General features: G+C 40.3%; 1 protein-coding gene and 2 long non-coding RNA genes across 6 annotated transcripts in view; 2 read left to right on the top strand and 1 right to left on the bottom strand.

Annotated features, from left to right (window-relative positions):
• Window positions 1-10,290: 10,290 nt before the first annotated feature.
• On the bottom strand, window positions 10,291-43,696 carry LOC133615459 (uncharacterized). 3 transcript variants are annotated; one of them, XM_072915697.1, is made up of 13 exons: window positions 43,634-43,696; window positions 43,267-43,563; window positions 25,623-25,682; window positions 24,607-24,915; window positions 17,829-18,152; window positions 17,459-17,752; window positions 16,181-16,492; window positions 15,831-16,115; window positions 13,935-14,261; window positions 11,843-12,154; window positions 11,487-11,774; window positions 11,272-11,420; window positions 10,291-11,161 (listed from the first exon to the last, which is right to left on the bottom strand). In XM_072915697.1, exons 1-13 carry the CDS (start codon window positions 43,674-43,676, stop codon window positions 11,153-11,155), a joined length of 3,009 nt encoding a protein of 1,002 aa, XP_072771798.1. In that variant the 5' UTR covers window positions 43,677-43,696; the 3' UTR covers window positions 10,291-11,152. The 3 variants fall into 3 exon arrangements, with proteins under 3 accessions (XP_072771798.1, XP_061830054.2, XP_072771797.1); XM_061974070.2 differs by lacking the exons at window positions 25,623-25,682; window positions 43,267-43,563; window positions 43,634-43,696 and adding an exon at window positions 25,759-25,853; XM_072915696.1 differs by lacking the exons at window positions 43,267-43,563; window positions 43,634-43,696 and having other exon boundaries at window positions 10,291-10,768; window positions 25,623-25,729.
• LOC133615471 (uncharacterized) lies at window positions 34,544-43,137 on the top strand. The gene is made up of 3 exons (XR_009816719.2): window positions 34,544-34,653; window positions 40,783-40,926; window positions 42,323-43,137. It is a non-coding gene; the product is annotated as an uncharacterized lncRNA (long non-coding RNA).
• A 7,298-nt stretch (window positions 43,697-50,994) lies between the features above and the next one.
• LOC140679712 (uncharacterized) overlaps window positions 50,995-57,088 on the top strand; it is an 8,803-nt gene continuing 2,709 nt past the window's right edge. For both annotated transcript variants that reach the window (XR_012051088.1, XR_012051089.1), the window contains exon 1: window positions 50,995-51,328. This is a non-coding gene — a long non-coding RNA (uncharacterized lncRNA). The remainder of the gene's footprint in view (window positions 51,329-57,088) is intronic.

Genomic DNA, 57,088 nt, shown 5'->3' on the forward strand with positions numbered 1-57,088 from the left:
AAGGTACTCCAAGAATCTACACTAGACCTGTTTTAGAGGTCGTGTTGCTCCTTCGTAAAGAGACTGTATAGTGGTATAAAACATTATACCAAGCGGGGAGTGTTATGCCGTTTGATTGTGGACTATTACTGACACCTTGTGGCGATGGGAAATGCTGCGCGTCATAAGTTTGGTCACTTCCGGTTTACGATGTTAGCCCAGTTCATAAACAATGAGAAGTAGACGAGTTGTGTTAACTCTTACAAGCCTTGGAAAAGATAAGTCTTTTTACAAATAAAATAAAAGTCCAGTGCAAGACAAAGCAAGATCAACAACAATAAAGAGCCTGAATGGATTCATCTGCTTTGGAACTTTATTGGAACGTCCTGGATTGGTTGTTAGCTGTCTGCCAAGATGTACAACCTCAACACATATAGTGAGGGCAGAACAATTAGCTTCGTGTGTTGTTAGCGGTTTAGCTATCATAACAACATGACTGCAAATTGTTAGTAGTTTCTCTTGAGTGAGTAACAAGCCTGAACAGCAGACAGTTTTCTCAGGCCGACAAGCATTTTTTATTCAATGTAATAAGTACTTGTGAAAAATATTTAAAAATACATTTGTTTTGTTTTTGTTCTCGTTTTTGGCTTAACAAAATTGAACTTTGAGCAAGCTGCAAACAGCTCCTTTAACTTTCAACAACAACAAAAATCCATTTTCAATGTAAGTTGTTCTATCCTATTCCCATTTTCCTTGGTTTTACGTCAAATGATGTCCCTGTCTGAATGTGCACCGTACACACAACATTGCAAATGTGTATATGTACATCATTAAGCCCATGTTTCTTTTCCAGGCCAAAGCTGCAGAGATAATCCACCAGAGACTGCATCCCTCCTCTCTGACATACACACATCAGCAAGTGATCACATTTGAAACCTAACATACGCACACTCAATAAAGACAGCATACATTCATATATACATACATACATAAAATACGTGCTTTTTTAATATATATTTCTTTACAAAAGCAGACATGAGCCAGAAACAAGCCTGCATCTTCCTCAAAGGGGCGTCGAGGAGACAAGTAAGTCACATTTCAAAGAATTACAAGCAAAATATTCAAAGAGACAAGCTAAAAGTGCAACTTAATACATTTTTTGCAGAAATATGGTGTGTGTTTATGGCAAAATGTGTGTATTCAAATGCGGAAATAATGATAAAAACAAATGCAAATCTATGATACATATATGTATATATGTATTATTATTATTATTATATTATAGGCATCCGTCCGTCAGTAGTGACGATGGGTTGCGCCTGGGGGAAGTCTTCCTCCCACCGTCGTAGTTGGCGCCAATCGGGTGGAGTTTAGGACTTCCAGCTTCCGTGTTGTTTCCTCCCTTTAGGGGGGAGGCTGGAGTGACCTCTCCGTGGTGCATGCCTGGGCAGAAAATTTGGAGATCCTGGGTTGCCCAGTCATCAAGATCCCCCTCTCGGCCGTGTCGATGTGGCCTAGAGGAAAGCAAGGCAATACGTCTGGCATCGGCTTGGCTGCAGGAGCTGCCGGCAGGGGGTCAGCAATGACACCCAGCCGCCTCAGGGGCTCCACTCCTGATTTTCTGTCTGGGTTTACTCCCATAGACTTTCCTTCTCCCAAAGGTACAACAAGGCAGCGGGTATATGTATATGTACTGTGTATATATATGTACATACATGTGTATATATACTTCTGTATATATACTTCTGTATACATACAGTATGTATATTTTGTTGTTGTTTTTTTTGTAGTTTTTTTTGTTTTTCTTTTTGTAATTTTGAAATTATGCAAATCTGGAAGTGTTAAATAGAAAAACAATAGTGGAGTCTTCTTACATATTGACGTTAGCTCTCAGATATAAGGTGTTGTTATGTTATTATTAATCACACAACAAAAAAATTCTAATATACTTTTTTTTTTTGGACAAAAGTTCAATACAGTACTGTTTTATATAACATTTACCAAAAAGTGTCCAGGGGGTTTATGGTATATTTTTTTTTGTCATAAAAAAATACAGCATATCAGTATATAATTAAATTATGGAATGGATTAAGCAAAGCAATCAAGAAACTCTTCAAACTTAAAGTGTTTACAAAGTACAAAGAACAAGAACCATGACAAACATTCTCAATTTATTTCATCCATCCATCCATTCATTCTCAAAATAATCTTACTTATCTCATCATATGAAATATGACTTACTTCACCAATTATTATTATTAAATTATTATTTTTATTTATTTATTTGTATTGTGATTACTTATGGAGTATATTGTGAATAAATTGTGAACAGGAAGTGAACAAAAAGTTTTAGCAACTGTTATGTAAAAGAAAAGGGGTAGGATTAAATAAGCTCTGCTTCTTCCTCCTCCTTTTCGAACATGTTGAAAAGAGAAACTGGAAATTGTGATGTATCATGTTGTATGCTTGCATGTTCGAAATAAACTCAAACTCAACTCAACTCAACAATCATGTGTGCTTACGGACTGTATCCCTGCAGACTGTATTGATCTAATGTAGGAACCAGAAATATTAATAACAGAAAGAAACAACCCTTTTGTGTGAATGAGTGTAAATGGGGGAGGGAGGTTTTTTGGGTTGGTGCACTAATTGTGAGTGTATATTGTGTTTTTTATGTTGATTTAATAAAAAAAATGTTTTTAAATGTATTTTTTTTTAAATTTCTTGTGTGGCCCGGTACCAATCGATCCACGGAGCGGTACCGGGCCGCGACCCGGTGGTTGGGGACCTCTGCTCTACAGTAGACATTTTGGTCTATTTAGTTTGTCAGAGTTACAGGAGTGCTCTGCTGTTTTTAAGGACCTACTACAAAAAGGCTAGTCAAAGATCATTTCCGACAGCACTCTCGTGCAGTGATTCTCAAACTGTGGTACATGTTCCAGTAGTGGTACACGGGCTCCATCAGTGGTGCACCAAAGAAACACTGGATTAAAGTGCAGTGTTTTATTTTTCGATATTTAAACAGTGTTACTGTTCAAACTGTGTGTGATGTTACAGTGACCAAAAATAATACAAAAACACCTGTTAAATAAAGCCTCTGCATTATTTTTAATGAATACTTTGGCACACTATGCTACTGTAGTTCAATGTCGATCGTCATGGTGGTACTTGCAGAGTCAAGTTTTTTCTGGGGTGGAAAAAAGTTTGAGAATCACTGGTCTAGTGCAGGGCCGTAACCAGGATTTGACAAATACCGAGGTCAAAACTTTGGTGGTCCAAGAGGAGCTTTTGAAAGGCTGAAATCATGGGTATCCAGCAGCATGTAAACAATATTACCTTCAGCAACACAATTAACAATCCACTTTTTTAATTACTATGCTGACATTTAATGTAATAAACAGTTTTAACATCATTAAAACATCAATTTGAAAACTTAACATCATTTATACCTTGACATGGAATTGAACCCACGCTCTCTACTTTGTAGCTTTAGTGCTAATGACACGTGCCACCAAGAGTAACGAGGAAAAATTTGTCTTCATGTTCTAATCAGTGAATGTATAAAATGTCATGTGAAGCGCCTTGTCATTAAGTAATTTACATTTGAAGTGCGCTTTTTCTCACAAAACGGGCCCCCTACGGCTAACAAAGCCATGCGGGCGGCACCTGACAAGACAACGATATAAAGTTAAAGTTCCAAAGATTGTGGTGGAATTTGCATTTGACCCATCCCCATGTTCACCCCCTGGGAGGTGAGGGGAGCAGTGAGCAGCAGCGTGCGCCGTGCTTGGCAATCATTTTGGTGATTTAAACCCCAATTCCAACCCTTGATGCTGAGTGCCAAGCAGGGAGGTAATGGGTCCCATTTTTTGTAGTCTTTGGTATGACTCGGCCGGGGTTTGAACTCACAACCTCCCAGTCTCAGGGCGGACACTCTAACCGCAAGGCCACTGAGCTGGTATAATTTATGTTGACAGCACATTTCGGTTTGGATAATGTTTCAAGTAGGTTTGTACGGTATACCAGTATTGGTATAATACCGCGATACTAATGAATCATTTTCGGTACTATCCCGCCTCTAAAAAGTAAGGTCCCCCAACCAATCCTCGCCAACATGGCGACAAAGTGAGTTTCTTACGAATATCATCCCTGCAGGACGAGGAATAGCTAAACATGCTTCACTACAAAATGTAAAAAAATGCCATAGGTGGATCTACATCTGACATCCACTGTAATGATACCAAGTACAGGAGCGTATCTCGTCGATACTACTATGATTACATCAATATTTTTTAGCATCACAAAATCTTTTTTCGTTTTTTAAAAATGTCCCTGGACACATGAGGACTTTGAATATGACCAATGTATGATCCTGTAATGACTTGGTATCGGATTGATACCTATATTTGTGGTATCATCCAAAACTAATGTAAAGCATCCAAACAACAGAAAAATAAGTGATTATTACATTTTAACAGAAGTGTAGATAGAACATGTTAAAAGAGAAAGTAAGCAGATATTAACAGTAAATGAACATGTAGATTAATAATTCATTTTCTACCACTTGTCCTTAATAATTTAAACAAAATAATAGAATGGAAAATGACACAATATGTTACTGCATATGTCAGCAGCTAAAATAGGAGCCTTTGTTTGCCTACTTACTAATAAAGGACTTTTTGCTACAGCACTATTGCAAAAGCCACAACAAATACAAACACTACAACACAACACCATGAATTGATTAACGTGGACCCCGACTTAAACAAGTTGAAAAACTTATTTGGGTGTTACCATTTAGTGGTCAATTGTACGGAATATGTACCGTACTGTGCAATCTATTGATAAAAGTTTCAATCAATCAAAAAGCCACAACACAACTTTAAGCCACAAAGGAAGCAACAGACACAACGGAAGTGACAGCGGAGCAAGTTTGGCTGACGGACCTAGTGAGGCAGAAGTGTAATGAACATAATTATTGGTGTTATTAAAAAAGGAAAAAAAAAAGTTATTTATGACTAAAAAATGGTCACACTTCACGTACTTTTCCAATCTCAATCATTACACCGTTTTTAACTTTACGTCTTAGGAAGTTATATTGTTATGTTTTGTCTTATAGTTGTTGTGTTGTGGCATTTGTATTTGAATTGTTTTTCTCGGCTACCGCAGCTGTTTAAATAACAATAAAACGTATTAAAATAAGTAGGTCAAACCATCTGATCTGAAAAGATTTGGTTGCGCCTAATTTCTCTCGTACACCTCCCTTTCATTCAACCCTGAAGAGATGTTGGTTGCATTTTATGTTGAAAAACAACAGCAAAAGTAGCAAGTAAATAAACTGTTAAAATGTTGGTTACTGTACTTTTATATATAATTTCTTGAATATTGAAAATGTAAGCAGAAATCTTTTCTTCTTGTTAATTCAACCTGAAGTGTTGGTTGCACTTTATTCAAATAACATGTTAATGCTTTGGCCATGTTGTTGTTTACTTGTTTGTTTGCATCCATAATTCATTCACCTAATTCCTGAGAAAAAATAAGAGGAATATAGATCATTTCACATGCAGTGTCCAGTATCTTCTTCAAAGTTACACTGGTTGAATTTTTTTCCTAAAAAGTTACTGAATCGATTTCAACTCACTGAATCCTTTCAGATCCTATTATTCTGAATAAACTAATATAGTCCCTGAATCATATCGGCAAAATCAAATTATGATTTGATTCAAATCGTTAAAACAAATTGTACACCTCTATTATTGTTTTATATTTTAATTGACAATAGTATAAAATTGGTTCTTGAAAAACAGTGCAGTTGTTTAAACAGTGCCTGGACTGGTACTTGAAACATTAAAACATGCACATTTTTTGTTAAAAAACAAAAAACAAACAAATAATAAAATACTAATTTCTTAGAGGGGACTGCAATTTTTGGGAATTTTGCCTATCATTCGCAGTCCTTATGTAAGACAAGGACACGTTTTTCTTTTTTTATGCTTTGTAAATCGTAAATAAACGTTAGCAAAAGTCAGCTAACAATTGAGTCACGGTGAATCGCTATATTCCGCCTATTCAGCGGTTTAAAAAATATCCAAACCCTTCCATCAACGTTTTATATCCATGCTGTAAGTATATATGTAATGTAGTAACAGGCACATTCATAATAACGTAATGTAATTACGTAATTTGCTAATTTCAAGCATACAGCGATGCATTAATTTCACAGACGTATCTCAACATTTGCTTTTCCCTTCAATGACAAATGTACTATTCACGGCATTTGCGGGAGACAACAAGGACTACTTTGAAACAATTTATGATCCACAACCTGAAAATGTTTAGCCTGAATATAAGAAGGATGAGCAACAAGTTTTAGAAGCTGTGTGCAAAACAGATGCAGCTTGAGTTAAACCTAAGGATACTACGAACATAACAAACAAACACTCGACAGTGTCTGCTCTCACTGGGATGCCAACTGGTGGAATGTTCATCATATTTGCCAACCTTGAGACCTCCGAATTCGGGAGATGAGTGGGGGAGGGAGTTTGGTGTATATTTTAGCGTCCCGGAAGAGTTACTGCTGCAAGGGATTCTGGGTATTTGTTCTGTTGTGTTTATGTTGTGTTACGGTGCAGATGTTTTCCCAAAATGTGTTTGTCATTCTTGTTTGGTGTGGGTTCACCGTGTGGCGCATATTTGTAAAAGTGTTAAAGTTGTTTATACGGCCACCCTCAGTGTGAGCTGTATGGCTGTTGATCAAGTATGCCTTGCAATCACTTAGATGTGTCATGTCTGTGTGATCATGTTTTGTTTTAGTAATGTTCGGTTTTATTTTTTGGCTTTTTGTGCACTTTTGTTTTGTTTTGTCACCATAGTTACCCATTAGTTTCACTTGTCATGTCACACACCTGTTTTGAGTCACGCACCAGTTGTTAATCATGTCTGTGTTATTTAAGCTTTTCATTTTCTGTTGTTCGTCCTGGTGTCATATCCTTTCTAGCCCTGCTATCCTCTCGTTTCAAGCCCTGTTCACGGTCCCATGCCACAGTAAGTGTTTTGTTTTTTTGTGTTCAGTTTCTGCCTTTGTGCAAGTTTTGTTTTCATTCGCCAAGTTTTTTTTACCTCCGCCATTGTGCGCGCTTTTCGTTTATTCCTTTTTTGATAGTAATAAATAAATCATGTACCCACCTTCAAGCCATGTCCGATCCAAATTCTCTTGCATCTTGGGAAAACAAAAACTCCATAGTCCAAGTCGTGACATTATGACACCAGCAAATCGCTTTCCCGCAAGGAATTTGGTCGAGGAAGGATATAGGGAGTCGTTAGGAGCCATGGCGGAGCGAGACCTGACGTGGGGGCCAAATGGGAAGCTTATTCCTATTAGCTCCATTTGGTCCGAGGACGGCGCTGCGTCACCGCAATCCCGGAAGCGCCGCTCCAGACCGAGGACGTCAGGGAAGGCGAGCAGACCGCACGCAGCACTCCCGCAGGCTCCTCCCACTCCGGGCGGAAGCAGGCTGCTGCCAGCTCCGCAGCTCCAAGATGACGTCAAAGACCAGGATTTTTTTTTTCTGAATTCTTTTTCTTTTGATTCCCCGCTCCCCAGGACTCAAGCCACACCCAAGTCACAAATATTTTTTTTTTCACCCACTCAATCACAGGTACAAAAAAGACATTTTGGACAATTTAAAGGGGAAGTTTCTGCTCCCCTCCTGTCCTCCGTCCGCCCACCTCTAGAGAGAGTTCCAGACCGCAGGGAGCGCGTCTGGTATCCGCCCCTTGAGGGGGGGGCTAGGGCTGGGAATTGTTCAGGTGGGGTGGCTCAGCATCACCATGTCAAGCCACAGCCTCCAGCACGGCCGCCACCACCAGTCTTCCGACCTGCCAAGCCACAACCTCCAGCACGGCCACCATCACCGGTCTTTCACCATGCCAAGCCACAACCCCCAGCTAGGCCACCTCCACCTGCACCAGTAGCTGCACCACGGCTAGCACCAGTAGCAGCACCACGGCTAGCTGTACCACGGCTAGCACCTGTCGCTGCACCACGGCTAGCACCTGTCGCTGCACCACGGCTAGCACCTGTCGCAGCTCCACGGCTAGCACCTGTCACAGCTCCACGGCTAGCACCTGTCGCAGCTCCACGGCTAGCACCTTTCGCCGCACCAAGGCTAGCACCAGCTCCATGCCAAGACCAAGACCCTCCACGCCAAGACCAATACCAAGACCCGCCATGCCAAGACCAAGACCCGCCATGCCAAGACCAAGACCCGCCATGCCAAGACCAAGACCCGCCATACCAAGACCAAGACCAAGACCCGCCATACCAAGACCAAGACCAAGACCCGCCATACCAAGACCAAGACCAAGACCCGCCATGCCCAGACCAAGACCCGCCATGCCAAGACCAAGACCCGCCATGCCAAGACCAAGACCCGCCATGCCAAGACAAAGACCCGCCATGCCAAGACCCACGCCTAGACCAAGACCAAGACCAACGCCAAGACCAAGACCAAGACCCACGCCGAGCTTCGCCGCCTGATGCGCCACGCCGAGCTTCGCCACGCCGAGCTTCGCCGCCTGACTCACCACGCCGAGCCACGCCTGCCACGATGACGACGCGCCTGCCTCCTCGTCGGCTACGGATATGGCCGCTACCTGGTCGCCCACCACGCCAAGTGCGCCCACCTCCCAGTCGGCCACGAATGTGGCCAATCCCTGGGCGCCCGCCTCGCCTGCTGCAGCGGCGTTCCACTCGCCGCCGCCACTTGACTTTGCCTCGGTGGATTCGGGGACACTTGGCCTGGCGACCCACCGCCATGTCCCCCTCCCGCCCTCCCATGACTCTTGTTCATATTTTCTGTTTTTGGACATCTGGGATCTGTCCCTAAGGGGGCGATTCTGTCTGTTCTAACAGTTGATCAACAGTACTTTGCCAGTCCGAGACTTCAAACAGGATGTTCCCAAAGATAAATGGCCACCGTGCGTCGGGACGAGTGACAAAAATAAATACTGTTCAGTATGTTTTTCTGTAAAAATAATTTAATAAAATGCACCTGTTGTACATTTTACAGTTAAGCTGCTTGTTAGAGAATAGAAAGTTGTGTAAAAAGTACTGAGACAGTTGGACATGTGCAAGGGTTTTGAATTAAGTTCACCTGTAAAATGTATACTGCATAATATCTTGAAATTTCACCCAAAAGCTGCATATCGCTTATGTTTTCTGAGTAGTTTATAATTATTTATTTTTAGAATTGCGGGCTCTCTTTGTGCCCTAAGTGGCTGCTTATACCACTGGGGGCCCCAAAACATTGAGAACATCAGTGATAACATTCAAACATCAAGTAGTTTTACTGAAGTATGGAAAAGGGGTAAGATAAGATGCAAGTAAGCGTATGCTACTTCCTACTCCTTTTCGTATATGTTTGGATGGTATATATACATAAACTTGTGCATTACTATATTCTAACACCAAGGGCTGTCTCCGACTAAGGATTCTTATAGTTGATTGTGATTTGCAAAATTTTGCCCACAGTTGATGATCAGTTGAATCAATGTTTTTTAAAGAGAGCGATACACAGATTGTGGAATATGGTAGTAATTATACTGATGGATCACTAGGTGTCAGTAACGCCACATTAATGTGAATCTAGCCACTATCCTGGTGATTCCTTCAAAGTGGTAGTGGTATCAGTTTATTTTGAACAATGCAATACAGCCCATATTTTCAGTTTTTTATTATAGCTTGTCTGAAAAGGTGTATTAGGAGTGAACTAAAGAAAATTGTTTAAAAAATCCAGAGTTTCTTTTGAGTGAACAAAACAGAGATCACATTTGCGACTTTTTCCACCTGAAAAAAAAGTTGCAACCACTCGGATAAAAAAAAAAAAACGCTAGCGATTGCATAGTTTAGTGAGGTCCTCGGCTCTGGCCCATCGCAGAGAAGAAATCAAACTTAAATGGAGGAAGTAAAAGTTTAGCAAAGTTTCTGTATGTTAACATGTGGCAGGATCATTACCATTGACAGAGGAAAACTACACTTCTGGTGCAAGGTACTATGTCTAAATTTAGATGCACGCTATTTATATTTTCAATAACTAGTGACATTTGAAACCTTGGCGGGTTCACTTTGATTAGCTACTTACAAATCAAATCCTTGTAATAATGAAGACCGAAATGGAGCCACAAACTACATTTTATTTTGTGCCACAAAAACTAGCTAACCTTGGTTATGGATGTGAGTGTAAAGTGCAAGGGGACAAAAGTTGTTTGGTGACACCTGTGGTTAGCGTGTATACATTTCCAAGACACCCATCTTTTCAGAGTTTTTTATATAGCAAAAAATACCATCTTATAGACGCGTCAAGACTGTTTATTTTACAAATCACATATGCATTACTACATTGTACTAAACATTAGCATAATTCCCTATCAAATATACTGTAACTTGTTTTTTTAGTATGGGATGTGACGGTGGTCAAAGACAGTGACACCCTCTCAGGCCGTCCCGTGGGCCTGATGCCATGCATCCCTGTTACCGGCCCCTTGGCAGTTAGGATGGCATCCGCATGCTGCATCCACATCCCAGCAACAGCAACACAGATTTGGGCCTACTAACTCAAGTCCCCGGCCAATCACACATCGACAAAGCCAATTCATAGCAGAGGTAGCAAATAGTTGTCCTTGATGTTGCTGAGTTGTCATCCCTCCAAGATGGAAATTCCTTTAAACCCACTATATACACAACACATGCAGACAGTATAGTGGGAGTGTGTACATACTTTCAAAAATGCTGTAAATGGAAAGAAAATAACATAAAAAAAAAACACATCTGTTGTTGTAAAGAAATTGTTCTTTAGTTAAGTATTGTCAATACTTAACATTTTCAAGCATGTATAACAAAACTGTCAAGCAAGCAAGCTTTACTACAGTTTAAACTTTGGTGCACTCTTGTGGCCAATGTGTGTAACTGAGGGTGTTATTTATTTATTTTATTTTTTAACTGTTTTAATGCAGAAACAATATTCTATTTTTTATGTTGTTGTGATACTGCTTTGTTAAAAGCAAAAAATAATCCAGTGATACAGTATTAGAACCAAATCTTTATGTATATGTCAAAAGTAGTTCAATAAAACATCCACTGTCTTGGAAGCATTCATCTGTTCCACTGACAGAATTATTTAGTCTAAAGGAGAAAAAAGCGGGATAAAGTCAGGTCAAATTTCACATGAAATGTGATCATTTGTATAAAATAAAAAGATTATGTTAAAAATAGAATTATTATCTATATCTCACCTTAAGCAGGGTGGCCACCACACCATAGATGGTGGAGATGAGAAAGAGGACAAGGAATGTGGCAGACATATACCAGCTTTCCGCATTGATATCTTGGTTAACAACTGCATGAGCGATGTCATCCAAGACGTTGCAATCCGGCAAAATCACTGTGGAATTATTTTTTAAATGAGTTTATTTTTCTGCAAGATAATCAGAAATCAGCTCATTAGTACCTGGATTGGTTATATTCAAGGTCAGTGTAACGGCCACATGTGTCACCCTGCAGGTGTGAACCGCCCCAGGTAACAAGTTGACTTGAGACAGACGAAGGCGGCTTTGGATGCTGAACTTCCCATCTGGGCCTCTGCTGGGTTGACTGGTGTTGAAGTCCGACAGCTCATTGGTGTCATCCAGAAACCAGGAGACGTTAACGGACGCGGGACTGAAGCCGAACACCAGACACACCAGTTCACCACGACCCTGGAGCAAGATGGCTGACGGTTGGGTAGGAGTCACTGTGGCTGTGGAGATGAAAGTTGTAAGGAAGTATGTAGTGCAAACACAAAGTCATGTTAAGACTTTCACTCACCAAACACGTCCTCTATAGTGCTCGTAAAAGGACTTTGAGATGACTCATGTCTGACAGCGCAAGAATAGCTGGATTCGTGGTCCTCAGATTTAGACACATTAATTCTACTGCTCATTGAATAAGTATTGCTGCTGCTGTATTTCCACGAAGGGCTGTTGGTGTAGTCAAGCAATCTTTGACCATCTTTCTCCCAGTACACTATAACGTTATCTGGGAAATATCCAGAAACTAGGCAAGTCAGTGTGAGGTCATCAGACAGTGACAGCTCTGAGATGGTCGGTGGTATTATGTGCACTCTTGGTGGATACAAGTCTGATAAGAGAAACACAAAAACACATTTATAAGTGACAAGTGATAATAGTGATAATTACAAATAATTATCAAAAGAAACAGGACCAAAAACCTCTTAATTGTGCATCTGCCAGAAGTTGGAGACATTATCCATGTTTAGTTTACACTTGAAAAGAGTTTATCTCTCTTAAACATTCATTTATATTCCAACACATTCATCCCCGCACGTTAAAAGCATTTGTGAACTGTTGAGAGTTTCTATTGCGGTAATTTTTGTTGGTAATTAAACGATGATGAGAGATTATCATCATACTTCAACATCTCTAACATGTAAATGCTGCCTCTTTGCTAGGTCAATATTCCAAATAAGCATCTGTTCTTGATTGTCTTACCCTGGATTAAAAAAAGGTTAGCTAAATATATAAATACAAGTAAACTAGAAAGTGGGGACGCTGGTCTGTTGCTAAATGTTCTTATACTACATTACGCAGAAGGCTTAGCGCCGTAGACAGAACCCAGAAGAAGGTGTGAGCTATACACGGGAGGACGACAGTTGTGCGGTTTGAGCAATAAAGTGTTAATAAGTTTTGGTTAGACAGTTACTGTGTGCGTTTGAGCGATGATCAGAAACAAATTCGATTGGCAAAAATTATAATAATAATCATAATATTATTATTATGATTACATTTGATTGGCAAAAATTACACTGGTGGACAAAATGTGCGGTGACGGTGCAAATTTGCGTGAATTGGCAAATTCCTGGAAGGCACTGAAATATAATATATGATATTATCTTCAACTGTTTTCAGACTTCTGCGATGAGGTGGCGACTTGTCCAGGGTGTACCCCGCCTTCCGCCCGATTGTAGCTGAGATAGGCTCCAGCGCTCCCCGTGACCCCAAAGGGAATAAGCGGTAGAAAATGGATGGATGGATGGATGTTTTCAGACTTCATTTTAAAATAAATCTAAACTTGTCCAAATTGTAAAAACGTATATTATTTAGTTTTTATAATGTTTAAACTCTTCATATTGCAAAAAATATGAACTGAGTTGTTGTTGTTTTTAATTACATTTTGTGTGTGTGTGTGTGTGTGTGTGCGTGTGTGTGTGTGTGTGTGTGTGTGTGTGTGTGTGTGTGTGCGTGTGTGTGTGTGTGTGTGTGTGTGTGTGTGTTCTTTTGTTACTATTACAACCTGGAAAATTCACTGTTTAAACTGCAAAAAGGAGAAATCTAAGGAGGATCAATGTGAAAAGTTTTTTAAACCTATGTGAAAGACCAACTTTCTTAAGAAACAGTGTTTCTTTTTGCTGGTAGCAGATTTTTTTTGTTTTAAGTATGCCTTGTCAAATTCTTACATTCATACTGTTAATATCAAAATGCACTTTTTTCCTAATGTTTACAATTTTACATTAATACTATTTCCATCTGCTTTAAACCTTCACTAGTTAAAGTCGTAAACCTCAACTATCCTTCATAAAAATAAAAACTATAAACATTTTTAACTCACATTGTTTTAGAGAAAAAAAAATGCTATTTTTAGTAAACATGCAATGTTGTTTTTAGTGTGTAATTATAACAGTGTCAAAATGCCACATGGCACACACACACACACACACACACACACACACACACACACACACACACACACACACACACACACACACACACACACAGACACAGACACACACACATTTGTTCAAACACACTCATACAAATACACACACATACTTGTCCTGGATGAAAAACGATGGTGTGGTAGTGCTATCTGGTGGAAATGTGAATATATGTTGAGACAATACCTCTGCTTTTGCGGATGTAGTCCTCATGGCCCTGGTTGGAACACTTGTGTTTTCCCTCACAGGACACTTGTTTATATGCATCCCAGTCATCTGCTGGCACACTGAGGAAGCTCCGTAAGGTCTCTGTACCATTGCCGTGACGAGTCGGCTCCTCCGTGTGGGAATTCTGAGAGTATTTCTTCCCATCTACTTTCCAGGAGATGACAAAATCATGAAGTCGAGGGCCAACCAAAAGACAAGTAATGGTCACCTTGTCCCTCTGCTGAGACTCTGTGAGTGGGGGTCCGTGAACAAACACTCCAACTTGTTGGGATGATATTGGGGTTACTGTAAAAATAACATGAAATGTGAGATTAGAAACAAATATTAAGATCCTTTTCAAATCTTTGAACATTTTGTGCCATTCGCAGTTTTTTTGGCAAGCCATTTTGGTTGTGATGAATGAGCATACAGTAGGTAAAATTTGCAAGTTATTTATTTTTTTATTATTACACTAGTGTTGTAATCTAAAGACAAAAAATGCTTGTATGAAAACAAATAAAAATGCAACCTTTGATTTGACATTTATCTTAACAGAAGTTACTAATGTTTATGTTTAGATCTTAATGTGGACTACTGGTCTTTCAGTATACATTTGTATAAATGTCCACCCATCCATCCACCCATCCATTTTCTACCGCTTATTCCCTTCGGGGTCGCGGGGGCGTGGAGCCTATCTCAGCTACAATCGGGCGGAAGGCGGGGTACACCCTGGACAAGTTGCCACCTCATCGCAGGGCCTACACAGATAGACAGACAACATTCACACTCACATTCACACACTAGGGCCAATTTAGTGTTGCCAATCAACCTATCCCCAGGTGCATGTCTTTGGAGGTGGGAGAAAGCCGGAGGGAACCCACGCAGTCACGGGGAGAACATGCAAACTCCACACAGAAAGATCCCGAGCCCGGGATTGAACCCAGACTACTCAGGACCTTCGTATTGTGAGGCAGATGCACTAACCAATCTTCCACCGTGCTGCCCGAAATGTCCACCATATGTCGCTATTTTTTCCTATTCAAAGCGAGCAGAAAAACAATTCTGCACTTGTGCCTTACTGTAATGGCAAGTGTGTGTTTTATTATTCTTATTTCATTTCTCAATAATAAATATTAGTGTGGTTTAAGCATAATGGCTTTTGAAGGGTTAAAGCCCCAAAATATACTAAATATTTAATATTTATTTTGAAGAAATAGCAAAACAATGCAATGAACTTATGCATGAAAAATTAATAAAGTTGTCAATCATTAACCTATCTTAGGGCCTAATGATAATATAAAATAAACATCATAATAATGATGATATTGAAAGAAAGCACAATGATAATGATAATAATATTAAGGAAATATTCCTTAAAATATATTTCATGGACATATTTTTTGTTTTGAATTTAGGAACAATATATCTCAGCTACAATTGGGCGGAAGGCGGGGTACACCCTGGACAAGTCGCCACCTCATCGCAGGGCCAACACAGATAGACAGACAACATTCACACTCACATTCACACTCTAGGGCCAATTTAGTGTTGCCAATCAACCTATCCCCAGGTGCATGTCCCCGAAGGGAATAAGCGGTAGTGAAATGGATGGCTGGATGGATAGTTCAGCAAACACTTGCTTTCAAAGGGTTAAATGATATATACTGTATGTATACATTTCTTTTAATGCTTTTAAGTGATTTTGAAAGACTGTCACAGTTAAAGTGGAAAAAATATTGAATAATATTTTCACAGCAGTTTTTGGGAAGCCGATATTTTTCTTGAGGGACAAAAGAATGCAGATATTTGAAGGACAATGTTATGAGTTGTCTTTTTTTCATGCATCATGCCAATAGGGTACTTATGATTATTTACCGGAGCAAATGCTGATGGTCTTGGTGACATTTTTATTCAGCCACTTGTCAGACACTCGACAGGTGAAGACCTTCCCAGTTTGCCACTCTATCAGTGGGACGTGGAGTTGACTGGTCACAGCCACACGTCCATCCGCACTCATGCTGATGCTAGTAATTGATGGCGCTCTCTGCTTAGCCTCGCTGAACCATTTAATTTGAGGGTTAAAGCCCCGACCAGAGCACAGAACCCTCTGAGGTTTTGATTCCTCACTGGGGGCCAGAAAGAGTTCCACTGATGGGTCCACTGTTGGAAAATGGGTTAAAATTATTGTGTCAAATGAATCCAATTCTGATGAGTCAGACTCTCACCAAAAAGGCCGTATATGGGGTTTGACCGGAAGCTGTCGGAGAAGCCTTGGTTCACTTTGCAGGTTAAATTTGCGTCACTCTTCCTGTAGGACTCGTGCAAACTGAAACGTGGACGGATGGAATGTGGGCCCAGGCCTTCAGGGAGATCGACGTACTGTTTGTTAGAAATATCCACACCGTCGGCCTGAAATGTGACGTAGAGGTCGATGGCGTCCAGTTGTGTGACGTCACACTCGAACACGCCGCTGTTGTTATTCTGTAAATCTGCAAGAGATCGCCTCATCTCCACCAGTGGAGCGGTGACTGCAACACCTAAGTGATCATAACAGGATAAAAGGTGGAATTCAGTCTCTCAAAGATACAGTAGCTCATCAGAGTACAGTAAATACACCCCTCACATTTCAGCTAACGTTTTATTTAATAGTCTCAAAGTACAATACGATGGAAATGAAACTTAGAGTAGTCAGTGTACATCTTGTACTGCAGGGTTATTCAACTAGCGGCCGCCGGTAATAGATAGATAGTACTTTATTGATTCCTTCAGGAGAGTTCCCTCAGGAAAATTAAAATGACATCATATCGGCCCCCGAGTTCAGTTCAAATCTTCAATTAAAAATGTTTGCAGTCAATTTCTAAAAACACAAATGCTCTTGTTGTACAGTATAGAGGAACTTGGACCAATGTAAACACATTGGCAGATCTTTGCACGGACATTTCAACCTTGCTAGCAAACATAGAAAACTGGGGTCAAACCTTGTGATTTACATAACTGAGGCGTTCCTCAAGGCACCCTTTCAAGTCCTTTTTGGCAGTTACACATTTTTTTTTGTATACAATTTATGTATCTAAGGTGTTGCTGTTGCTTTTTTACTTCAGATGCAGTCAATCGTCATTTGTTCAACTTCTTTAGTTATACTAGTGGTGTTCCTCAAGGTTCCATTTTAGGTCCTCTCTTTTTCATCATAATGTAAATATATTTATATCAAGTAATCCAATTATCAGCCAGTAGTTTTACTTTACAGTGGAGGAAGTGGGCTACTTCACAATGTCACAGTTGGATGTCCCTTAAAGAACCGCAGCTCACCAGTGCTGGCAGTACTCATGCATCTTCAGGCCATGATGTTATCTTGGTATAGTCACTTTTGTTCCCAGCTGTTTGGACAATAATGGCCGAGTGTTGAGTCATTTTTCAGTACGTAGTAAATGGACAAGCTGTACACTGACTACTTGTTGAGTTGTGAGGAGTGGACTTACTCCGATTTTGTTCAGTCGTCCTACCTGACACACGTACGGTCTCCTCGACGTCCGGGAAGCAAAGATGCGCCGCTTTACATTTGAGAATCCTGATTTGTCTCCACACATCAGGCAACACTGTCAGAGTACTGATGACGTGAGACGCATTAGCGTACGCGCTCGCTTGGTCGCCGGCTGCTTTGCCGTCCAGCAGCCATGTGACGACGGCATCCAATGCGGTGCGCACCGAACATGTTGCTTTCACTTGGGATGTTTCCGTCATGACTTCCTTGAAGCTGGGGAGCTCCACATGAACGGAAGGTGGGACGCTTGCCTGTGCTGCCAGGCGACACGTCCGTTGTTACAAGACGATGACAATAGCTGTGTTAATGCGAGACGGCAGACACATACGTACTTTCACAGATACTGATTGACTTTTTCTCTTCCACCTTGTTGTGAGTGGACTTGCAGGTAAACCTTAAGCCGTTTGTCCACTCTTTTACATCAGGCTCAATCTCACTGATTAGACTGAAGGTCTGTGGGGCCGTCACACTCTGAAACTTGCTCACGGTTTGCACGCCGTCGATGATTCGGTTGCCCTGCAGCCACTTGACACTCAGCGTGTCCGGGAAGAAGCCACTTAAGGCGCACCTAAGTTTGACAGAGGAGTCTCCTGCAAGGTTGCCCTCCCACAGCGGATACAATGTCATGTTTGGAGACACAATCCTCTCCATCCTCTCTGTTGAAATAGAAAATACGTATATGACGCATGTGGCTATTTCTCTAGATGTAGCAAATTACTTGCACATACCTTCAGATTGTTGCCACAATTCTAAAGGTGCAGGTGACTTTAGTTTTAAGTAGTTTTATAGTACTAACAGTCAGGTGGAAAGGGTTCCGCTTGAGCGAGCATAAGCAACATTTAAAAAAAAAAGAAGAAGATAAAAGTACCGAAAAAACACAGAAGTGAAACTCAGCGATACGCAACAGTGCATGACTAAAGCCAGGTGTGAGAAGAGATGATGACATATTTAAATACATTTCACACACGGACACATCTTTAAAGTTTTTTTGTTTTTTTTTATAACACACTAAAAAGTTATTTTCTTTTTTTGTAGATTCCAGCTGCAGCTTTTTCAGGTCATTCTGAATTTCTGAGGAAAAATCTGCAAGAAAAGCATCACTCACATTTTATTTTTTATTTTTCTTTAAATTGTAAATCAATATGATTACTTACATATTACAGTTCATTAAAAAAAATGTTCATTTGACCTGAAAGAGAAAAAAAAAAAAATGTATTAAAGAAATACACAAATAATACACACAACAGACTGACTCATTAATCCTATTGGAAATCCAAAAAGAGATCCTTGGTATGTTTTGTGCAATTCAATTGTTTTCCAAACCATTTGTACCATCTGTCTTCCTTAATTAGCCAAACTGGTAAAGCTAAACAAAAAACAACACATATGTTTGCAGTGACACAAATTTCCTTTTAAAACCGATAAAAACACAATTTTTGATTTCACACTATCCTGTCATAAACTCATGTAATAATTTAGGTTTAGATGACAATTTGGACTAGTGGCGTTCTACTTCTTTCTATTTAATTTTTATATTTTTCACCAGACTTTTGTTCCCCCTACTTTTTCCCATTCAAAGCATGCAGCAATATTTCTGCATGGCTGCCCTGCTACTGTAATGATAAGTGTGTGTCACTATTGATGGTGGATAATGGTGTGTCTATCAAACAAAGTGTACAGTCAAACCCAAAAGTATGCATAGGTCTACTGTAAACCTTGCAAATTTAACTTAAAGTTACTTAAGTTTTTCTTGCTTGAAAATTACACAGGAGATAATAGGATGATGAACAAGAGGAAAAGTTGTGGGGGGAAAAATACTTTTTAAGCTTTTATTGTATTCACATTTGAACAAAAAATGTACTTTGATTGACTTTGGACAAAAAATGGCCAATGGTATGATTAGTTTCGGTCTTGACTCTTGTATGTGTGTGTTTGGACAAAAATGTGGTAACTTTGTCAACATAAAACCCACTGTACTCTAAAGGGTTAATATTATAATATGTACAATATATTTTAGAGCAGTTTTTTGAAAAGCAGACATTTGTGTACATAATCAATAGCCTATTTGGTAGGTAATTTATATTTAAGACTGAAGTTTTTAAATATTTACTTGCTTGAATATTAATGTGTAATTTTTTACAGTATTATTGTCTTTTTGGACAAATAAGTATTTATATTTAAATTCCAGCTTAAGGGCTAACCAACAAATAAAGTATAGTTATACTTTGTAATGTGTCTATAGAATTTAAAGGGAATTGTTTTTTTTAATTTTGCCCATTATCCACAATCCTTATGTCAGACAATCTTGTATGTGCGTTTTAAATGGTGAAAAACTGCTAATAAGAGGCGGCTAACGATGCGGACTTATCGGATTCATCTACTCTGCGCTCTTAAAAAAAACACCAACAATGCACTAGTTACATGCCGTGACCTATAGCGACATTGTTATTATAGGAACTAACACAGAGGAACTACTTTTATGGCATAGAACAACAGAACTACCACCATTGTGAGTAGTCAGCTACTAGCTACTAGCTGGCTTGAGCTGCTAACAACGTAGGCTGCGACTCGCCACAAAATAAACAAGAAAGAGCTTTAACTTTTTCTGCTGCATTGACTTTAAGGTAGGGTTCAGATGGTAGCGCGGCCGTACAGAAATTGGAGGGTTCCTTGTACGAATCTAGCTTCTGCCATCTTAGTTACTGCCATTGTGTCCTTGGGCAAGACATGTCACCAGTTTACCCCAGGGCAGCTGGGGCTACAAATGTAGCTTACCACCATCAACTAGCGAATAAATGATGGGTTCTAAGTTCTCGCTGTAAGCGTTTTGAGTGTCTAGAAAAGCACTATATAAATATAATCCATTATTATCATAGTAGAAGGTTGTGGCACTAAGTTACATGTTATCATGAATGTGCCTGTTACTACATGATGTACATACTTACAGTATGTGTATAAAACAGTGTGGGAGGTTTTTGGATGTTTTTTGAAGGGCTTGTTTGGTGAAATAGATCGTATCACAATTACCTGTATTGTTCGCCGCCTTTTACTAGCAGTCTTTTACTATTTAGTATGAAGAGAAATAGGAATGGCGTGTGTTTTGGTCTCACAGAAAGATTGTGATTGATGGACAAAATTCCCCAAAAAGTGCATTAGTGTAAAAAATGTTTACCGTCAACCAATGTTATTCAGAAATATTGCAGACTTATTTTCACCTACAGTATGTAAAGGTGCAGTTAAGTGCTCAACTCAAAAACAAAAGTTGTATTATTACCTTGAAGACAGTTGTTCCAATGCTGAACAGCAGCGTGATGAGAAAGAGAATGATGAAGGTGAGCGCCGTGTTCCCCATGTTATCTTGCTCGGCTTCCACAGCATTGTTCCACTGGTGGCTCATCTCCACCAGGAAGTCTGGTGGATGTACAGTAGTACTTCAATACATACTGTATTGATTATTACTGTATTATGTGTTTATACAAACAAATGTGTCCTATAATGTTGATTTTATGAGTACAAGTAGTGCTATATAACTGGAGACCCTGAATTGCCTTTTGAAAGACTCCATTATTTCAGTGTGTGTCTTTAAAACATGATCTTTCTTGTGTTTGTGTTTGTTAGGGCAAGACCCAGGAGAGGAAGAAGACGCGTACGAAGACAAGTCACACAGACCACCTATCTCTACGAGTAAGGACTTTAATACTCTCTTTCAAAACCCCAACATACTATTAATCCTTGTTGCATGATTAGTGACACTGCAAGTCACACGTAGCTAAAAATAACAACAACATGAACAGCTTGCGACATACAACAGTTGCAAAGTGATTTTTTTTATTTATTTTGATTTTAAATGGACACACACTATCATTAAACATGCAGCAAACAACCAAGAGCAAAGAAGAGAAGACAAGAGTGACACAGAACACATCTACAGGGCCTTGCACAATTTGGGGTCGTCCATGTTGACGTTATCGGTGGTTCTGTATGAAATGGACCTGACAGGGACATTGGGTGTGTTGGCCACAGATTGGTGGTAAATGGCACAGCAATACACCACACCGTTCCTTTTCCACTGATCAAAGCTGAGCGTTAACTGGCCGTAGACTGAATACACGCCTTGGTTTTCTACAGGTTGGGTGGTCCTGGTGACGTATGTGGAGTTTACGGGGTTGTCATCGACAAGCCAAGACACCAGAACCTCTTGGGGGAAGAAGTCTTTCACTAAGCAAGTCAGGGTAACCATGTTTTTATCAGTTTGTTCCACTGGAGACATCATACGCACCACAGGATTTTGAGGTGATTTATCTGCAAGTGCGACAGAACAACATTTGACCACAGGAAGTAGTATCAAACATTTACCGTTTTCTTACCAGCAGTTCTTTTATAGGATTTCTTTACTGGGTGCGCAATCTTTGAATGCTTCACCACGCAGTTGCGCACTACCCCTTTGCTCCATTCGTCATACGTGATGTCAAGACGAGTCTCAAATGGGCCCGAATGGCCCGGCGGGGTGGCTTTCAAGGTCCCGGCCATCTCGTTGCCATCCTGGTCCTCCCACAAAATACTCAGCACAGATAGCCTGCTAACTTTGACCTGACATATCACGGTGCCTTTTTTGTTCAGAAAGATGTCCTCCATTGTGGGGCCGCTGATCTGTATATCGACATCCGCCTCCGGGCATCCTTCGCCTGTTGAATGGACAGGAAGACTTTTTCAAGGCCGTTGTGTGATTTACATTGAGTGTGTTGCATTTTAGCCCGCGTTCACACTGGTGGTTCGGACCAAAAATATATGCATTGAAGGACTTGATTGGACACCTTTATTGACCTAACTCAATTATTTCAAACCAAAATGAGTTGTTTTTTAGACTTTGCTATTTTTACCGACTTATTTGTACTAGGGCAGTTAAACATGTGATTAATCACAACATAGTGCATTAATCATGGGTACACGCATATTAATTACAAATTTTGTTTTGAGCATACATGTTCCTTTACTTTAACTGCAGATGGTTACCTGAAAGGTGGCATACTTTTTTTGTTGTACAACAAACATAATGCACCCAATTCTTGAGGTGAGGATCAATGCTTGATTCAAATCAATTTTTGCAAAATATTTTTTGGTGTAAAAATATAATTAAACTAATGCTGTTAAATGTAACGAGTTAACTCATGTGATTCATCAACCAAAAAATTGCATTAATTAATCACGCAATTTGTTTTGACCGCTCATGCTCCTTTATCTTAACCGTGGATTTTTTCCTGAAAGGTGTGTGGGTTGGTATATTTATAGAGTGAGATGAGTGAGAGGACTCCGACTGGTGTGCTCTCTGGCATATTTAATTCCAAAATACAACGGAGGGGACTTAGGATACAACTTTCTCTGATTTTTTTAGCGTTGCATTCAAGTAAAACATTTTAAAATGTTGCTGTATGTCATTGTCACGGTAAAAATGACATTTAAATAACAAAAATGTTGTTTTATATAACGCAAACCGGTAAAAATGTATATTTCATGCCAATTCAAAAGTGTGATTAATCAGATTTGAATAATTAATCATTTGACCGTACTAATTTTTACAAACCCCCTGTTGTCACACACAAAGAGTCTTACATATTTGTAATTTTTGCATGCTTTGTTTGCAATCAGAGTTTGATTTACCCAAAGTGTGAACACAGCCTAAAATAAACAAATAGAAAAGTACTCACTATATGAAACCGTGTTGCTCACAGATGAGTTGATATAAACATCTCCATGTGCGTCCCTCCCCTTAAACTCGCACCTTACAGTGGTGCCAGATGACCACTCATCGGACTTGAGCGTGATGAGGCTCGCCGCGCTGTAAAGCGTTGTTCCATTTGCAGTCTTTCTGGCCTTAGACAAAGTTATGACCTGCTCTATTCCGTGGGAGATGTCCTCTTCGTTATACAGCCATTTGAAGTCATAAACATTTGGGGAAAAATCTTTGGCAAAGCAGACGATTGAAGCCTCATCTTGACCATGAGAGGAGGCCAACACTTTCAGAGTTGGCAACTTGTAAAAGGACTCTGAAACACGAACATATTAAGTATATGTCTGCACAACAAATATATATACACAACACAAAACGTCATTTGAATGCTATTTCTCATGGCTTCTGCAAGGTCGACACTACTAAAACAGCAAGATTAGATCGTACACAACCTGCATGTGAGACAAGCAAGCGTAGATGAAACAAAAAGCAAGCAAAAAACTGCTGCAACAATTATTTCCCTGACAGACAAGGCAGAGTAAGCAGCTGCACAAGGAAGAGTCAGACCTTTCTTTCCACCTTACTGTTGGCTTTAGCACCAACAATAACATCATTTGTATGGATAGTATGAAATAATGTGCAGTTTTCAGATAAATGTGTTGTGTGTAAACATTTTTAACATAAAAAAATCATCTAATTCTAATTACCCCGTTCCAGATATCCAAATATATTTACACAAAACACTTTTTGCAGAGCTGAATTATATTTTTAAAACAGGTTCCTCCCACCTCCAAAGACATGCACCTGGGGATAGGTTGATTGGCAACACTAAATTGGCCCTAGTGTGTGAATGTGAGTGTGAATGTTATCTGTCTATCTGTGTTGGCCCTGTGATGAGGTGGCGACTTGTCCAGGGTGTAACCCGCCTTCCGCCCGATTGTAGCTGAGATAGGCTCCAGCGCCCCCCGCGACCCCGAAGGGATTAAGCGGTAGAAAATGGATGGATGGAGGTATAGTTTTTAACATCACGTTTACCTTTTTGGAGGACAACTGACAAGGATGAGCTAATAGCAGTGTGGTGCATTCAGTGACAGTCTGAAAATACGTCTTCTAGGTCTCTTGTTTGACTATTACTGTACACTACAACTTAATTTGGCTTCATAGTCGGTTATTTTGCGTAGAATACAAAATAACCCACTTTGAATCATACTAAAACCGGGGCATCTAAAAACCAATATATATTTTTTTAACGACTTCAAATACACCGAATCCAAATATACTACAAAAGTGACAGCACATTACTGTGATTACCTTTAGCTGTGTCACATTCAGTGTACCTATTTTAAGACTACAGTACAAGATATGCTGTAAACACGTCTTACCTTCTGTTTTGGTGATCACGGCATCAACAGTTTTAGTTGAATGTTTGGCGACACATCGAAATTTGGCCCTGCTGTCCCAGTCGGCTTGCCTCACTCGGATCTGACTGACTCCCGTGTAGAGGTTGTCCTTCTCCACTGAAGGATACTGAATGAAGTCAGACAAATCGGCCCCGTCTTTGCTCCACGCAAACGTCAGTGGAAGTGGTTTGAAGCCGGTGGCCAGACAGCCGAGAGTGACCATGTCTCCTGCTCCGGAGCCACATTGCATCAGAGGAAAGACAGTGGGTGGGACTGGTGGGACTGGTGTGCCTGTGAAAGGAAAAGCAAGTTGTCAGTTGAGATCAAATTAAATGAAAATAGTAAAGGGAAGACACATTTTAAACCATATTCAAATTGTAGGAAAAGAAAATAAGTAGTCGGTTATGATACAATTCCATGAAAATGGTGAAGAGATAACACTCACCATATTAAACCATATTTAAAGTGTAGATCAAATTGCACAAAAGACCTTATTTTATTTTAAATATCACAAATTATTTCATTCTCATTTATTTGACATTTTGAGTGAACCTTTTCTTAACATTGGAAAACATCTTTATAAATGGAATAGTTCACTCAAAAGCTTAGAAAAACTAAACCTGTTTGATTATTACGATACCACCGTGCAGAAACTCAAATTTAAGCAAAATAATCATTGTCATATTTCATAAGACTCTGTTGCTGTCGATGATGGATCAATTTGCTAATATATGCTATAATAACCTGTCAAACAACTAAGAAGATTGGACTCGCCAAAGCTCCATTATACTCATTTCAGGTGTTTTTTTCAATTGTTATGTAATATCTCACATATTTTAGCATATATTTGTCTACTTAAGATAGGCAAATTGGTCTAATTCTACTGTTCAAATACTGGAACTACTTGATATCAATAAATGATTGCACTAATTCGGAAATATTAAAATAATGTACTTGTCCTTTCCAGTAGAATATAATTACCACAAATATTGACTTACCAGATGTAACTGTGACTTGGGTTCCTTTTCCCCAGTAGTCCAAATACCACAGTGACAAAAAGTAAGAGCATTCTAATACAAAAACTTTCCAAATATAAAATTAAAAATGTCTCAAAAGGACGTAAGAATAACTTACCAGATGTAACTGTGACTTGCGTTCCTTTTCCCCAGTAGTCCAAGTACCTGTAGTAACACAGTGATAGAACATGTGTTTACAATGAAAATACTACTACATAAAAAAAGAAAAAAAATGAACACAGGAAAAGCTGTTCCTCAAAAATTATTTCTCAAGCAACTCCCTTGAGATTTGATATTTTTTCCGGTGTGCTCTCTAACGTTTTGATTGTGTTTGGATATGTGTGCATAACCAGAGATGGGTAGTTATGTGCTACATTTATTTTGTTATACAATTACTCAAGTAACTTTTTGGATAATTGTACTTGTCTGAGTAGTTTTAATACAACATACTCTTTACTTTTACCACTTTCACTCCGCTACCTTAAGTTTAATTCTGATCGCTACATGTTGGTCTAGTGAGGGAGGTGACCAAGAACCTGATGGTCACTCTGTCAGAGCTACAGTATTCCTCTGTGGAGAGAAGGAAACCTTCTCCAAGCACAACCATCTCTGCAGCAATCCACCAATCAGGCCTATATGGTTTTGTGGTCAGACGGAAGCCATTTCTTCGTAAAAAGTTTGCTTAAACGCACCTGAAAGACTCTGATCATGAGAAACACAATTCTCTGGTCTGATGAGACAAAGATTAATTTTTCGCCATGAATGCCAGGCGTCATGTTTGGAGGAAACCAGGCACCGCTCATCACCAGGCCAATACCAGCCCCACATTGAAGCATGGTGGTGGCAGCATCATGCTGTGGGGATGATTTTCAGCGGCAGGAACACAGAGACTGGTCAGGGTAGAAGGAAAGATGAATGCAGCCGGAATAGAAAACACTTTAATGCCTGCAAACATTTTTTAGGGCACTGGTGGTCTCTAATAAGCCTGCGTACTTGAAACACAAATATTTTAAAGCTGGACATGGGGAGACCCTAGAATAATACAATGATTAATACGAGACGTAACAAACGCATGTATAATGATCTATAAGTCACAAATGGACAAAATGGGACACATTTCTTACATTGAACAAAGAGCACAGTCTTCAAGTCAAACTAATTGTGTGTTAAACACACTAGGCCAATAAATCTGATTCTGACTCTGATTTTAGTGATATTACTGCTGCTTTAGAAACATTCTTAATATGCAGCAGAAACAAGAAAGTTGGGTCATAAATAATGCCAAGATTTTTTTGCAAAGTCGCTTTGGACAATTGTTTTATTATCGAAAGTGGTAACTGCAAACAAGTGCTTGTTTCTAGCAGGACATTAACCAACATGTCCGTTTTCTTGGAGTTAAGATGCAAAAATAATAACCATTTTGGTACAAAGAGTTAATACTATGTCTGCTGCTATTTTAGCAGACGAGTATGTTCTGACCCACAAAGGAAGCTTCAATAAAGCCTTTTCTCCATCGCAGCATGGTCCAATCACGCACCATCACATAAGTAGGCAACATGTGGCACCATCTAACTATGGCACATGTTGAAGAGGTTCATTTAGCCTACTGATGGCACAGTTAAAGTAAGGCTCATGTGCACATTCTGCCAGAAACCTAGTCATTTGATAAACAGCTGTCCCTTGTTGAAGTGAACCAAATCAAAACCAATAGTTCTTGTAAAGGCCCCTTCAGTGCCACATTCCTTTAAAAGTGAGTGTGCGGGTCCAGCTGTTTATTCCCCTTTTATTATGAAGGGTGCTGCCTCACTGTCTGATAGCAACGTAAAAGTCCCAGTTACTATTTTACGTGATACTGCAGTCTCAAGGTCTATTTTTCTTTGTGGTGTGTTGCCTCTCACACATAAAACCTCCTTAAAACGTAACGAGCTGGTGCAACGCTTTGGAATTAAATTTGCTAAATTACCCATGCACTTTGGTGTTGCAAGCAGTGAGCGGAGATGGGCCGGGGTGGAAATTCTTGTTGCCCCTCGGCTCAAAGCCCGTACGTTGGATTTGAATCCGGGTCGGGGAACGGGTCCTGACTGTTGTTTGTGCTGATGCACCAAACAGCAGTTCAGAGTACCCACCCTTTTTGGATTCCCTCGAGGGAGTACTGGAAAGTGCTCATGGCTCATGGGACCCCAGAGGCAGCGGACAGGTACTGACAAGCCAAAACTCTGACATGGGAAGAGTTTGGCGAAGCCATGGGAAAAGACTTCTGGACAGCTTCTAAGTGATTCTGGACCATCATCTGCCGCCTCAGGAGAGGGACGCAGTGCACTGTCAACACCGTATATGGTGGGGATGGTGTGCTGTTGACCTTGACTCAGGACGTTGTGGATCGGTAGAGGGAATACTTTGACGACCTCCTCAATCTCACCTACACGTCTTCCTATGAAGAAGCAGTGCCTGGGGAATCTATGGTGGGCTCTCCTATTTCTGAGGCTGAGGTTGCAGAGGTAGTTAAATTCCTCGGTGGCAGGGCCCCAGGGGTGGATGAGATCTGCCCGGCGTTTGTTAAGGGTCTGGATCAGGGGTCGGCAACCTTTACCAGTCAAAGAGCCATTTTGACCAGCTTCACAAATTATAGAAAACTATGGGAGCCGCAAAAAATGTATGAAATTTTAAATGAAATAACACTGTATACAGAGATTTTTTTTTACTTTGTGCTATGTTTAAACCAGGGGTCTCAGACACGTTGCCCACACCTTTATATAGGATCTAAAAGCTGGTGCGGCACTTAACTGAATGACGCTTGTCAGCGTCATGCGTGCTGTGTTGGTACAGCATATAGCACCCACCATGAACAGCGTGCCTGATCAGCCTCACGTTGTATGTGGCTTTTGCTTGCTCACGTAGGTGACAGCAACGCATACTTGGTCAATAACCACACAGGTTACACTGACGGTGGCGGTATAAAAAATTTTTCAACACTTTTGCTAATAATGCGCTACACTGTGAACCCACACCAAACAAGAATGACAAACACATTTCGGGAGAACCACTGCACCTTAACACAACATAAACACAACAGGACAAATACCCAGAATCCCATGCAGCCCTAACTCTTCCGGGATACATTATACACCCCCGCTACCAAACCCCGCCCACCTCAACCGACGCACAGAGAGAGGGGGGGGGGGTTGATGTGTGAGGGAGCAGGGTTGGGGTGGGGGCGGGGTTTGGTGTTAGCAGGGGTGTCTCATATAGCCCGGAAGAGTCAGGGCTGCATGTGATACTGGGTGTTTGTTCTGTTGTGTTTATGTTGTGTTAAGGTGCAGATGTTCTCCCGAAATGTGTTTGTCATTCTTGTTTGGTTTTGGTTCAAAGTGTGGCGCATTATTAGTAAGAGTGTTAAAGTTGTTTTATATGGTCACCGTCAGTGTAACCTGTGTGGCTTTTGACCAAGTATGCCTTGCTGTCACGTACGTGTGGAAGCAGAAGATGTATATTGTATAACAAGTGTTGGGATAGCACGCTGTTGATATAGATTGTAGAAGGCGCCAAATGTTGTACCATCATGGTACGCCCTTATTATAGCTGTAAGGGTGAAAATCGGTGAATATTAATCCCGGGGGAGATTTCTGCGAGAGAAACTGAAGTCCGGAAGTCTCACGGGAAAATCGGGGGGTTCAGCAAGTCAGCTGCTGAGCCGCATCAGAGTGATCAAAGAGCCGCATGCGGCTCCGGAGCCGCGGGTTGCCGACCCCTGGTCTGAATACTGTGGGGCTGTCTTGGTTGACAAGACTCTGCAATATTGTGTGGACATCGGGCCGGTGCCTCTGGATTGCCAGGTGGTTCCTCTCGTTAAGAAAGGGAAACGGAGGGTGTGTTCTAACTATCGTGGGATCACACTCCTCAGCCTTCCCGGTAAGTTGTATCTGGTTGTACTGAAGAGGAGGCTACGCCGGATAGTCGAACCTGGGATCAAGAGCAGCAGTATGGTTTTCGTCCTGGTCGTGGAACTGTGGACCAGCTCTTTACTCTCGGCAGGGTTCTTGAGGGTGAATGGGAGTTTGTCCAACCTGTCTATATGTGCTTTGTGGACTTTGAGAAGGCCTTCGACCGTGTTCCTCTGGAAGTCCTGTGGGGAGTGCTCAGAGAGTATGGGGTATTGGACCGTCTGATTGTGGTGGTCCACTTCCTGTATGATCGGTGTCAGAGCTTGTTCCGCATAATAACTTTTATGGACAGAATTTGTAGGCGCAGTCAGAGCATTGAGGGGATCCGGTTTGGTGATTGTAGGATTAGGTCTCTGCTTTTTGCAGACTATATAGTCCTGATGGCTTCATCTGGCCAGGATCTTCAGCTCTCACTAGATCGGTTCGCAGCCAAGTGTGAAGCGACTGGGATGAGAATGAGCACCTCCAAATCGGAGTCCATGGTTCTCGCGCAGTAAAGGGTGGAGTGTCATCTCCAGGTTGGGGAAGAGGTCTTGCCCCAAGTGGAGAAGTTCAAGTACCTGGGAGTCTTGTTTACGAGTGAGGGAAGAGTGGATCGTGAGATCGACAGGCGGATCGGTGTGGCGTCTGCAGTGATGCGGACACCGGTCCATCGTGGTCAAGAAGGAGCTGAGCCAGACGACAAAACTCTCAATTTACTGGTCAATCTACGTTCCCATCCTCACCTATGGTCATGAGCTTTGGGTTATGACCGAAAGGACAAAATCCTGGGTACAAGCGGCCAAAATGAGTTTCCTCCATCGGGTGGCGGGGCTCTTTCTTAGCGATAAGGTGAGAAGTTCTGTAATTCGTAAGGAGCTCAAAGTAAAGCCGCTGCTCCTCCACATCGAGAGGAGCCAGATCATGTGGTTCAGGAATCTGGTCAGGATGCCCCCCGGACGACTCCCTGGGGAGGTGTTTAGGGCATGTCTGACCAGTAGGAGGCCACGGGGGAAACCCAGGACACGTTTGGGAGACTGTGTCTCCCGGCTGGCCTGGGAACACCTTGGAATCCCCCGGGAGGAGCTGGACAAAGTGACTGGGTAAAGGACAGTCTGGGCTTCCCTGCTTCAGCTGCTGTCAACGCAACCTGACATTGGATATGCGGAAGAAGATGGATGGATGGATGGACCCATGCACTCTCTTCGGCTGGCCTTTTTTCTCCCCACCATTCACTGTGTTACAAGCACCATTTTATTGATTATTTCCCATTACTCTTTACTAGGTAATTCTTTTTGTGAGGTAGTAGCTAAACATGATAAACATGACATACCAATACACGATTTGATGCGGTCTAAAAGAATGTTCTGATCAACGGTATTGAAGGCAGCACTGAGAACAACACTGATGTAGCATTTGTTTCGGAATGTCTTCCTGAAACGAGTCTGCACATGTGCAGTAAATAACGTGTAATACTCCATTTCGTGTGAAGGGAGAGGAGATCTGTCCCAACAGTCATCTTTGATTAAGTATTTTTAAATACATAAATTAAGACATAAATAAGTAAATACTTGTTTTAAATAGAAGGAAACTTTAATCATCGTTTTTTTGAGAATTCTGGCGGCCCGTGGAAATCTGGGGGCCCCAGGCATCTGCCTGTGTCCTGGTGACAACGTGTATCTTTTTATCCTTTGTGTTCTTGGCTTACAATATTTCAGTTTGTTGGCTATCTTACAAAACACCTGTTGAAGAAACTGTCGCTTCCTGTCTTTTATTAATATCAACCAGACAGGATGTTGATAACCACATGTTCAGAATGTTGGAAACATTTTTTCTGTGTTTTGATATTAGTTGTACATTCAAAAAGCTTTATAAGAAATTTGACATTTCCTTTATGAGATATTTATTAGCATATTGCTAATTTATTTGCTCACTCAATTCACACTATATATAAGCCTTCTTTACCTTGTTTCCTGCTGTCTTTGTTGTCCATGTGCTCATTGTTACATGGTTTGCACCTTGTTCCATCATTAGCACACCTGTGTCTTGCCGTGATCCTTGTGTCTCCTCCAATCAGCTCTCTACTTCCACTTGTCCAGGTTCTGCACTTCTGGTACATTCTATAGATGCTAGCCTTAGCCAATTAGCATTTTGCATATCACATGGTCATTTTGCAATATAGCAACCATCGATTGAATCAAAAGATGCTTCCATTATATTACAATGTACCACATCTGTTGTTAGCATGTTGGCTGTTTACATTGTTAGCATCATTAGCATTACCTTTTTAAAAAAAGGCCTAAAACACAACAAGTTCGTCTTAAACCCGGGGCAGGAGGTTTTCAGAAATTATGCCGAGCTGTTCAGAATTATTTAGTTCTGCAGTTTTGTTAACGTGTCTGTGAAATATTTCAACAGGTAGAGACAAGCAGATCAAAAGAAAGCCTTTTTTTAAACAGTTACTTTTTTGTTTCATTTGACTAAAACAAAGAAATGTTGCAACTATGGTATATTATATCAGTTTTATTTTATCTTTTAAAATGAATGCTTGCAGTTTTGGATATATATTTAGATATATGATATAAATGATGTAAATTTAGTTGACGATAGAGTTTTTAATACTATTGTGTTATTGTGATAATGACATATTCTAGTCATGTCACGCATATTTGACAACGACAAGCGAATGACCGTTTCCTCAACACAATGTCTGTTATGTACGTGAGGGGTGGAGGGGGACGACACCCCGAAGAAACTCAGGTTACCGGGTTTATTGTAACCTTTGATGAGTGAGTGGGAGGTGTATGCTACTCTGTGTTTGTTGCAGGACTGTGTGTGATTTAAACCATGTGAATAATACCAGACGATGTTGTACGTGCGTGATGGATGAATCTGTCGGCAGGCCAAGAGAGCGAGGCAAAAAGGGTGTCCGTAAGCAGTCAGATGGTCGAGAGCAGGAGAGAAGCGACAAGGTCCGTGTCCGGGCAAGGGTCAAGGATCGATGAAGGCAGTCCAAAGTCCGGAGGGAGGTCGAGGCACAGAGCTCGAGCACACGGGACAAGACGTACGGGTACTGCGGGAGAAACAAGGAACATGAGACGAGGGAACAAGGAGGACGAGGAGAACGAATGCGAGGACAACAGAAGGGAAGCCAGAGACATAAATTTTCACTACGATGAGTTAACGACTTTCCAGTGTTGATTCCAAGGGTCCACTGGTCTTTATGATGTCCCCCTGATTATTGCCAGGTGTGCTGATAGCGGAAAGTCTGCAGCTGCGGCGTTGCGTAGGCGTGAAGCACCCGGCATACTGCCAGCCTGAATGTTGGTGGATCTTGCTGCAGGAGAATTGTGGGTTCGAGACCGCGCCGTGACAATGGCAAGAAAATAAGCAACAATAACATTAACATTCTTTAAAGTGACGTTATCACTGGAGGACTAGAGGATGAGGAACAGTTAACATGCTGCACTAAACATCAGAGGAGGACACAATGAGCCATGCTAATCACTAAACTAGAGCTTTTGAATGTAAACAGGGGTGGGCAGACTGATACAAATATTCGACAGAAACAATGCCAAGTATAGTATTGGTATATGGTTGATACTACAATGATTAGATCGATATTTTTTACTATTATAAAAAAAAAAAAATTATGTCATTCTTTTGTTATTGTTTACAGGAGTTTAGGACTTTATACAAGAAGCAATGCTAAGGTAGATCTCTTGAATGTACACAAGGGCCGGCGGCCAATTGATACGAATATTGACTGTAATGATACCAAGTCTACTGTAGTATCAGTATATAGTCAATACTACAGTGATGAGATCCATTTTTTTTATTATCACAAAATATATTTTTCATTTGTTTTGTTGTTGTGTACGGGACTTTAGGACTTTAAATCAAAGCCAATAGTTGTTTTCACTTATGTTTGGTTATTTTGCACCTCCAAATTTATTTTACTCGAAAATATTAGGGGACGGCTTGGCGCGGTTGGGAGAGTGGCCGTGCTAGCAACCGGTAGGCTCTTGGTTCGATCCCCTGCTTCTTCCAACCTAATCACGTCCGTTGTGTCCTTGAGCAAGACACTTCACCCTTGCTCCTGATGGGTCGTGGTTAGCGCCTTGTATGGCAGCTCCTGCCATCAGTGTGTGAATGGGTGAATGTGGAAATAGTGTCAAAAAGCGCTTTGAGTACCTTGAAGGTCAAAAAGCTCTATACAAGTATAACTCTATACAAGTATATTGCTCAAAAATATTGTATTTACTAAAATTAAATAATACATTAATTTAAATATTGAATTGTTAGCTTTTGTCAGACAGCCATTCTGTGTATTGTTTTTATAATTGTGATGAAAAATGTAATTAGTCAATGAAGTTACAACAGAAAGTAACCAGATTGACCAAGTAAATTTGCAAATAGATTAATAATAGTTATGATTAAAAACAACCAAAACATTAAAGCATTCTACACAAGACTTATGCAGTTTAATTTGTTTACGTTTTTGTTCCCTTACTGCCCCCAAGATGAACCAAACCGTGACATTAAAACCAAGGTATTTACTAAACCGGGATTATGGCGTTTTGTTAAACCCCGAATACATACCCATTATTGTAAATTTATAGTTACCATAATGTTTTAGAATCAATTCAAAAGTTTGTCTTTACAGATTAGTGATATTAAGAATTTATAATCCACAAAATGCATATCTTAAACACATCTTATTTCCAGCCATGTAATACAAACTAAACAACTACACATGTGTTTTAGCTCACAACTTAGCAAAGGTATTAATGGTTTCAAGTCTAATGTTTACAGTGTTAATGTTTTGTATAAAATAAACTTCTTTTTAATTGAGCTAAAAGTTTATACAGTCATTTAGTTGACTATGATTTAGTTGGGGAAAATACGTATCAACCTTTTAGAGCTAACAATGTGCATCAGAGGGTGTGCACACCGCTTGAATAATGAAAGGTTTTTGTTATGATGTGTAACACTGTGCCACCCCGTAGTATAACCACAGTGACACATGCCCATACCAAAACCTCCCCAGTCGAGCATGTAGCAGAGGATTTTTTTTGGACACAGAAACAAAGGTAAGAAATGTTTATATTTAACAAAGACTTGGAATATACTAAATGTTATTTTTGGCAGGGTATATGTGTACAAAATATTTTTTTTCGACACTTTGGAACAGCAAATAGTAGAAACATCGAAGCCTGTAAGGTGTGTGTGTGTGTATATATATATATATATATATATATATATATATATATATATATATATATATATATATATAAATAGCAATTGTAATAATATTTAATACAATATGATGCACACTGTATATTTTCAAACAGAAACAGCAATACCTACAAAGGCAAAGAGCAACAATTCAGAGTCAAAGAATGTCTAAAACATTGACCAAAGTCTTAAATGTCAAACTGTTATCAAGGAAAAGTCCAGATAGAACAGTCAAAGCAGTAAGTTGTTTTACTTTATTTCAGTTTCATGTAGGACTTTTTTTTGCACTGGTTAAATTGTCTTTACTCTTGCATGGCAGTTGGAAATGTAAACACTTGACTAAAAAAATGCCTGTACAGGTTGTTTTATCGGTTAAACTAGTGGGTCTCATACTTTTTTCACCAAGTACCACCTCAGAAAAAACTTGGCTCTCAAAAGTACCACCATAATGATCAACATACCTTAAATTAGCATGGTAGGGCTAAGTATTCATTAAAAACAGGCCAGGGGTTTTATTTAACAAATATATTCAATCATTTTGGCCTGACTTAACATTACACACAGTTGAACAGTAACACTGTTTTTGAATATAGCAAAATATAACACTGTACTTTAATTAAGTGATTCTTTGGCGTACCACAAGTGGTACACGTACCACAGTTTGAGAATCTCTGGGTTAAACATTGTGTCTCAACAATTGTATCTGTTACGGTTAGTGAAACTAATGTCACTGTATAAAATATACATTGACATTAAATAATTAAAACACCCCATCAGGTGACTGAATAATATTTGTGTTGCCCATACATCTAACACAGATATCCTCAAAGTTGTATAATCAATAGTCACTGACTTATGGGCAATAAGTTGCTAAGTCGCACCAGTGCCCCATCAAAGATGTTATGCTTAATGGTTGCCATGTTTTTTCAATCAATCTTGGTCAGATTTTGCAGACATGTCCTTGTCCATCTCGTGAAGATTTGTAACACATTTTGTGGCGATATGGCTTCACAACATAAAGTTGCAGTTTTTTTCCCCACTGTAGAGCACATTGAGAATGAGCATGAGAAATTTCAAGTCAGTTTGCCTTTTGGGGTCAAACTTTGGAGTTTGATAAAAGTGCGTACATTTGTCACAAAATATTAGCACAGGCAACACGGCAGGGGTGCTTGAATGGTTTTGCTCTATTGTGATCAGAGTTGTGGACTTGAGTCACAATTTTGATGACTTCGGACTCAACTTGAAAATATCCAAGACTTGCAACTCGACTTGGACTTTGACTTTACTGACCCGGACTTAAGCATTACTACTTCCTAAGACTTGAGAGATGGGTGAGAGTGTTCAGAAGATGTGTCCTCAGCTGTGATTACAAAAATCGATATAATCAATATAATTACAGAATGAATATCTTGCCCACATGAAAAACTTGCATTTCAGCATATTCGCTGATTCATGTCCCAGCAACCACTACCGAATAATAAAAATCACACGCGACAATAATGTGAAAATTCTTCTTGTCGCAATTGTGCACTCAATCTTGTATTTAAGACCTTTGCAATCCTATTTGTCATTAACAGTTAAGAGTACTTGACTACACAACATGCTGTCTAAACTTACAGTCCCACTAACTACTTATTTACTGTGCGGGGAATAATACACAATAACTAACAATAAACACGTCATAAAACAAAACTTTATAATGTACAAATTGCGACGCAAAGGACGACGGAACACCCAAAACATGTCAGCACTGGTGGAGAACAGCCTGACATTAAGTGTCTATAAAAGTGTCAATGCATGTACACAGTATAATGAAAATACATTATTATATTTCAATTTTTTATTTTTTTTTGTCACTTTACACACACATTTTTCCTCTTGTACACATTGGTTTCTTGGTTTATGTTCAATGTATTGTGTATTTGGAAAAGAAAGAAAATAAATCACAACTTGCCCAATTTCGACAGATTTTCATGCGGTTCACATTATTGTCAACGTCCAAAGGTGTGTTAATAATAAACTCAATTACAAAAACAAATTTTATCAGGGGGAGTAATGATTTGTTTTACGATTCGATTCAAATAATTGCCGATTAAGGGTAACTTTAAGCCAAATTTTTTGTCAAAAATACAAGCAGTGTGACTGTGAAATAAATACTGGACACTGCAGGTGAAGTTTCCTATATTCTTGTTATTTCTTGTAAGGGAATTAGACATAAATGAATTATGGATGCAGACAAGCAAGTAAACTACAATTAATGGCCAATGCATTCACATCTTATTTAGGTGCCACCATCACTTTCGGTTGAATTAACAAGAGTAAACCTTTTGTGCTCTCATTTTCAGTAATATCAAAAGTGCAACCAAAATATCTGTAAGTTGAATTTGCAGTAGATTTGCTCCGGTTGTATAGAGGAACTCGAACCACCGTAAACACATTGACATTTTAACCTTGCTAGCAAACATACTACACGGGTGTCCAAACTTGTGATTTACATAACTGAGTCGTTCCTTAAGGCACCTCTATAGGTCCTCTCTTTTTCATCATTTGTATTATTCAACTGGTGGACCACGAGTGTAGTTAAAAAAAACTTGTGAGTAACTTTTGTGCTCTCATTTTCAGTAATATCAAAAGTGCAACCAAAATATCTGTAAGTTGAATTTGCAGTAGATTTACCGACGACTTTTGCTGTTGTCTAATATAGAAATAATTCAAATCCAGCATTAATGTAAACATTTAAGTGTAACCAAATCTCTTCACGTTAAATGAACAGTGGTTTGACCTGCAACTTCTAGCGTCCGAGGTGTAGGGCGTTTAAAGCACTCTTTTGAAAGACAATATGTGAAACACCACAGATGATAAAATATGTTTGGCAGAAGTGTGATGTGGATTTCTTTAATATACTGTAATTGTGTTCTATTCAACTTTCCAATCAACTCCAATAACACCATACTGGCCCCTGAGTTCAGTTCAAAACTTGGGAGAAAAAGAAATATTTTTGCAGCAAATTCCTAAAAACAGAGTGCTCCTGTTGTATAGAGGAACTCAAACCACCGTAAACACATTGACATTTTAACCTTGCTAGCAAACATACAACACGGGTGTCCAAACTTGTGATTTACATGACTGAGTCGTTCCTTAAGGCACCTCTATAGGTCCTCTCTTTTTCATCATTTGGATTATTCAACTGGTGGACCACGAGTGTAGTTAAAAAAAACTTGTGAGTAACTCTGTCACAATGTGTAGGTGACAAACCCCAAGATGCAGAGACAACAGGCTTGGTGCAGGAAAACCTGATTTAATTTAACACTAAAACAAGAACAAACAAAAGGGTACAAACAAAAGGCATGCACAAGGAGGAGAACAAATTTGGCTATGAACAAAAACTAGCACAAAGGCTAACTGTGGACAAGAAACAAAAACACTTACTGTGACACGAAGGAACTATGACATGAGCAGAGTGAACAGAAGTAGACACAGCTACAACGACAAGTATTAATGACATTGACAATCATAATGACAGCGACAATACTCCAGCCCTGACTGGAGGGCAAAGCAAGACTAAATAGTAGCTGGCTGATTGACAGCAGGTGTGGCCAGGTGCCAATCAGCCACAGTTGAGGGGAAAATGATGGGCCACCAGGCCAAGTGTCCCCGCAACCAGCGGGGAAGAGTCAGGTGGCGACGGCGAGTTGAACGCTGCCACATGTGAGGCGGTCGTCCGTGAAACGACCACATCCGTCGCCGACAAGAGTATGGTGGCGCCCTCTGCTGGCCCACCGGAGAGGGTGGTGGTGACTCCAGCTGGCCCACCGGAGAGGGTGGTGGCGACCCCTGCTGGCCCACCGCAGAGGGTGGTGGCGACCCCTGCTGGCCCACCGCAGAGGGTGGTGGCGACCCCTGCTGGCCCACCGCAGAGGGTGGTGGCGACCCCTGCTGGCGACCCTTGCTGGTCCACCGGAGAGGATGGTGGCGACCCCTGCTGGTCCACCGGAGAGGATGGTGGCGACCCCTGCTGGTCCACCGGAGAGGAAGATGGCGCCGTCTGTTGTAGACCCACCGGAAATGATGGTGGCGTCTGCCGGCCCACCGGAGATGATGGCGCCATAGGTTGCAGACCCACCGGAGATGATGGCGCCGTAGTTTGCAGACCCACCGGAGATGATGGCGCCGTAGGTTGCAGACCCACCGGAGATGATGGCGCCGTAGGTTGCAGACCCACCGGAGATGATGGCGGCGTAGGTTGCAGACCCACCGGAGATGATGGTGGCGTCTGCCGGCTCACCGGACTGCATGGTGGAATCTGCCGGCTCACCGGACTGCATGGTGGCGTCTGCCGGCCCACCGGACTGCATGGTGGCGTCTGCCGGCCCACCGGAGATGATGGCGCCATAGGTTGCAGACCCACCGGAGATGATGGCGCCGTAGGTTGCAGACCCACCGGAGATGATGGCGCCGTAGGTTGCAGACCCACCGGAGATGATGGCGCCGTAGGTTGCAGACCCACCGGAGATGATGGCGGCGTAGGTTGCAGACCCACCGGAGATGATGGCGGCGTAGGTTGCAGACCCACCGGAGATGATGGTGGCGTCTGCCGGCTCACCGGACTGCATGGTGGAATCTGCCGGCTCACCGGACTGCATGGTGGCGTCTGCCGGCCCACCGGACTGCATGGTGGCGTCTGCCGGCCCACCGGACTGCATGGTGGCGTCTGCCGGCCCACCGGACTGCATGGTGGCGTCTGCCGGCCCACCGGACTGCATGGTGGCGTCTGCCGGCCCACCGGACTGCATGGTGGCGTCTGTTGCAGACCCACTTGTGTGAGGAGTAGCTGTGCCTCCTCAGCTGCACAGCTACTCTTAGCCCCCCCCCTCAAGGGACGGATCCCAGACGTCCCCAGATAGGCCCTCGTCTGTGGGCCTATCTGGGAGAGGGCTTGAAAAGTGGCCAAACTTTTCTTTAATTTAGCCATTATCCCAAGAATCCTGTCAAGCCTCTCCGCCATCGAAGTCTCTGCGGGATTCGTGTTAGGAGGCTGGAGTATTCTGTCACAGTGTGTGGGTGACGAACCCCAAGATGCAGAGACGACAGGCTTGGTGCAGGAAAACATGATTTAATTTAACACTAAAACAAGAACAAACAAAAGGGTACAAACAAAAGGCGTGCACAAGGCGGAGAACAAACTTGGCTATGAATAAAAACTAGCACAAAGGCTAACTGTGGACAAGAAACAAAAACACTTACTGTGACACGAAGGAACTATGACATGAGCAGAGTGAACCGAAGTAGACACAGCTACAACGACAAGTATTAATGACATTGACAATCATAATGACAGCGACAATACTCCAGCCCTGACTGGAGGGCAAAGCAGGACTAAATAATAGCTGGCTGATTGACAGCAGGTGTGGCCAGGTGCCAATCAGCCACAGCTGAGGGGAAAAAGCACTCAGGGATACAAGCAGGAAATAAAGACAAAATAAGAGCGCTTACAGGAAATAAAGACAGACAGAGGAAAAAACTCAAAACATAACTAAACTGTCAGTGATAAACCTGACAAACTCACATTTTTGCAGATTTTTTCCAACATTAAATTGCTGTCATAGAAATGATCTTTGACTAGCTTTTTTCGCAGAATGTCCTTAAAAACAGCGGAGCGCTCCTGTAAATCTGACAAAATAAATAGACAAAAATCAAATGTCTACTGCAGAGGACAGTGGTTCTCTGGAATATACAAAATAAGACTAAAAGTGAAGGGACAAGTCAGGGCCCCCGGTCCTCGGCTTTCTGAAATTACATTGAAATAACATTGTAAACACAAAAATGGCAGCACAACAAACAAACATTGGGCAACACAAAGAGCAACTTCCTGTAAGCAAGCAGAAGTTTATCGAGCCATTTCCTGACAAACTCAACAGTGTGAAGATGTAAAATTTGTACATGCAATTGTATCCATCCATTCATCTTTGTCTGCTTATCCAAAGTCAGGTCGCGGGGGCACCAGCCTAAGCAGACATATATTAACTTCAGGCCTACCATGGGATGTAACGGATCTATGGTCATGTGTGCCTCAGTGACACTCACAGGAACCTGCAGCCAGCAACAGCAGCACAACTACACGGACCATGGTTGGTACTCAAGTTGTTCTGATGGGATGGAATGTGTGCAGCTGCATGGTGGGAGGCTCACTTTGCATATAGTGGCACTACAGGTGTGCTGCAAGATGGCCGCTCATTACGTAAGCTGCAATACATTTTACAATCATGTTTACTATTGATCTTTTTTATTGACATTGTTATTGCAATAGTTTCATTGTTGGTACAGTGACTTTGCTTAGATTTGTGCTTATGAATAAAATTAATACCTATCACTATTTGTATTATTCTAGGATATTAAATATCATCAAAAATGAGGACAGTAATATCAACAAACTTTCACACCCAGGGTGAAATAATTTATGTTCACTCACACAAACATTATCATTTTTCTTATGTATTATTATTAATATTATTTTTTGTTATATTAATCTAAAGGCTTAGTGGCCACATGCATGGACAGCACCTTTTAGCTCTTATTTCCAAAATTCTGTACACTACTGAATTGGGGTCTTATGGCCGCTTGTGTGGATACTTATACTGCCATCTGGTGGTGTCAGAATTGATTGATTGATTGATTGATTGATTGATTGATTGATTGATTGATTGAAGATTGATAGAAGAGTATAACATACAATGGAATTTGGGGAAAAAAAGTGTAAAAATAAGAATTACCATGTCACTAAACATGAAGTACACGTTTGTGTACTTATGGACTAAGTACATCATATAAAAAGATGATTCTTTGTTTTTATTCTAATTAGGGTCCAATAAGCCCAAATAGCAATGAGAAATAAAAAACAGCATGTAAATAAGCAGCTTGGGCCTTAAGAGGTTAATATTATTATCCTTATGTTTTTTATTTTCTAAAAACAGTATTACACTTGAGAGGGACAAGCAGTAAAAACAAATGGATGGATGTATTACTTCTTTTAAGATTTGCACAAGTTCAAACTCAGATATGTATTGGGTTTTTTTTTATAATCAAGTTACTGTATATGTTTCCCTCTAAATTGCAGATAAAATATTAAGTTAAATAAAAGGTAAACAAGTGCTGTCGAAAATAATAAATCAACTCATGAATAGTCACAAAACATATCGTAAAATTCATCATGATCATCAATTATTAATCATGTATACAAACAGACTAATGTTACAAAAAGCGTCAACGTTATTACAAAATGTGGCGTTATTACATGAGGTGAAAATGTATTACATTGTTACATAATGCACTGTTATTACATAATGTGTTGCAACACAGTGCAAACACAAAAGTGAAAGCTCAATTAAAACATCGGGCGTCACAAAGAGCAACTTCCTGTAAGCAAGCGGTATGACCATTTCTTGGCAACTCATCAGTGTGAAAATGTGACAATTTTACATATAATTTTATCCATTCATTCATCTTTGTCCGCTTATCCAAAATCAGGTCGCGGGGGCAGCAGCCTAAGCAGACAAGTCCAGACCTCCCTCTCCCCAGCTACTTCGTTCAGCTCGTCCTGGTGGCTCTTGTGGCGTTCCCAAGCCAAATGGGAGATCTAGTCTCTCCACGGTGTCCTGGGTCTTCCCCGTGGCCTTCTACCGCCCTAAACACCTCCCCAGGAAGACTTCCGGGGGCAACCTGAGCTGATGACCGAACCACCTCATCTGACTCCTCTCGATGTGGAGGAGCAGGGGCTTTAGTCTGAGCTCCTCCTGAATGACAGAGCTTCTCACCCTCTCTCTAAAGGAGAGCCCTGCCACCCGACTGAGGAAACTCTTTTCGGCCGCTTGTACCCGTGGTCTTGTCCTTTCGGTCATAACCCAAAGCTCATGACCATAGGTAAGGATGGGAACGTAGATCGACCGGTAAATTGAGAGCTTTGCCTTCCGGCTCAGCTCCTTTTTCACCAGACTGCTCGATACAGGCTCCGCATCACTGCAGACGCCGACCAGCCTGTCGATCTCACAATCCACTCTTCCCTCACTCGTGAACAAGACACAAGGTACTTGAACTTCTCCACTTGGGGCAGGTTCTCATCCCCAACCCGAAATTGTCACTGCACCCTTTTCCGGGTGAGAACCACGGACTTAGACTTGGAAGTGCTGATTTTCATCCCAATCGCTTCACACTCAGCTGCGAACGTGCAGTTTTACATTCATGATAACGTCAAACCTACCATAGGTCAGGTAGAAGTAGTTAACACATTTAGTCACGAGGTTAAAACGTGATTTTAAAGTAAATACAGTTCTTTTTCTCATGCAGACTCTGCCTCGACTCTGCTTTGAGGCCCCTGGGACTGGATTCCATTTAACGAGTGACTAGAACATGTTTGTCACGCTGCACAGTGTTGTTGTTTTTGTTCGAGTCTGCTGATGCTTTGTGTTGTTGTGGTTGTCTGGCACAGTAATACACAGCCGTGTCTCCAGGCTGCATATTCTGTCCATTTAGAGTCACTGTGTTGCTGGAGGGGTTCACATTAATACTGAACTGGTTCTTCAGTGAGTCTTTGTAGTAAGAGCTGTCATCACGTGCCATCCCAATCCACTCCAGTCCTTTCCCAGCAGGATGCCTGACCCACGCTGTGAAGTAGCTACCCACAGAATAAGACACCCGACAGTTGATGCTCAGACTCTGACCAGACTGCAGAGTGACAGACGGTGGCTGGGTCAACTCTTCACACTCGACACCTGCGGAGGAAAAGTTTTTAGATATGGGATGTAACGGATCTATGGTCATGTGTGCCTCAGTGACACTCACAGGAACCTGCAGCCAGCAACAGCAGCACAACTACACGGAACATGGTTGCTACTCAAGTTGTTCTGATGGGATGGAATGTGTGCAGCTTTTATAGCACGCTGCATGGTGGGAGGGTCACTTTGCATATAGTGGCAATACAGGTGTGCTGCAAGATGGCCGCTCATTACGTAAGCTGCAATACATTTTACAATCATGTTTACTATTGATCTTTTTTATTGACGTTGTTATTGCAATAGTTTCATTGTTGGTACAGTGACTTTGCTTAGATTTGTGCTTATGAATACAATTAATACCTATCACTATTTGTATTATTCTAGGATATTAAATATCCCCACTGGAGTAAAAAATTAGGACTGTAATCACTCCCAAGGTAAAACAAAAATGTATGTTTGCTCCCACAAACATATATATATATTTAGTGTATTCCTTTTTGTATTATAATATCCTTGTTTTTTTTGTTCAGTTTTTTTTTAAGTATTACAATTGAGAAGGAAAATAAGTAAAAAAAAATGGATGGATGTATTTCATTTTTTAAGTTTTTCACAGGTTCAACTAAGATATGTTTTTTTATTTTTCTTTATCAGGTCTATTTATAGATTTATAAAAAAATAAATTAAATTAAAAAATGAAACACTTTCAGTCCTAAGATCACATTTCAGCACTCTTTTTTTTACACATACTGTATTTATACACTATTTCCTTTGAATTGTATTATTTTTTTAAACAAGCGTTGTCTTAGATAATGAATGATCTTATCTTGTATTACCTGCATATGTTCATCTATCAGCCACGCAATCTGACATCGATTGACAAAGATAGTTTTGTTTTATTTTCCTGTATTCAAACACTGTTACTGTTCAAACTGTCCTTGATGTTACAATGGCCAAAATAAGCAAATATACTTGTTAAAGTAAACTTCTTTGTTGTTTTTAATGTATATTAAGGCCTACTACGCTACTGTATTTTATTGTTGGCCATAATGGTGGTACTTGGAGAGCCAAGTTTTTTTCTGAGGTGGTACTTGGTTAAAAAAAAAAGTTTAAGAACCATTGTTTAAGACAATAAAATTTACCACAGGAGTAAAAAGAAATACAGTCATGACAGTAAAACTCTTTCACTCTCCGGGTGAAAGAAATAAATGATGTACACTTCCACAAAAATGTGTATATGTATATTTATTCTCTCTAAAAACTTTTATTAAAAAAAAGGTACATTAAAGAAGAAACACGTTCACTCCCAGAGTCACATTCCAAAACTTGTAGCATTTTTTTTTTTTGCATTTTTGGTCTAAAAATATTGGAATAATCATGTAAATATGCAGATTATCATGAATCACTTTGTAATAACTTATACCATATTTAACAAATATATTACGGAATGCTTCATGGTTTATTACAAAATGCGTTATATTATTAAAAAATGTGGCGTTATTACATAATGAGTTGAAAATGTATTACATTATTGCATAAGGTGTTGTTATACATAAACACAAAAATGACAGCCCAAAAAACACATTGGGCAAAACAAAGAACAACTTCCTATAAGCAAGCGGAATAACCATTTCCTGGGGGACTCAACACTTTGAAAATATACAACTTGTACATGCAATTTTAAAATTAATGTGACTTAAGGCCTACCATATCTCAGGTAGAAGTAGTTAAAAAAATGTTGTCATGTGGCTAAAACATGATTCTGAAGTGAATTCTTATTAAATGAGTTAGAGACGCCTGTTGCAGCTGAAATTAAATATTTGATAAATGCAGGAGAAATAAACTGATATAAATTAAGCAATAATGTATTACTGTGTACTTAATTGATGATTACGATAAATTCAGGATAATTTATAACTGACGGCATTTTCTTCTTTGAGACAATTGAATGTTTCCGACTTTGTGGGGACGTCAGAATATCCTTTTCTGTTCCAACATGGGATCCGTTAAGACGTGATTGAGTTAGTTCAATTGAAAACATTTATGCAGGAACTAGAACTAAAATAATAACCACATGTGGTGACCTCTGCCCTCACAAATGTTAGGTGATTCTTGGTTTTACCTAAAGTCAAACCGAAAATCTTTTTTTTTTTTCTGTCAGTCATCTCAACTCTCTCAGTCCAAATGCAAAACAGCGGTGTCAAGCATGGTTGGTCCAACAACAGATGGTCACCTTGTTTCTAAGAGATGCACATTTTTCATTCCTACGACCTTTTTGCACATCTATAGTACACTTTCACAATATTTATTCAACACGCAAATTATTTTTGTGTGGAAAACAGGGTGAGGACATAGAATATGTTTTTATGGGTCCAGTTTCAAAGCAGCAGGTGGTGTCCCAGGGGTGCAGCCAGATGATGTGTTTGGAAACTGAAAAAGCTCAGAACATTTTTTATTTTTTTGGTTCGACAGGTTTTTTTTGTTGTTTTTTTTGCATATATCTTCACTCAAAGTGCAAAAAAATATATATGTATATATATTTTATATGCATTCATATATATATGTGCTTTACATATATTCATATATTTTTGCCAAGCAAATTGAAAAACAATGTATCTATATTTGTCCATGTGTTTTTTTGTAACCGATTCTATTTGCCACATAGTTTTTAATGCATACATTCACACCTCTTATGGTTTTGAATCATTAAATCACCTTTTGTTTTTTTTTAATAAAAAAAGCAACGGCTCAACTAAGTAAACACCAACTGCATTTAGGTACACTATATTGCCAAAAGTATTTGTCCACCTGCCTTTACTCACATATGAACTTGAAGTGCCATCCCATGGAATCGTTCAAAATGTTTTGGTATCATGGAGCATTCAAAGTTCCTTTCACTGGAGCTAAGGGGCTAAGCCCAACTCCTGAAAAACTAACCGCACACCATAATTCCTCCTCCACCAAATTTCAAACTCGGCACAATGCAGTCCAAAATGTAGCGTTCTCCTGGCAACCTCCAAACCCAGACTGGTCCATCAGATTGCCAAATGGAAAAGCGTGAGTCATCACTCCAGAGAAGGCGTCTCCACTGCTCTAGAGTCCAGTGGCAACGTGCTTTACACCACTGCATGCCACGCTTTGCATTAGACTTGGTGATGTATGGCTTACATGCTGCTGATCGGCCATGGAAACCCATTCCATGAAGCTCTCTGCGTACTGTACGTGGGCTAATGGGAAGGTCACATGAAGTTTGGAGCTCTGTAGCAACTGACTGTGCAGAAAGTCTTTGCACTATGCGCTTCAGCATCCGCTGACCCCTCTCTGTCAGTTTATGTGACCTACCACTTGGTGGCTGACTTGCTGTTGTTCACAAACTCTTCACTTTTCCTATAATAAAGTTGACTTTGGAATATTTAGGAGCAAGGGAATTTCACGACTGGATTTGTTGCACTGGTGGCATCCTATGACAGTTCCACGCTGGAAATCACTGAGAGCGGCCCATCTTTTCACAAATGTTTGTAGAAACAGTCTCCATGCCTGAGTGCTTGATTTTATACATCGGGCCAAGTGATTAGGACACCTGATTCTCATCATTTGGATGGGTGGCCAAATACTTTTGGCAATATAGTTAGTGTATGTTAGAGACAATGATAATAATGTGAAATATATTCTAAACTAATGTATTAACTATCTATCCACAAATGCAATTAGTCATAGAGAACACAAAGAATACAATATTGAAAGGGATGGATATTTTCATCTGCTGAGCAAACTAGAATACAAAAAAAGCTATCAAAACTTCACACTACATGTGTAAATGTGACATGTATTGTACTAGTTTTGAAATTGTATGTTATTACGTACAATCATTAAAAAAAAAGAACATCTACATCAAACAACCCTTGTTGGTTAACCTTCACTTGTCATTTATTTTGTTTGACATTTAAGCAAAATTCAATATTTATTGTGCTTAAAAGCTTGAAAATGTTTATTATGGCCTTTCTTCAAATATATGTTTATGTTTCCCTTAATCATAAAGGTTGACAGTCCTGTAAAGTTTATAAGTCTAATTTACAGGACCTACCAAATATTTATTCTTGCTTAGATATGTTTTTAGATTGAACACTTAAATAAATAAATATCAAATAAATAAATAAATTAATATTAAATACATTCATATTTTTCAACAGTAGGGGGAGTCCTACAGAGATTGAATTGATACAGTATGTTTCTTTATTTTTTAATCAAGGCACTGTTTATCATATATTTTGTACCTCAGTGCGTTCAATCGATTGCAACTGGACTGTTTGGTTTGTCTGAGAAGACGTTTCGCCTTTCATCCAAGTAGGCTTCATCAGTTCATGCTCATTGACTTAGTTTGGTCAGATCTAGTCTAGCGGCTGGTGCCAAAAGCCCAAATATTTATACTCCAAAACGAGAAGGGCGTGCCTGGGCAAGGATGGTTTTGCTCCATCGTAGCGAGAAAAACAAGTTTTGGATGCAAAACAGCAATTTCCACTTGTTAGCATAGTCCAAAATAGTCAGAATCCCCCATGTAAGCATTCCATTCGGGTGTAAACAAATGGCGTTCTGGTCACCTTCTGTGTTGGAAAAATATTCATGGGGGTGAAGCTCCAAATAAAATACTGCTAGAAAAAGTGTCATATTTAGAGATGTCAAAGTTAATGCATTTATGCTGGGGTGTCCAACTCATTTGAGCTCAGGGGCCACATGGAGGAAAATCTGTGCACTGGACTATTAAAATCATGGCATTAAAACAAAAAAATAAAGATAACTTCAGATTGTTTTCTTTGTCTTACTTTGGCCGAAAATAGAACAAAGAATATCTGAAAATATTACAATAACAATTAAAAAAAAAAAATACCGGCAGCGGTAAAGTTTAGATCCATAAAGGAAAGAAGAAAGTGAATGAATGTTTACAACGGAATAAATTTACATATTCATAAGAATGTGTTTTCTTCTGTATTTTTTTTTTAAATTAATTAAGTAACGTTTATGACAACCTTTTTTACAAAACACATTATAGAATGTGAGATATAACAGGATAATACATACTAGTTACCAATATTTTGGTACTGATACCAAAATTATTTCGATACTTTTCGGTACTTTTCTAAATAAAGGGGACCACAAAATTTTTATTATTGGCTTTATTTTAACAAAAAATCTTAGGGTACATTAAACATGTTTCTTCTTGCAAGTTTGTCCTTAAATAAAATAGTGAACATACAAGACAACTTGTCTTTTAGTAGTAAATAAACAAACAAAGGCTCCTAATTAGTCTGCTGACATATGCAGTAACATATTGTGTCATTTCTCATTGTATTATTTTGTCAAAATTATTAAGGACACGCGGTAGAAAATTAATTATTAATGTACTTGTTCATTTACTGTTAATATCTGCTTACTTTCTCTTTTAACATGTTCTATATACACTTCTGTTAAAATGTAATAATCACTTATTCTTCTGTTGTTTGATGCTTTACATTAGTTTTGGATGATACCACAAATTTGGGCATCAATCCGATACCAAGTCGTTACAGGATCATACATTGGTCATATTCAAAGTCCTCATGTGTCCAGGAACATATTTCCTGAGTTTATAAACATAATATAAATGTTTAAAAAACGGAAGAAGATGTTGTGAGGCCAAAAATATCGACGTAATCATAGCAGTATCGACTGGTACTTGCTATCATTACAATGGATGTCAGGTGTAGATCCACCAATAGCGTTTGTTTACATTGTGAAGCCGGTGAGTTCCGGTGTGTAGTGAAGCATTTTTAGCTATTCCTCGTCCTGCAGGGATGATACTTGTTAGAAACGTACTTTATTTGTCGCCATGGAGACAAGGATTAGTGATTTAGAAGTAGCTAAAACACTACCAACGGCGGATGGCCGTTAGCCGCTTGCTATCTAGCCATGTCTTAGCACCTCTTCCTGAGGGTGTTTCAGTGTTATAACTTCACCGGTACTTTCCAGAGGCGGTATAGTACCGAACATGATTCATTAGTATCGCGGTACTATACTAATACCGGTATAACATACAACCCTAATGCATACATTAATCATTTGTTTTCAAAATGGTTACGAAAAGTGGCACCCCAAAAATTTACTGTGGGACCCCATTTTTATGACTTGATAATTTTGAAAACTGATGGAGTATTGGTGCGCGCAAAACAGCAGCAGGGGACTGTGGCCTGCGGGCCAGTTCTAATACTAATCAAATATCATCCCGGGGGCCATAGATAATTCATTTACGGGCTGGATCTGGCCCGCGGGCCTTGACATTAACGCATGCAAATAATCTAAAAAAATATACATCACGTTAATCTTATATAAATCCAGATTAGTTATCTAATCTATTTAGACAGCAAATTCCCTTTACTTCAACCATGAAAGGTTATCTGAACAGCAAATTTAGCTTCAAAATACACGTTAGGGCAAGGGTGTCACACGTACGGCCCGAGGGCCAGATCAGGCCCGCAAACAGGTTTTATCTGGCCCGTGGGATGAGTTTGCCAAGTATAAAAATTAACCTGAAATTTTAGAATGAAAGAAACAGCTGTTCTAAATGTGTCCACCGGATGTCGCAATAGCAATTCTTTGTATCTTTGTAGATGATGCTACATATGTACAAAATAAACCACATGATGTTAGTACATCAGTCGAGGAAAATGATCAAACTACATAAATAACATCCTGTAATTTGATTTTGATGTAATTTTTTTTATCTTGATAGATTGAAAATTAACACCAATGAGTTGACTGATGAACATTATCACATAATTTATCCAGAAAATATAAATAACGACAAATAAAGGTAGAATACTATTAACCGCAACATGTAAGTGTAAAAAAACCCAACAACATTATGATTTGTACAATTTTAGAATGTGCTTGTTCTATTTTTAAACAAAGAAAACAATCTGAAGTTGTCTTTATTTTTAAGTTATCGTGCCGTGATTTTACCAGTCCGGTAAAATTTTTCTCCATGTGGCCCCCGATCTAAAATGAGTTTGACACCCCTGCGTTAGGGGACTTAAGATAAAACTGTTGCCAAATTTTTTGAGCAAATAAATGTAGTGCGTTTAAGTAAAACATTTTTCCAAAAATGTTTGTGTACACTGTGAGAAAAAATGTCAGTGGATTTTACGGCAAAAATAACTGACAGCTGTCACCAGATATTCACAGTAAAAACAAAAGTAGTGAAACTTGAGTTAGGAGTAAAGGCATCCATGTAAATTAAAGAGGTACAGTAAATAAAGTTTAATGTGTGATCTATATGAAGCATTGCTAGATATACATAATAATAAAGGGGCTATTTGCAACTTTTAGGCGGATGCTGTCACGGCCAGGGCTTATTCCAATGCGCCCTCATCTGTGCGCTCTGCTAGTTGCGCCTCCAAGAGCGCACCAGGCGCGTGTACGCACTGCTGCAGCCGGCAGCTGCAATCATTCACCGGCAATCAGCGCACCTGAAGCTGATCATCAGAGGACTGCCTTCAAAAGCCTGCTCAACCTGCTTTCCGGGGCCAGAACGTAAATCAGCTGTTCGAGAACCTATCCACTGTCGCCTTGGAAGTGACCTGTACTTCACTTCCCTGGACCCCCTCTGGATTCTGACTGCCTCCCTCGACCCTGGACCCCCGCTCTGGACACGGATCTGTTGACCCCTCAGACTACATGCCTGTTTCACGGAACTCCGAGATCTGCCTTGTCCCTCCTCTCGTTCAACATTACGGTAACACTCAGCAGTTAATTCACACACAGTCTTACACACACACACACACACACACTCCCTTGGATTTTGTCACACTCCAAACCCTTGTCAATTAATATATATATATATATATATATATATATATATATATATATATATACTAAATCATAGAGCTATATTGCCCCCATGTGGTCTGTGCCGTCTACACTCCGTCCGTAACCATAACAGATGCCTTTAGGGCGCTAATTTTCCAATGGTGGCCCAATTCAATATTGATATCGGTCCAATATCAGCAAAAAAACAAGTATTGGATGATATTGGCTTGCATGTAAAATGTCCTCTGACATAAGCAGTCCTACAGGTCGTTGCCTTGTGTAAAGCTAACATCTAAATGTCACCCCTACATTTTTTTTACTTCAACTCGATATTTGATATATATCGCAATATACTTTTCGGTGAAAGTATACATGTAAAGATATTCATGTTTGAGCGATATTCACTGAAATTGAAGTGAAGTGCAGGGACTTTGTGATTTCCCTTCCTGGTTAGATGACCCGCCCTATCTTGCCTCCGATTGGCCTGTCCCTAACCAATCGTGACTCATCATAGTAAACAACCAACCAATCATGGATGTTCGTATACGTGCAAGCACGTCTTGGAAGGAGGAAGGGGAGGGGTTTAGAAGCCCATGCAGGTGGAGCGGGGGAGTACAAGGAACACAAGAAAAAAGCGGCGTTTGGTCATTTTAACGTGAAATAAATTATATCGATATTAAGATATTTCCTTAATTTATATCTTGTTTAAAAATATATCGATATGTCTCACAAACTCGACATATCGCCCAGCCCTAGAATAGACCCGCTTATCGGCAGTGCGCCTTATAATCGATGCACCCTATGGTCTGAAAAAAATTATTAATTCATATCAGTATCGGTCAATACTCAAGGCTCCAATATTTGTATCGTATCAGAAGTGAAAAAGTTGTATCAGGACACTCATAGTTTGAAGTATTATATCTAGCCATCTTACAGCTTTTACATCCTTACTACATCCATTAGTGTTATGCCCGTTTGATTGTGGATTATTACTGACACCCTGTGGCGATGGGAAATGCTCCGCGTCATTAGTTTGGTCACTTCCGGTTTACGATGTTAGCCCAGTTCATAAACAATGAGAAGTAGACGAGTTGTGTTAACTCTTACAAGCCTTGGAAAAGATAAGTCTTTTTACAAATGAAATAAAAGTCCAGTGCAAGACAAAGCAAGATCAAGAACAATAAAGAGCCTAAATGGATTCATCTGCTTTGGAACTTTATTAGAACGTCCTGTATTGGTTGTTAGCTGTCTGCCAAGCTGTACAACCTGAACACATATAGTGAGGGCAGAACAGTAAAAAGACTGAAAGCACAGCGGGCTTCAAAGAGACATAACGCAGCATTCTCTTCAACATCCAGTGGTAAACAGCACACCGTGGAGCATTCAAAAGAAGACGTAAGCGAACATGAAAGAAGTTCAAGATCGTCACCTCACTCAAGTCGGATGACGTCAGTGAGTGTTGCTGCTGCAAAAGCGCATGCTAAAGCAGAAAGTGCACGTGTTAAACTTTCCTTTGCACAAAAAGAAGCAGAAATGTTAAAACAGCAAGCAGAAATACAAGCTAATCTGCTCCTGTTAAAATCAGCAAAAGCCGCTAAAGCAGCAGCAGCTGAAGCACATGTTTTAGACATATCAGCTCAAGATGAAAGTGATATCCAAATAAGCCAATTTGATTTTAAAATGCCAGTACTAAGCCCAGTAGAACGCACTAAAGAGTTTGTGGAGCAACTGTCAGAGGCATCTCATGGCCAACACTCACTCCATTCTTTAAATCAGCCAATACTGACCTCTTCCTCAGCGCGCCAGCAGACAATGGACAACGATGAAGATGTTAAGGTCAACAAAACGGCTAATAAACAAGAGATGGATGATGTAAAGTACCATGTGCCCAATTACCTACCTGTCCAGCACCACAAACAACCACATCGGGAAGACGTGGGGACTCCACCGCTTCGTATTACTGCAAGTCCATCAAAGGACACCTTCACAAGGAATGATGCAACTCAAAGGATAGATTTTTCATATCAAAAATCATTCCACCATACCCAGCCTCATCACTTTTCCGCACAAGGAGCAACTTCCTTCGACAATCGTGGTGCATCAGACCTGGCTAAATACCTAATGCCTAAAGAGATGGTTAGCTCTGGTCTTCTCAAGTTTGATGACCAACCACAAAATTACTGGGCCTGGAAGGCATCATTCATCGGCTCCACAAGGGACCTATATCTCAGTGCACGCGAGGAATTGGATATGCTGGCTAAATGGCTTGGACCTCAATCAGCAGAACAAGCTAAGAGATTAAGAGCCGTGTACATACACAATGCAGAAGCTGGGGTCGAAATGGTGTGGCAGAGGCTAGAGGAGTCATATGGTGCACCTGAAATAATTGAGCACGCTTTACTTAAAAAAACTTGAGAACTTCTCACATATCTCAAACACAGACAACCAAAAACTGAGAGTTTGGGGACCTTCTTCTTGAGTTGGACGCAGCAAAGTCAAATAAACTCTTCATCTTGACACAGCTCATGGCATTAGTCCCATCCTAATCAAGCTACCATATCGTCTCCAAGAAAAATGGGTTAGTGCAGGCTCAGCATACAAAAGGGACAAAAAAGTGGCTTATCCACCATTTCACTTCTTTGTGAACTTCATTATGGAAGAAGCTAGGATCCGGAATGATCCCAGCTTTGCATGTGTCACCAGTGGTAGCGTAACTAATGCTAGACAAGAACGACTTCAACCGAATTACAGGACACCAGTGTCCGTCAAGAAAACGGAAGTGGCGACAGTACCTGAAGCTAAGTACAACTTCCAAGAAAATAAATCTGAAGCCCCAGATAAAATATGTCCCATCCACGATAAGCCTCACCCTCTACGTAAATGCCATGGCTTCCGAAACAAACCACTCGAAGAAAGAAAGGCTTATCTGAAAGAGCAACACATCTGTTATCGATGTTGCGCATCTACGAGACACATGGCGAAGGATTGTGAAAAAGCCGTGCAATGTAAAGAGTGTGACAGCACTAGGCACATAACAGCGCTTCACCCTGGTCCACTACCAACAACAGAGAACTTCCCAGTGAAGGAAGATCAAGGCGGGGAGAATAATGAAGATCTCATCCCATCAGTGACATCAAAGTGTACTGAGATCTATGGTAATTCAGTGACTTCAAAATCCTGTTCCAAAATGTGTTTAGTCAGAGCATACACTGCTGGCCAAAGAGAGAAAGCTGTCAAAATGAATGCAGTCCTGGATGAGCAAAGTAACCGATCCCTAGCTAAAACAGATTTGTGGGGTGGTATAGCTCGGTTGGTAGAGCGGCCGTGCCAGCAACTTGAGGGTTGCAGGTTTGATCCCCGCTTCCGCCATCCTAGCCAATGCCGTTGTGTCCTTGGGCAAGTCACTTTACCCACCTGCCCCCAGTGCCACCCACACTGGTTTAAATGTAACTTAGATATTGGGTTTCACAGTGTAAAGCGCTTTGAGTCACTTGAGAAAAAGCGCTATATAAATAATTCACTTCATTTCATTTCTTCAACCTCTTCGGCATCAAATCCGATTCAGCACCATACACACTGAGAACATGTTCTGGGGTAATTGAGACAGCAGGAAGACGTGCATGCAACTTCATTATAGAGTCATTGGACATGCAAACCACAGTACCTCTCCCCACACTTATAGAATGCGACATGATGCCCGATGACAGATCGGCGATTCCATCACCAGAGATTATTCAGCATCATCCTCATCTAGCTCCACTGGAAGGAAAGATACCAGCAGTTGACCCCAATGCAGCAATTTTGATTTTACTCGGAAGAGATATTATCCGAGTGCATAAAGTAAGGGAGCAGTACAATGGACCTGACGAGGCACCTTATAAACAACGTCTTGACATAGGGTGGGTCATAGTCGGGGAAGTATGTCTTAGAGGAGCTCATAAGCCAGAAAACATCAATGTCTTCAGGAATAATCTGCCGCACAATGAACGAGAAACATTTCTAAGTCCATTTTCTAACACCATCTGTGTCAGTGAAAAGTTCAACAGCCCTAATCCGTGCCATGGTCTGCAACCCCCCAAACATCTGGAGGAGATGGACCACCTCGGCAGCCAAGTTTTTCAAAAAGCTAAGAATGACGATAAACCAGGTTTGTCTCCTGATGATCAAGCATCCCTTGACATTATGAACAGAGAAGTATACAAAGATGAGTTAAATACTTGGGTTGCCCCGTTACCCTTTGGATCACCTCGTCGCCACCTCTCAAACAATCAGGAACAAGCATCAAAGCGTCGTTCATTCCTTTATCATACGCATCAAAGACGTCATATCTGCACCGCCAGGAGACTTCAATGTGAAAGACATCCACTCAAAACAATGACGGCAAGTCCAACTTCTCTCTGATAGATTCTGGAAGCGATGGAAACAAGAATACCTGCCAACCATACAACCTAGGAGAAAATGGTGTGCAGCATACTTGCCAACCCTCCCGGATTTTCCGGGAGACTCCCGAAATTCAGCTCCTCTCCCGAAAACCTCCCGGGACAAATTTTCTCCCGAAAATCTCCCGAAATTCAGGCGGAGCTGGAGGCCACGCCCCCTCCAGCTCCATGCGGACCTGGACAGCCTGTTCTCACGTCTGCTTTCCCACAATATGAACAGCATGCCTGCCCAATCACGTTATAACTGTAGAATGATCGAGGGCGAGTTCTTGGTTTCTTCTGTGGGTTTATTGTTAGGCAGTTTCATTAACGTCCTCCAAGCGCGGTAACAACACACAACAACAGCAGTCAAGTTTTCGTCTACCATAAAGCAGTTCGTCTGCCGTAAACAGCAATGTTGTGACACTTTTAAACAGGACAATACTGCCATCTACTGTACATGCATATATGACCCACCCATAATGTGTCACATTTTTGTGTTGATTTATTTATTTTATTTTGTGGTTTGAATTCGTTTTTGGAGCTGTCATTACACATTTATCAGTATTCACATTGGTCAGTAGGGGGAAGTAGGGCGTTTCTTTCCAATTGAATGCTATCACCTGCAGACCGGAAGTGTCTTGTCATTCTGATAAGAGCGACCATGCAGTCTGTGAACAATTGAAACATCCTGTATGCTTTTTCCTCCTGTATAACAGGTTAGTTTTGGTGAATCAACTCACTGAATAATATCCATGTGATCTTTATAAGTTTAAGTACACATTCTGATGGTGGAGCCTAACTCTAAAGTGTTTGTGAGTTGTAGTTTGTATTTGTGAATGAATCCAGTGCACAGCTGCAGTAATCAATACAAAATGGCGACGTGATGTTTATGTAGGAACTTCTGATCCTAATTCAGACTCCCAAATTAGAGCTCCTGTTTTCTTATTGATTTTATAATGTATATTTGTATAATGTGTGTGTTCTGAAATAGTGACAGAGTATAGAACAAGGATGGACAATTCAACCCTTAACTCAACAATGAGTAGAGTAGTGTTATGTGTGTGTAGACGTGTAAATAAATGAACACTGAAATTCAAGTATTTCTTTTATTTATTTACATATATGTATATATATATATATATATATATATATATATATATATATATATATATATATATATATATATATATATATATATATATATATATATATATATATATATATATATATATATATATATATATGCCTCCTGAAATCGGAGGTCT

This window comes from Nerophis lumbriciformis, linkage group LG22 (assembly GCF_033978685.3).
Source record: "Nerophis lumbriciformis linkage group LG22, RoL_Nlum_v2.1, whole genome shotgun sequence".
In the NCBI taxonomy this organism is placed as follows: Eukaryota; Metazoa; Chordata; class Actinopteri; order Syngnathiformes; family Syngnathidae; genus Nerophis; species Nerophis lumbriciformis.

What these genes read in the sequence shown, in the direction of transcription:
- LOC133615459 (XM_072915697.1), bottom strand. Translation starts at nt 43,676, where the DNA reads ATGTTCCGTGTAGTTGTGCTGCTGTTGCTGGCTGCAGGTTCCT. An exon ending in CCAAGTCACAGTTACATCTG is followed by an intron (nt 24,916 to 25,622) that starts GTAAGTCAATAT and finishes TTCCTTTCACAG; the next exon opens with GCACACCAGTCCCACCAGTC. An exon ending in GACCATCAGCATTTGCTCCG is followed by an intron (nt 14,262 to 15,830) that starts GTAAATAATCAT and finishes TTATTTTTACAG; the next exon opens with TAACCCCAATATCATCCCAA.